Consider the following 71,507-nt stretch of genomic DNA (forward strand, 5'->3'; position numbering starts at 1 on the left):
TTCTCCTCTGATTGGCTGACACTGAACTGTTGTTCAAGCCTGAGAAAGGAGATGGAAAACTACACTGAGATAGTTTTAAAACCACAATCAGATCTTCTAATGGACCAACTCTTTAATAAAAATACAACAAAACAAAACATGGGGGGACCTTTAAGGGCTAGGCTTCTGCATACAGCCCCAAAGACCTTCACCAGGATGATAGTGCAGCTTGTATGTTGCATTAGAGGCAAAAAAAGAAGTATCAAAGCGTCAAAAGTAGATTAAGCAAATTGTACTTGTACTAATATCAGCCACTCATGCATCAGATTGTGTAAAAACTTGCATGATGGGGAGATGTCTCATTGAGAGGCGACTGTGGTGGCGCGGGCACTGTTATCCATTTCCTTCTCACAGATGAAGGGTAAGTTCATTGAGCAGGGGGCATCGTACCAGCTCTTTATTGCCACTCGTGTCAACACTCTGGTTTTCACAATGTAGCCGCAGTCCTCGTTGATGTGGTTGTTGGGCTCACCATCCTCCCAGAAACTAAAAATCAGGAAGAAGAGAGAGAGAGAGAGAGAGAGAGGGGGGAAGAATTTGGTTTAGTCTACGGTATGGTACGGTTTTCATCTGAAAACTAAACACTTGAGTTTGACCTGCTGTCCAGAATCAACAAGAACTATGCTCAATACCGGAGTACGACGAATTCTTGCTATATACTCTACATCCAGCACCAACATTCAGAGCCAAGTAAATCAGTGTGTAAAGCAATGTACGTTTGAATATACTGCACATGCACAACTGTTGGGGAACAGCAGAAAAGTGGATAAAAAAGTTAAATTTTGCAATTAAATGCTGACTCGTTCAGATGCATGAGAGCGGAGCAAAGTCAGAACCACATGAGGACACAAAATATCTCAGCAGGAAAAGAGGAAGGGAAGGAATGCGTGGGCCTGAGAGGCATGACAAAATGTTAGTCATCACCAAACGTTTTCAAAATGAGGAAGAAAAAAATCAGAAGATTATTAGAAAATATGATGAACTGGCACTTGGCAGGAAGGAAATAATAGGAAATATTGAGTTTCATTGTGCAATATGTCAATCTCTTCTCCTTGAGGCTCAGGTCTGGCCATCCTGTTATTACCATGCATCTCCTCCTGAATCTCATTTGAGTATCTAAGGAATGGAGGTGTTGTCTGCTGCATACATTGTTAAAAAACAAACAAACCCAGAGGCAAGTGAAGTAAAAACTGATGCAGAGGTGAAAAATATGCAGCAAATCAAACTCAGAAGACAAAATATTGAGCTGAGCCCGAGACGAACTAGACGATAAAGATGCCAGATGAATTTTACAGAACCGAAGCGGAACTGCTCTTTCCACCGTTCCCTCTTTTCGCTCTGACACATTTGTTTTTCATCAGAGTCCAGGGTCACCTGCAGTGCACTGCCCTGCAGCAGCACAACAGCAGTAACATGCTCTTTGCAGGGAAACCACGTCAGACCAGGTCCTGGCCTCGTTCCAGCTGTTATCTCACATCTGGAATCTGAACCTTTAACACATTAGTGACTCTGTCCTATATAACGTTTCTGTACTTATTATCCTCTACAGGCTAATCCATTATCGTTATCATCATAATTGATTGTGTTTTTCAGTTAAATGTCAGTTAAAAGGCTAACACTTTACAATAAGAGTCCCTTAATTAACGTTAGTTAGTACATTATTAAGCATTAATTAACTGTTTACAGATATATTAACAATCAGTATTTTGTATAGGATTAGGAAACACATTAATTAATGTAGCCTATTAGTAAGCTGTTGATTAATGTTTACTACTCAAAGTTAGTTAATAAATTATTAAGTAATAATAAAAGTTTTTTTATTATTATTAGTTTATTTGGGAGGGACAGTGCATGCTAAAACATTCCTTCACTAGGAATAAAATAAGCCGGAGTGTAGCCAAAGGCTAATTTCCATCCGTTGTCCCCAAGTTGAATAATGTAATTAGTTATCATTATGTATGCATTACTCAGCATTAATTAACACATTTGTGTATATATTAATGCTTAATAATATACTAACTAACGTTAATTAAGGACCCTTATTGTAAAGTGTTACCGTTAAAAGATATAAAGTTGAATAAAATGCATCCCTTGTGCTACACTTCACCCTCTGATTGGGTCTTATCAGACTGGACAAATAGTGGTCGGAGCAACATGGATAAGAAATTACAAACCTCACTGGCCTCGGTGTTTTTGCCAAAAATGGTTAAATTCAGTATTTTAACGTTACAAGTCGATGATCTGCTGCATATTTCCCAGTGGTTGTGTTATGTGCACATTTTCAGGTTTGTTACAATAGAGATGGAAGGAGAAGATCATCTACATTTTAAAGAGAAGGCATATTGTTGTGGACAAGACCAAATGTTGACATATCGCCCCCACATCCCCACCTTAACAGCGGGCTTGGGGGAAATAGGGAGGAACTGAGGAAATAGGAAAGTCAACCAAACCAAACAACACAAACACAACGGCGTGTTCCTTCTTCGGTTTTGAAGAAGTTTAATTTTACATTCTTGTCCTCAAACTTCAGTTCCTATTTTGGCGTCTGCTCTCCTAAAATTTTCCAGTGAAACAGGAAGTACGGCAGGACTGGTGGACTGTATAATTACAATGGCTCATTCCCCTCATTTACCCCCCACTTTTCCATACCAGGTCACAACCTGTGTGAAAGATCAATATTTACCAGATGTTAAAGTCCACTGGTCAGCCAGTCACTCAGTTTGCATCTATGACTGTGTGTTTGTCTAAGTCGTACCAAAGACAATCTGTAATGAAATCACTTCTTAAAACCCTCTTTTACAGACTTGCTTTTATGTGATGTCATCCTACGATCTATTTAATCTCACAGTTGTACTCAAATGCTCTTTGTTACACTTTCTTTGGTTTTAACTCTTTTATCCCATCTTTTCTTATACAGTAATTACAAACATACATAGTTATTGCACATTGTTTGTCCTTCTATGTACATTTCTTTTTCTTTTTTTCTCTCTGCACTGCAGTGAGCACTTATGTATTTTTTTGTATTTTATTTCCTCTGTATTTGGTCTTAGCGTCTTTGAGAGCTGTAAAAGTGTTGTATAAATAACATTTCTTCTTCTTCTTATTATTATATTATTGTATCTCATTTTATTTGTTTTTATCATGTATGCCCCACTTTTATTTATTTTTAACTGTATCCTGCACTCTAATTTGAGTCGTCCTGGTCTCAAATTGTTGTTGGGTTCTTGTATTGCCTGTGTTGCTCTATCCACCTCTTATGGTTTTATGGCATTTCTGACTTGTCTCTGCTGCTATATTGTTTTGTGAGGCACTTTGTAAACTTGTGTTTTTAAAGGTGCCAAGGGTTAGGCCAATTTGCCAAAATGTTGAACTATCCCTTTAAGCCACAATATGTCCAAATCCTGTCTTTAACCCCTCCCCGCCCGACTGATTCAGAGGAACAGATTTCTGTCTGAAAGTTGGTGACTTGTGAAAGCAGTGAACTTACAATCCGACCACTGTTGTGCCATCGACCCATTTCCACACATCCTCGGTGTCACCGTCAGTCATCCCAAACCAGTAGGAGTTCCAGTGGCCTCGGGGAAGGAGATTCCACAGAAACGTCTGAGAGGAAACACATGGAGAGAGAAATGAGGGGAAGGGAATTCATTACACACACTTATCACTGGTTGTTTTTTTGTCTTCGTCATTGGATCAATGATTAATATCCCAATTCTCTCTCAAAAGAGAGGATGATGATACCGGAGAATTCTGCAAAAACCTGAGTCAGTTGTGTGACCTGCACCAGTTTTTTTAACTGGAAATGACACACCTCACACATCCTCTAAACCAGGGGTTCTCAACTAGTCTCACTCTGGGACCGACATTTTCCCATGGTCACTTTTATAGAATTCAAACCAAGATTTAAAAAAAAAAAAAAAAGCCTTTAAAAACTAATTTTGCTCTTTATTGAGCAAAGTGCATTTCAGAGCACATGAATGAAACTGAGGAGGACCATGACAACTGCATGTAAGTGAATAAAAATATATCAAACTGCACAAAATGGAGACCAACAAAATGATATATTTGACTTCTAATGCATCTCTGCATTCAGAGCATGTTCACAAAAGTGAATAAAAAACAAATTGCACAAAATAAAGACCCACAAAACAAAACAAGGTATTTTCACTGCATTCAGGCCACATTAATAAGAAACTGATATCTTTGCATTCAGAGCAAATAATAATAAACTGAGGAGGACCATTACAACTGCATATGTGCAAGTGTCGTGTGCCTTTCAAAATAGGTTATATTTCAAAATAAAAGACATATCCAACATCACATGCGCATTACATATGTACTTTTTTTGCCCAGCTGTCCGCGACCCATCCAGAACAGGTCCGCGACCCACTTTTGGGTCCCGACCCACCAGTTGAGAACCACTGCTCTAAACAAAGTGAACTTCATTATCTTTATCCTGCAAATTACAGTTTATTTTGACCAAATAGGTCATGCTACTGCCTCAGATACAGCACCAAATGCACTTAATCCACTCCTGGAAATAGTCTCAAGCAAATGTGCTATTTATTATGTTTGCTAAAAAAAAAAACTACAGTGACCAGCTATTTTATATTTTGAGAATATTTTGAATTTAATCACAATTAAAAACACTAATGCATAGGAATTGTTGAAAATGTAATAGGCTATTTGCAATATAAGGTTATAATACACTATGTCTTCAGGACAGCCTGGGAGCTACACTGCCTCGGTATCGGAAAAGTGCAGTAACAGTCGAGCGCTAGCGGGTTAGTGTGCTAGTGTAGAGGTGAGAAAAATAAAAGCAAAACCAGACATTTTCCCACCAAAATAGAAGTTTTTCGAAACTGAGCGTTTCTTTTAGACTGGCAAGTTAACAGCTGATGATGCCAATGTTAGCAATGAAGCTTTAGAATATAGCTCCTTATCTGTTCTGTGCTATCTTTGTGGTTTACCCTGAAGACAAAGAAACAGAGCTTTACCTATAAGTAGTATTATTCTGTTTGTTCACAGCGTGTTGATTTTTAAAAGATAAAAGCACACCCTAAATCAACTTGCGGTGATGATGTATATACTGTACCTGCTCCTCGGCCGTGTGGATGATGGCCAGGTGACCTCCATTCCTCTGGCAGTATGCCTGAGCCTCCGACCAGTCCCTTGACACTCTGGAGATGAGGTAACAGCTTTTTCCAAAGAGCTGCCAGTCAATGGGGCAGATGATAGGGACCTCAGGAGCTAATGAACAACAGCACAACACATTTTTGGTGTTTATATTGATGAAAAACTAACAGTTCTGCATATGTGTTTTCATAAACTCCAGGGAATTGGTGCAGCTACTTTCCTGGGAGACTCTTTTTTTTCTTTGAAAACTTGAATTGCACCATTGATTAGTTAAAGCAGATATCAGTGGAATGTTTTTGTTAATATAAGTCCTAAATAGTCCTATTTTCCGTCAGCAATCACTTACATGAAGTATTTCAGCCTAAACACGAGTCTCTCCGTCACTCTGCTCTGCTGTAACCCGAGGAGAAAATTTTCCTTGTGGGATACAAGTGTTATCCAATGAGGGGAGAGAACGGCATGAAGGGCTGTGTGTGCAGCCAAGGGATGCGCGTGAATGTGGTGACGTAGCACGAGGACCAATTGATGCCTGACAAGGGCGGGGGCTGCTAACTCATGGTGCGTTCAAGGAAACTCGTACTTTGTGTTTTTCCTTCCTGTGAAGTCATACCAGTTCGATCTGGTACGAGTTCACGGGTCGGAAGTTACGAGTGGCCGTTATAGGGAACTTTCACAGACAACAGGACGGTAAAAACACGAGCTACGGGTTACCTGGAACGCTACCAAGTCGTAGTTGTGACTTGAAGCTGTAACTTACGGTTTCAAAAGCCTGCCTTGAACACAGCATTAGCCGAAACGGCCGTGCCACTGATATCTGCTTTAATTCAGAGATAATTCATTTGAGATTTTGACAACTGATTAATTTTTTAAATATAAAAATGCAAAATATTGGTACTAGCTTCTTAAATGTATATATTTATCAGTTTTCTATGACATTAAACTGAATGCCTTCGTCACCTTTTGGCAGTTTAAATATGTTCATCAGGGAATAATGAACAATTCTGACATTTTCATTTCATAGAGATTAACCTGCGGTGATAATGAAAACTCTGTTGGTTTGCAGTCTTATACTTCTCATAAGATGGAATAATTTGATTTTCTAATTCGACGCAGAAATAAAATCAATTTGATAATTGAAACAGACAAATAATGCATAAATTAAACAATGTAAACGGGAAAATCTTGTTTGTATCTCTTGCAGAAAACATCATATTGCAATGATATGCAATGATAAATTTAACCAACATGTCCCCTTATGTCTTGAGTATACGACTTGCTGTTACCAAAGCCACCCATTGTTGTGACACGTTTTTATGGATATTGTACTTATTGGCATTTTGCAATTCTAATTACATTGTGATGAATTTCACAGCTAGCCTATATCTAAATCCAACACAGTCAAAGCACACACACATTCGTATACAGACATAAAGTTCTGCGTACTTTTAGTAGCGGCCAGTTTGGTCTGCAGCTCGTCCTTCTCCTTCTGCAGCTGGGTTTTCTCCTGCTGCAGCTTGTTGATGGTGGCCGTCAGAGCCGACACGTTCACGTCCTGCTTTTGCTTCTGAATCTCTGGGGTCACGTCACTGCCGCCCTGAGGTGTGTTTTTACCTGGAGGAACACATGGACAAGTGAATGAACTGTTCCGGTAGGTGTTGCATATACAGTAGTTTGAAGAAAATAAGTGAGAGAAGACTGATTGGAAACCGCAGATGGTCCATACATCGTGTGTTGCAAGACTCAAACCACTGGATCCTCTTTTCTGGCCTGAAACTGTTCATCTGGCACTTTTATGCTTTGGTGTTGCACATACCAGTGTTCCTTCTATGTGTGTGTGTGTGTGTGTGTGTGGTCTCCGGGGTGGATGACACTTTATTGAACGTATTTACAATATTATCCAGCAGTCATCCACAGCCTTTGATGTGAAAGTCTAAACAACATAAATCACCTTTGATAGATCTTTGATAAGTCGTGCACAGTGAAGCAACTGAAGAGACTCAACTTTTCATGTTCCCAATATCAAGATGTTCCCTGTATCAATTTCTGCAGCCGGGATATTTTATAATTATTGTATTTTATACTGAAAGTATTCCCTTTTTTTATGTAATTCATATATATATTGATCTTATTTACATTTCAAGTGTTTCCTTGTTAATAATGCATGATGGTATTGTTCAAATTCAAGTTTAATTTTTGATTTACAGTTACAATGTATAATATTTCACACAGCAGAAATCATTGTGCGTATACTCACTGCGTGCGGTGACAGCGATGATGGAGATCAGCAGGATGCCGCACAGCACAGCCAGGCAGATGGTGGCGAGGCGGTACGGCCCAGCGCTGCTCAGCCTGGAGCTCAGACTGCCTGAAGGGACCGGGTGAGCTGGAGATGGAAGGCAAAGGGGAGGGTTAGTGATTCAGATCATCAATAATCAATTAAATAGATAATGAAATCATTAAGTTTCCTCTTCTCTTTTCAGGATGTCTTCTGGTTGGTCTGGACAAGTGAAATCATCACAGTACCAGCAAAGGCCTCATGTAACCAAAACTATTAAAGGAACACGTTATAGACTTCAATTTAAACTATTACAATAGATGATTGACAGAATATCTATTTAATTCTTATTTTGATTATTGGTAACTGTAAAATAATTCATTTTTCATTTAGAAATACCATAAAGCACGTGCAGTCTCATCCATGTAAAGATGAGTATTTATGTGTTTATTAAAGGGATAGTTCACCCAAAATTCAAATTTCACTCATTATCTACTCACCCTCATGTCGACTAAGGGCTGGGAGAAGTTTCAGAGTCCTCCGTTCCTTCATGTGTCCATATAATGGTTGTGAATGGATACCACTTTTCTTCGTCCAAAAAGACACACCAAAAAACATCCAAATACCTCCATACTGCTCGTCTGTAATGTCCCTCTTGTATTGAAGCCCCGACATGAGAAATTGTTCCGAAAAAAATTAAATAAGTGTATATTTTAAGCTTGTTTGTAGCGGAAGCTCCCAGTGTCTCAGTTCACTGCTCGCACTGACCGGCGGAACAATTTCTCATGTTGGGGCTTCAATACAAGAGGGACATTACAGACGAACAGCATGGAGGTATTTGCATGTTTTTTGGTGTGTCTTTTTGGACGAGGAAAAGTGGTACCCATTCACAACCATTATATGGACAAATACTGCTGCGTGGACCCCCCCCGTAACTCAGAGAAGCCACGGAGGACTCTGAAAATTCTCACAGCTCTTAGTCGACATGAGGGTGAGTATTGTGTATGTACGTTGGTGTGTGTGTTCGCTGCTGAACGGGGGGGGGGGCACGCATTCGGTTTCGTTTTTTTTTTTTGGAACCTCAGTCAATAGGCCTAGCCTACTCAATGTTTTTTTTTTTTTATCTGAAACAAATGTTCCCTTCATGTTCTTCTCAGAGTACACCAGAATGCTTCATTTATGTGTTAAAATCACAATTTTTCACTTTTAGAACAAGGTTCCTTCATCAGGTTTAAAATACAAGGCAAAGGTTTTTTGCAAAAAACAGAAGTCATGACTCTGTTTCGGGAAGTTGGGAAATTGGTCCAGCGTGTTGACTGCAGTCCTGAAGGCGTGCAGGCTTTCTCTACCGACTAAATAGTAACTGTAATTTATTTTAATTTATTTATTTTGATATTAAGGCCTGAAAAAATTGTACATACTGCCCTTTTCTGATGTTGAGCCCCTGCCCCTCTATAGTCATGTGCACGTCCCTGGGGTGAGTAGATAATGAGGACTGAGGACATTTGAATTTTGGGTGAACTATCCCTTTAATGTCGACAGAATGTGTTCACGGTTAACAAGGCATTTGAAGATGTCATGTTTGACTTGTAGAGATAATAACATGCATATTCCCCCTTTTTTTGACGTTTCACAGACCAGTTAATCATTAACATAATACTTAGTGAGTATTTAAATTAGTACAGTTGTAAATTTAAGAGAGTCTCCTACACTTAAATTTACACCTAGAGACACAGTTGTGTTGCATTGACCTCCGACCTACAGTGCTGTCAGAAACCGTCCAGTCAGGGATTCACATCATGTCTGTGCTGTTGCATAAAAGGAACTGAAACATGAACAAGGAAAAATCAACATGTGGTTTTGAAAAAAAAAAGTGAAATAATGCAAGCTCATGGCCTGTGGATTTTCTTAAGGTGGAGACTATTAGCCACACAAGAAATGTCCTCTGCTCTGCTCAGACTTGTAAATATCAAACAACACGTCAAACCAGATTCTGGGAGACGTGGGAAAATCTGAAATGAGCTGTAATTATCTAACAAAACAGAGCAGTGAGGAAAGTGGCTTCAATTTATCATTATTGTCTTGTTTTGTGTTAATGTCAGGGCCATGGATGGCGCTCTGTCTTGACCTCTTTTGGTGTCTTGTATTAATCATTTACATCAGCAAATATTGACCCATTTATTGGTTTAGTTCTAGTCCAGACAAAAGGAAATCCTCCTCGCATTATTATTACATTTAAACCTGGAGATTTTTAAGTGAGGGTGAAGCCTTGACTTACTCACAGCGATGTCAAGAAGATAAAAACAGAGGACGTCAAATGAAAAAAAAAGACAATAAATGAAAAAAGTTAAAAAGTCAGACATTAAAAACCTAGAATGACCCCGAGGTACCTACCAACAAAATCATTTCTTTTAAAAGCTCTGTAGTGAGTTCCAGGTGTATGTACATGAGATCCCAAACTATGAATGTAGCACTTTAACTTTACTACTAATAAGAACAGTCATCTTCGATTTATTGATTATTAATTGGAACAAAATGAGTAACGGGATTTTTCCATAATAAGCTTTAACCAACTGAGATCTTTCTTTGATCTCGTAAAAAATGATTCATCAGTAAGATAAACAATCCATCTGTTTCCTTCAATCAGTCAAATAAAGGATGATGATTATGCATCTATTTATTCTCTTAGTTTTGCATTATTATTTTTCTGCCCATCTTAAATACAGTGTATTCCAATTTTATGTTTGTTGTCTTTTATTTATGTAAACTATTATTTTAACCTGCAATATATGCTTGTTTTTGTTGTTGTGTTTTATTGTCTTTCTTTCATTATTTATCTTTGTTCATATCTTTGTCTTCTGGACATATTTTCTCTTTCCTGTTTGCACCAAACTCTAAAATGAATTCCCTCCAGACAACAATCCTGACTAATGTCACTGATAAAGTAGATGTTATCACAGATGGCTCCACATCGACTCAAGAGCTGTAAAGTGAGTATATATGTGCAGCATGAAGTTAGAGAGGAACAGAGAGAGACTCAGACTCTCACAGCTGGAGCTCTTCTCTGTCTCTGTGGTGTCGGTTCTTACCGCCTTGTCCCACATCTGGCCGCCGCTGCAGCCGCTGTGGATCTTCGCATCCGCCGTCCTCGTCTATCAGGTGGGAGTACATGCCGTCGAAGGCCGGAGATCTGCCGCTGCTCGTCATGTCAGCGCAAGAGAGACAAAGGCTAAAAGTTTCAGTGAAGAGTTGACAACAAACTTCCAGCTGCGGCTGCGGGTCAGTGCTGCTCCACCGCTGCGCCGCTCGGCCTCATTATAAACCGGACTGGACGCCCTCGCGCTGCGGCCAAGCGCCACACACCGAGAGAGGTGCAGTCCGGTTGTGTCTTTCAAAATAAAAGCGGCTGTTCATTTCAACACGGAGTACACATAACAATGTAATACTACTACTACTAGCCTAATAATAAACTTCAGAAGAAAAATCAGAAAAAAAAAAAAATCAGAAAAAAGTTTTTTTGTAGGCTACTGTAAACTAAAGGACATATAATAGATGGATCACAATACAACTTTGTTCAACTTAAAACCATAATCCAGTTTAGCTAATTTAATTTTGTTTTGTCCAATGTACATAAAGCAGTACCTGTATAACATATATTATTATAATTATTGAAGTGTAAAACAACTCTAAATCATTGTTTATGTGACTGTTGGCCCATAACAAGTTCTTTTTCATAGGCTACATGTCAGATGATCGACATATGAGATGTTGAGCTTTGGTTAAATCTCATAATCTTCTTGAACAACTTATTGATCTGCAGTTCGATCAATAAATAAAACATCAGTGAACAAAACCTCGAAATTCATGATTTTTTCCCCCACCATTTATTGTGTAAACAGAGTTTGTATTAACCTGAAACACAAACGCCTGCTGCTCCATGGACTATTATTTTTGAAGGTGCACTCTCGTTGTTTCCTGTGTAGTTGTGGCTTGCTTTAAGCAGCTTTATTTATTTATTTTTCAACATATGTTTACCGTCAAGCCCACTCTTGCGTGATTAACGGGAACATGTGTAAGAGGTCGTGGTATTTGTGAGTCATAACATACGTTGTTTCCTTTCCGTCTCTGTCAGACCTTGTGCAGACAAGTCACAGTTCTGATGATGATCAATAACTAAAAATCTGTGTAAATCGACAGGATTTACACTGATTTTTAGTTCTTTTTTTCAGTTCTCTTTTAGTTTAATTTAGTTTACTTATTTTGGCTGAGGATACAAATGAAAATGTTTGTGTTATAAATCAAAGTGTTATACTTGACTTCTTCTATTTTTCACTTCTTTAATATTCTTAAATGTTCAAATTCAAATTTATTCTGAAATGTTTCGGTTTAAAAGCTGCATTGTGTAGGGCTTGTTTTTTTGTCTTTTCCTAACCTCTCTAATTGACTGTAAAATACATATTTTGCATTTTTAGGTCTAAAAGAAGGAATCTGAAGATTTTCTTTTAAATTGCTCTGTTTTGCCGTAGTTCTGTCTGTCCCCGCATCGCCACGGCAGCGATGAATGGGAACGGACCGATCTTATGTTGTTAGATGTATACATCCCACAAAACCACACATTTTTTTCCCACAGACAATGTCAGATGGATATTCAAACATACACAGAGGGGTTTGTTTACTTCAAGCAAGGGGACATGTTTGTAGACAGAGCTGTAATACCAAGTAGCGCGAACTCACGAAGTCTCGCGTGAGAGTCAAGTTGACGGCTAACTGTGTTTACAGGTCGTCTGAAGCTCTCTTTGTTTTATCAACAAAGGAATATCAACTCAGAGCCACAACGTCTTCATAGCAGCGAGAGTGAGTCTGGATATTGTTTATTCTATATGTAAACACACTGAACGTGTCACCTTTGACTCTTGTGTGAGACTTCGCAAGACTTTGTATTACAACTCTGTGGCGATGCAAGGACAGAGAGAACTACTGCAGAACAGGAGCAATTAAAAAGAAAATCTTCAGAATCCTTCTTTTAGACCTAAAATATCAAACTATAGCCCCAGGTTGAATTTACCTGGAATTGCCCTTTAAAGCCACAAGAGCGAGGTAGTCAGGTTGTCTGTTGTAGTCTTTTTCTGGCATAGATCTGATGTTTCTATGTGATTATTATTATTATTATACTGTACTTTTGATCCTATGAAACCCATAAAGACACTGTGTGACTTTCAAAACCCTAACAGATCTCAGCGTTGACTTTATCACCTTTAAATGGTCTTAAGAGACCTGGGGAAGTCAAAAATTACTAGTACAGTATGGACCGATCGCTCTCCTAGTTCACTACCATCTTTAATTATCATGCTACGGCAAGCAGCTTTTTCAGAAACAAAAGCTCTGTCATACAACTCATACAAACTTCCCAGGGGTTTGGTTCTGCATGCATGTAAGAGTTTCACTTTAAATATTTCAGAAGCAGCTTTTACAGACTGGGGTCACGCGCCCAACCTTTCTGTATGTTGTTCCCTACAGCCTCTGCTCATCGTCTGGATGAACAGAGGCTTGTCCGGTCTTGTTATGACACAAGATGCTGCTCTGGTTCCTATTACAAGGTTGTGAGAGGTTGCAGTTTAGTACAACAACAAAAACAAGTTTACACATAGAGGAGGAGTCAGTAACAATCAGACTCACTTCACCGTTTTAACTTGCTGAACCGGTCTCAAACGCGACCATCTGGGCTGAGACATGTGGAGTTCAACAGCGCTGTGGTTCACCTGCTCGGCAATGTGTTCATTCACCAGGTTCTCCTGAACCAATGGTACCAGACGAAAAACATCTTACCATTATAAAGAGTTGAGATGCAAGTTTTGATCACATCAGAATTGTATTATTTTTCCCAACTATTCCACTGATTCGTCTTCTATTGTGTAGTAAGCTACATCCAGCATGCCTATCCATGGTATATTCAGACCTCAAACCTGATTGGTCACATTAAGTTTAAGTTTAAGTTTAATTAATTTATATAAGCACCTTAAAAGCAAAGAGCATTTACACCAAAGTGCTACTGCCCCTCAACATATTTGAAAACATGCATTTAATTTAATTTATCTTATTTTCTTATTTATTTGTTTACTATTATTATCTTTTTTATTCTATTTTAATTCACCCATTCTTTTCTCTATTTTATCCCACTACACCTGCTTATTCTTACCTAGTGTCTTTCTGGTCTTCTCTTTTTATCTATTTTACCTCATTTGATCTAGTATCTCTCTTATCTTCTCATTCTATCTATCTTATTTCATTTTACCTAGTGTCTTTCTCGTCTTCTCAATTTTACTTATTTTACTTCATTTTATCTAGTGTTTTCCCCACTGCAAATGAGTGAGTATTAGATAGCGTTTCCCCGATAAAATCCAATGTTCCAAAATTATTGTGTGAATGTGTATGTGTTTGCGAATCTATGTATGTCTCCCTAACATGTGTTCCCTATGTCTCCCAATATGTGTCCCCTATATTGCTTGTTTTTAACATGTAAAGCACTTTGATCTGCCATGGGCATGAAAAGTGCTATACAAATAAAGCCTGATTGATTGATTGATATGCTGTAAATGTTATTTTTGCTGACTTCCAGTGGTTTAACTTTTCACTTTGCTGTGAAATGATAGAAAAGTGTACGTCCAGGGTGTGTTAGTTGAGTTTGTGTGAAATGTTTCTGCTTTAAATAGAGTAGGCTACAAGAAGTAGAAAAGTCATGCACATCCAATAAAAAGGTGCTGGCCTCAAAAATGACTGTACATAAAGAAAAAGGAAAGCTGCTCGAAACGTTATTGTTGGATGTGCTAAATAAAGGCACGTAAAAGGAGCTTGAGTGTGCGGTCTCCTCTTTTCCTTTTGCTTTAAATAAAGTGAAATACTTCAAACTTATATTTTCAGACATGTGCTACTTTATGGTTTGAAAATATGGTATTTTTGGTGGCAGTACTGGTAATGGGTTTGCAGCTCAGTTATGCAAATACTACAATATTTGATCTCACCTCCCTGTGGAGATCTTAGTGTGTGGCCCCATCCAAACATCTGCAATGACACTTTTGGACCAGAAGATGTCACCATTCACTGTGGTTATTCAACAGTGAAACTCTGGCAACAGCTTGGTTTCAAGTGGGATTCATATGAGAAGCATGACAGAGTTACAGGTTTCATTAAGTAACATCTAACGATCATTTCCTGTCCCTTTTTTCAGTTACTCCACCTGCATCTGTTCTGCCAACGCAGCCATTACACTTGTATCTGGTATAGGTTTAAAAAAGAACTTCAGGTTAGTAAATCATAAAAACAACATGACATGAACTCCCTCAGATAAAAAAAAATGGAGAAGAAACAATACTGGATTTGATTTGAGGTTGTGATTTCCACCATGGTAAATCTTGGTGTCTTTGACTAAGGTTGTTGCTTAATATTTTTTTAATTTGTATAGTACTTTCATTTGAATAATAATAATAACAAAATAGGAAAATCCTATTTATAAATCATATGAAGGCATACTGGAAAGTTGACAGGAGAAAAATACAAATGCACATCCATGTGTAAAATCTCTAAGTTAGTTTGTGTGTGTGTGTGTGTGTGTGTGTGTGTGTGTGTGTGTGTGTGTGTGTCCCCTCAGTGGTCTGTATCAGTATCTTCCAGCTGCAGCAGTCAGTTCAGTTTCTGTTCACTTTGACTGAGGGAGGTTTTTGTATGACATTTTTTCACTGTGTGAACAAGCCTTTGCTGTTGATCTGGTGAGAACTCTGACAGTAGTAAACTGCTGCATCTTCAGCCTGGACTCCACTGATGCTCAGAGTGAAGTCAGAGTTTGATCCACTGCCTATAAAATGACCTGGAATCCCTGATGCTCGAGTGGAAGCACCGTAAATGAGGAGTTGAGGTTTTTCTCCATCTCTCTGTTGGTACCAGGCTAAAAGGTGGTAGTTGTTGTTAACAAAAACATCCCGACTGGTTCTACATCTGATGGTGACTGAGCCTCCTACAGCAGATCTCACTGCTCCAGGCTGAGTCACTGTGACCTGACCTCTGGACTCTGAGGACACAGAGACAGAAAGATAAAACAGAGTCATGGTTTTGTGGGCTTCATTTCAGAGGGACAGATGTTGATAGAGGAGTTGGATTCTCTGGACTTTACCTGTGAAGCAGCAGCAGAGGAGAGTCCAGATGAGGACGGAGACCAAAGTCATGTTTTTGATGAGGAGGATTTCTGTGTCTTGTGTTGTCATGAAGGACAGCTGTCAGTCATCCAGTCTTCAACTCTCAGGACTATAAACTCTCCCAGAGCACTGGAGCATGGTGCTGGCTCTCTATGGAAATGCTCTGACTGACTCCAACAGGGACTGGGATCAATCTGATCATCCTGATTATCAATGGATCAATCACATTAATGTAATGGATATTAGAGATCCTCAAACATGGAGTGGGATGGGGGGTGGGGGTGGGGGTGGGGCTGCAGGCTGGTCACCGGCAGGCTGATAAAGGCCTGGCAGGGCCCCGGGGCATCCCAGAAACTAGTACAGTAAATAAATAAATACATTTCATATAAGATTTGCTTTTTAGATCCTCCCTCCTCCATCCTCTCTCCATATTGTTATCGTCATTACTCTTCATCATTATCATTAGTATAGTATTGTTGTTGGTATTAATATTACTATTGTTACGTCACTCTTTTTTTATTTTTATTTATTTTATTTTATTTTATCCCCCCCCCCCCCCCACTCCCTCATGTCTATTATTAACTACTTATCTATTTTATTTCCCTTTTACCTAATTGAAGTATTACTATTATTATTATCATTACTGTTACCAACCTGCATAGATATCACATGTGTGCACACACACACCCACACATACTAACACAAATATTGTTGTTTGTTTCACAATTTGTTCTTGTTATCTTTGTCACATTTCGTTTTTGTCGACCGTACTGTATTATTTCACAATAAAAAAAAAATAAAAAAAGAGATCCTCAAACATTCATGGTTGGGCCTTCTGAAATGTCAGAGGTTGTATTAATTTAAACATGATCAGTCCTGATACAACATGATGAGGTGTTGAGGACTGATAAACACTCAAATAAATGTGTGTGATCAAAGTGACTTTATTGTGGTGAAACATTAAACACGTAGATTCCAGCACTATTGACACAGACAGTTTAATGTTGACAATTTAAAGAGAGAGAGAGAGCTGTAGAGTGTGTGTAGGTTTACTGGGTATCTCTCTATGCTGATGATACATGTTTTACTTTTCACTTTGCTGTGAAATGATATAAAAGTGTACAGGGTGTGTTAGTTTAGTTGGTGTGAAATGTTTCTGCTTTAAATGGAGTGAAATACTTCCAACCAATATTTTTAGACATGTGGTAATTGATCATTAGAAAATATAGTATTTTTGGTGATAGTATTGGTAATGGATTTTGCAACCCAGATATGCAAATACAACAGGATCTTATCGCACCTCCCTGTGGAGATCTTTGTGTGTGGCCCCATCCAAACATCTGCAATGACACTTCTGGACCAGAATATTTCACTGTCGTTATTCAACAATGAAAATCTGGCAACAACTTGGTTTCAAATGGGATTCATATGAGAAACATGACAGAGTGGAACCCACATAGTTACAGGTTTCATTAAGTAACATCTAACGATAATTTCATGTCCCTGTTTTCAGTTCCTCCATCTGCATCTGTTCTGCCAAGCTGCTGTGGTATAGGTAAAAGAAAACAAAAAATAAAAACTTAAGTTTAGTTAATCATAAAAACAAGATGACCTAAACTCACTCGGATAAAAAAAAATGCAGAGGAAACAAGATTCAAATATTGTTTCTTCTCCATTTTTTTTTATTTGAGGTGTTTCCCACAATCTTGGCTTCTTTGGCATTAGAGCAGCTTCATGTGTCCCTTCTGACCCTTCAGGTCTGTCTGCAATGATGTGATGATGTAGATGTCATGTCACTAAAACTTTTAAATAAAAATATTACTTACGAAACTTACTTTATTAAACTATGTAACTTTTTGATTTTGTGAAAAATATGAACTGGTGAGGTGTGTGTGTGTGTGTGTGTGTATTCAGTGAACTGTATCAGTCTCTGCAGTATCTTCCAGCTGCAGCAGTCAGTTCAGTTTCTGTTCACTTTGACTGAGGGAGGTTTTTGTACGACGCTTTTTCACTGTGTGAACACCCACTTGCTGTTGATATAGTGAGCACTTTGACAGTAGTAAACTGCTGCATCTTCAGCCTGGACTCCACTGATGCTCAGAGTGAAGTCAGAGTTTGATCCACTGCCAGAAAAACGACCTGGAATCCCTGATACTCGAGTGGAAGTGTAGTAAATGAGGAGTTTAGGTTTTTCTCCATCTCTCTGTTGGTACCAGTGTAAAAAGTGGCCGCTGCTGTCAACATAAACATTCTGACTGGTTCTACATCTGATGGTGACTGAGCCTCCTACAGCAGATCTCACTGCTCCAGGCTGAGTCACTGTGACCTGACCTCTGGACTCTGAGGACACAGAGACAGAAAGATAAAACAGAGTCATGGTTTTGTGGGCTTCATTTCAGAGGGACAGATGTTGATAGAGGAGTTGGATTCTCTGGACTTTACCTGTGAAGCAGCAGCAGAGGAGAGTCCAGATGAGGACGGAGACCAAAGTCATGTTTTTGATGAGGAGGATTTCTGTGTCTTGTGTTGTCATGAAGGACAGCTGTCAGTCATCCAGTCTTCAACTCTCAGGACTATAAACTCTCCCAGAGCACTGGAGCATGGTGCTGCTGATGCAAAGTGGCTCTCTATGGAAATGCTCTGACTGACTAACTGTTCTCATTCTGCTCTCAGCTCTTAGTTCTGTCTTTTTCTCTCGCATGTTTGTTCATTTTCTCTAACGTTTGTAATTTTACCATTTCCAGAAAATAATCATCTGTTAATCAAATTATTCCAGAAATATAAAGTCATGCATCATCAGCATAGAGAGATAATCAGTGAATCTGCACACTCTCCAGCTCTCTCACTCTGCCTGTCTAGAAATTGTCAACATTATACTGTCTGTGTCAATAGTGCTGGAGTCTTCTACTGATGTTGTCTTGTTTAATGTTTCATCACAATAAAGTCACTTTCTTAACACACATTAATTTCAGTGTTTTATCAGTTCTCAACACCTCATCATGTTGTATCAGGACTGACCATGTTTAAATCAATACAACCTCTGACATTTCAGAAGGCCCAACCCTGGGTTTTTGACGGTTTCTAACATTTATTCCATTAATGTCATTGATCCATTGATAATCAAACTGATCCGAGTCCCTGGTGGAGTCAGTCAGAGCATTTCCATAGAGAGCCACTTTGCATCAGCAGCACCATGCTCCAGTGCTCTGGGAGAGTTTATAGTCCTGAGAGTTGAAGACTGGATGACTGACAGCTGTCCTTCATGACAACACAAGACACAGAAATCCTCCTCATCAAAAACATGACTTTGGTCTCCGTCCTCATCTGGACTCTCCTCTGCTGCTGCTTCACAGGTAAAGTCCAGAGAATCCAACTCCTCTATCAACATCTGTCCCTCTGAAATGAAGCCCACAAAACCATGACTCTGTTTTATCTTTCTGTCTCTGTGTCCTCAGAGTCCAGAGGTCAGGTCACAGTGACTCAGCCTGGAGCAGTGAGATCTGCTGTAGGAGGCTCAGTCACCATCAGATGTAGAGTCAGTCAGAATGTTCATGTTGACGGCAACGGGCACCATTTATACTGGTACCAACAGAGAGATGGAGAAAAACCTAAACTCCTCATTTACTGGGCTTCCACTCGAGCATCAGGGATTCCAGGTCATTTTACAGGCAGTGGATCAAACTCTGACTTCACTCTGAGCATCAGTGGAGTCCAGGCTGAAGATGCAGCAGTTTACTACTGTCAGAGTTATCACAGTGGTGGTGTGTTCACACAGTGAAAAAGCGTCGTACAAAAACCTCCCTCAGTCAAAGTGAACAGAAACTGAACTGACTGCTGCAGCTGGAAGATACTGCAGAGACTGATACAGTTCACTGAGGACACACACACACAAATTTCAGTGTCTTCATATGTTTTATTAATAGCATTTACCTATTTTTATATTCTAGTACAAAATACCACAAGACAAAGTCGCCTTTTTATTTAAAAGTTGCACTGATATGACATCATCTTCACATCATCACAGACAAGACAGAAAGAACACATAAAGCTGCTCTGAGGCCAAAGAAACCCAGATTTACTATGGTGGAAAACACAACCTCTAATCCAATCAAATATTGTTTCTTCTCAATTTTTTTTTATCCGAGTGAGTTTAGGTCATGTTGTTTTTATGATTAACTAAACTGAAGTTTTTTTTAACCTCAGGTACAACTATAATGGCTGCGTTGGCAAAACCAGATGCAGGTGGAGGAACTGAAAAAGGGGACATTAAATTATTATTATATGTTACTTAATGAAACCTGTAACTGTGTAAGTTTCATTCTGTCATGCTTTTCTTATGAGTGCCATTTGAAACCAAGCTGTTGACAGAGTTTCATTGTTTAATAACGGCAGTGAACGGAGACATCTTCTGGTCCAAAAGTGTCATTGCAGATGTTTGGATGGGGCCACACACAAAAGTCTCCGCAGGGATGTTAGATCAGTTCTTGTTGTACGGTATTTGCATAACTAAGATGCAAAACCCATTACCAGTACTGTCACCGAAAATACCATGTTTTCTAATGATAAAGTAGCACATGTCTAAAAATATTGGTTTGAATTATTTCACTCCATTTAAAGCAGAAACATTTCACACAGACTCAACTAACACACCCTGTACACTTTTATATCATTATACAGCAAAGTGAAAAGTTAAACTGTATCATCAGCATAGAGAGATACCCAGTAAACCTACACACACTCTACAGCTCTCTCTCTCTCTGTGTCTCTTTTTCTCTCTCTTTAAATTGTCAACATTGAACTGTCTGTGTCAATAGTGCTGGAATCTACTACTGATGTTGACGTGTTTAATATTTAACCACAATAAAGTCACTTTGATCACACAAGTTTATTTCAGTTTTTATCAGTCCTCAACACCTCATCATGTTGTAACAGGACTGATCATGTTTAAATTAATACAACCTCTGACATTTCATGAAGCCCAACCCTGGGTTTTTGAAGTTTGCTAATATCCATTACATTCATGTGATTGATCCATTGATAATCAGCATGATGAGATTGATCCCAGTCCCTGTTGGAGTCAGTCAGAGTATTTCCATAGAGAGCCACTTTGCATCAGCAGCACCATGCTCCAGTGCTCTGGGAGAGTTTATAGTCCTGAGAGTTGAAGACTGGATGACTGACAGCTGTCCTTCATGACAACACAAGACACAGAAATCCTCCTCATCAAAAACATGACTTTGGTCTCCGTCCTCATCTGGACTCTCCTCTGCTGCTGCTTCACAGGTAAAGTCCAGAGAATCCAACTCCTCTATCAACATCTGTCCCTCTGAAATGAAGCCCACAAAACCATGACTCTGTTTTATCTTTCTGTCTCTGTGTCCTCAGAGTCCAGAGGTCAGGTCACACTGACTCAGCCTGGAGCAGTGAGATCTGCTGTAGGAGGCTCAGTCACCATCAGATGTAGAACCAGTCAGAATGTTTATGTTAACAGCAACGGGCATTGTTTAGCCTGGTACCAACAGAGAGATGGAGAAAAACCTAAACTCCTCATTTACTACACTTCCACTCGAGCATCAGGGATTCCAGGTCATTTTACAGGCAGTGGATCAAACTCTGACTTCACTCTGAACATCAGTGGAGTCCAGGCTGAAGATGCATCAGTTTACTACTGTCAGAGTCTTCACAATATCAACAGTCAGTGGGTGTTCACACAATGAAAAAGTGTCGTACAAAAACCTCCCTCAGTCAAAGTGAACAGAAACTGAACTGACTGCTGCAGCTGGAAGATACTGCAGAGACTGATACAGTTCACTGAGGACACACACACACAGGCTAATAACATTATACATTTTATCACATGGACGTCAACACTGGCCTCCAACTTTCAGTTAATCAATTTAGCATAAAAGTTCAGTTGACATCATATTACATCATATTTCTATGATTTATATATTGTTTCTATTCACATTTTACTGTTGCCCACAATACAGTTTTTCCCCCCAATTGCTTACTGTAAACATGGCTGCTCTCTGTCTCCACGACAGTCTGTTATTTTGTTTTCACCTTTAATAGTGCACAAGTTCTGTTTCATCAGAAGCTCTTAGATCTTTTTATTATTATTATTATTATTATTTAATCACAAAGGAACAAATGTATGCAGCCACAAAAGGAGAATAACCAAACTAAAACTCACTTCAATCTCTGATGAACAGGTTTTTCTTCAACAATCGCAGTCTGCTGTCATTCTGTTCTCATACCATCATCAAGTCAAAGATGTTGCTCAGTCTGCTCTTTTCCACCTCAACACAATCTTTAACTTCTAGAGGTTTTTACTTTGTTGACTATGTTTACTTGCACTTGAGTTCTGGTTTTATACAGTAACAGCATTTTTAAATGAGAACTGCAGGTGATTACTGTATCCACCTGTGTTGGTCAGACTCTGATCAGATGATTAAAATTCTGATGTTTTCACTGATTTCAGCAGAGAAGAGATTGATGGACATGATGAAATAAAACATTTATATTTAAACAGTGATTATCCCATAGTGTTAGCTTGTTGTACTCATAAATGTCTTCAGGAATATACTGTATATATTAACATGTAGACAGTAAATAAAGATTGTGGATGAGGTGTAGGTTTATATGTGTGTCCATGTGTGTGTGTCCTCAGTCAACTGTATCAGTATCTTCCAGCTGCAGCAGTCAGTTCGGTTTCTGTTCACTTTGACTGAGGGAGGTTTTTGTACGACACTTTTTCACTGTGTGGACTGATCCCAACGGTTAGCATCAAATTCTCCCTGACAGTAGTAAACTGCTGCATCTTCAGCCTGGACTCCACTGATGCTCAGAGTGAAGTCAGAGTTTGATCCACTGCCTGAAAAACGACCTGGAATCCCTGATGCTCGAGTGGAAGCCCGATAAAAGAGGAGTTTAAATTTTTCTCCATCTCTCTGTTGATACCAGTATTGGTTGTTGTTCAAAACATTCTGACTGGTTCTACATCTGATGGTGACTGAGCCTCCTACAGCAGATCTCACTGCTCCAGGCTGAGTCAGTGTGACCTGACCTCTGGACTCTGAGGACACAGAGACAGAAAGATAAAACAGAGTCATGGTTTTGTGGGCTTCATTTCAGAGGGACAGATGTTGATAGAGGAGTTGGATTCTCTGGACTTTACCTGTGAAGCAGCAGCAGAGGAGAGTCCAGATGAGGACGGAGACCAAAGTCATGTTTTTGATGAGGAGGATTTCTGTGTCTTGTGTTGTCATGAAGGACAGCTGTCAGTCATCCAGTCTTCAACTCTCAGGACTATAAACTCTCCCAGAGCACTGGAGCATGGTGCTGCTGATGCAAAGTGACTCTATGGAAATGCTCTGACTGACTGAACTGCACTCTGCAGTATCTATCTCTGTTTCACATGTCCGTTCTCTGAAATGTTTACTCATTTTCTCTAATGTTTTTAATTCGAACATTTCCAGAATATAATCATCTGTTCATCAAATTATTTCTACCTCTATAAAGTGATACATCATCAGCATAGAGAGATAATCAGTGAATCTGCACACTCTCCAGCTCTCTAACTCTGTCTCTCTATAAATTGTTAACATTATACTGTCTGTGTGTGCTGGAGTCTTCTACTGGTTTTGACGTGTTTAAAGGGACAATATGTGACATTTACCCCCATCTAGCGGTGTCCTCAGATTCCAGAGGTCAGGTCACACTGACTCAGCCTGGAGCAGTGAGATCTGCTGTAGGAGGCTCAGTCACCATCAACTGTAGAACCAGTCAGATTGTTTACAGCTACCGTTTATCCTGGTACCAACAGAGAGATGGAGAAAAACCCAAACTCTTCATTTACTACACTTCCACTAGAGAATCCGGGATTCCAGATCGTTTTACAGGCAGTGGATCAAACTCTGACTTCGCTCTGAGCATCAGTGGAGTCCAGGCTGAAGATGCAGCAGTTTACTACTGTCAGGGTGAATTCTATTACAGCAGTCAGTATGTGTTCACACAGTGAAAAAGCATCGTACAAAAACCTCCCTCAGTCAAAGTGAACAGAAACTGAACTGACTGCAGCTGGAAGATACTGCAGAGACTGAAACAGTTCACTGAGGACACACAAACACACACACACACACACACAGGGAGGTTTTTGTACGACGCTTTTTCACTGTGTGAACACAAGCTGACTGTTGATGTAGTGTTGACTCTTACAGTAGTAAACTGCTGCATCTTCGGCCTGGACTCCACTGATGCTCAGAGCGAAGTCAGAGTTTGATCCACTGCCTGTAAAACGACCTGGAATCCCTGATGCTCGAGTGGAAGTGTAGTAAATGAGGAGTTTAGGTTTTTCTCCATCTCTCTGTTGGTACCAGTGGAAATGATGTAAGTTGGTGTTAACATGAACATTCTGACTGACTCTACATCTGATGGTGACTGAGCCTCCTACAGCAGATCTCACTGCTCCAGGCTGAGTCACTGTGACCTGACCTCTGGACTCTGAGGACACAGAGACAGAAAGATAAAACAGAGTCATGGTTTTGTGGGCTTCATTTCAGAGGGACAGATGTTGATAGAGGAGTTGGATTCTCTGGACTTTACCTGTGAAGCAGCAGCAGAGGAGAGTCCAGATGAGGACGGAGACCAAAGTCATGTTTTTGATGAGGAGGATTTCTGTGTCTTGTGTTGTCATGAAGGACAGCTGTCAGTCATCCAGTCTTCAACTCTCAGGACTATAAACTCTCCCAGAGCACTGGAGCATGGTGCTGCTGATGCAAAGTGGCTCTCTATGGAAATGCTCTGACTGACTCCAACAGGGACTCGGATCAGTTTGATTATCAATGAATCAATGACATTAATGGAATAAATATTAGAAACCGTCAAAAACCCGGGGTTGGGCCTTCTGAAATGTCAGAGGTTGTATTAATTTAAACATGGTCAGTCCTGATACAACATGATGAAGTGTTGAGAACTGATAAAACACTGAAATTAATGTGTGTTATGAAAGTGAATTTATTGTGATGAAACATTAAACAAGTCAACATCAGTAGAAGTCTCCAGCACTATTGACACAGACAGTATAATGTTGACAATTTCTAGACAGGCAGAGTGAGAGAGCTAGAGAGTGTGCAGATTCACTGATTATCTTTCTATGCTGATGATGCATGACTTTATATTTCTGGAATAATTTGATTAACAGATGATTATTTTCTGGAAATGGTAAAATTACAAACGTTAGAGAAAATGAACAAACATGCGAGAGAAACAGACAGAACTAAGAGCTGAGAGCAGAATGAGAAGAGTTAGTCAGTCAGAGCATTTCCATAGAGAGCCACTTTGCATCAGCAGCACCATGCTCCAGTGCTCTGGGAGAGTTTATAGTCCTGAGAGTTGAAGACTGGATGACTGACAGCTGTCCTTCATGACAACACAAGACACAGAAATCCTCCTCATCAAAAACATGACTTTGGTCTCCGTCCTCATCTGGACTCTCCTCTGCTGCTGCTTCACAGGTAAAGTCCAGAGAATCCAACTCCTCTATCAACATCTGTCCCTCTGAAATGAAGCCCACAAAACCATGACTCTGTTTTATCTTTCTGTCTCTGTGTCCTCAGAGTCCAGAGGTCAGGTCACACTGACTCAGCCTGGAGCAGTGAGATCTGCTGTAGGAGGCTCAGTCACCATCAGATGTAGAGTCAGTCAGAATGTTTATACTGACAGCCACGGACACCGTTTAGCCTGGTACCAACAGAGAGATGGAGAAAAACCTAAACTCCTCATTTACTTTGCTTCCACTCGAGCATCAGGGATTCCAGGTCATTTTACAGGCAGTGGATCAAACTCTGACTTCACTCTGAGCATCAGTGGAGTCCAGGCTGAAGATGAAGCAGTTTACTACTGTCAGAGTGCTCACCATATCAACAGCAAGTGGGTGTTCACACAGTGAAAAAGCGTCGTACAAAAACCTCCCTCAGTCAAAGTGAACAGGAACTGAACTGACACACACACACACACACACACACACACACACACACACACACACACACACACACACACACACACACACACACACACACACACAAACTAACTTAGAGATTTTACACATGGATGTGCAATTGTATTATTCACTGATCTCCTGTCAACTTTCCAGTATGCCTTCATATGACTTATAAATAGGATTTACGTATTTTTAAAAATTATTATTCAAATGAAAGTACTATACAAATAAAAAAATTAATAAACAACAACCTTAGCCAAATACGCCAAGGTTTACCATATAGTGGAAATCACAACCCCAAATCAAATGTCGTTTCTTCTCCATTTTTTTTTAATCTGAGGGAGTTTAGGTCATGTTGTTTTTATGATTTACTAACCTGAAGTTTTTTTTTTAACCTATAATACCAAATACAAGTGTAATGGCTGCGTTGGCAGAACCGATGCAGGTGGAGTAACTGAAAAAAGGGACAGGAAATGATCGTTAGATGTTACTTAATAAAACCTGTAACTCTGTCATGCTTCTCATATGAATCCCACTTGAAACCAAGCTGTTGCCAGAGTTTCACTGTTGAATAACCACAGTGAATGGTGACATCTTCTGGTCCAGAGCATTTCCATAGAGAGCCACTTTGCATCAGCAGCACCATGCTCCAGTGCTCTGGGAGAGTTTATAGTCCTGAGAGTTGAAGACTGGATGACTGACAGCTGTCCTTCATGACAACACAAGACACAGAAATCCTCCTCATCAAAAACATGACTTTGGTCTCCATCCTCATCTGGACTCTCCTCTGCTTCACTCAGGGTGAGGAAACCATTTTCTGTAATGTGAAAATCATTTGGATTGAAGCTGAGTTTCAATTCAACATCTCATGTCCAATGTTTCTTCTCTCCCTTCAGGGTCTGTTGGACAAAATGTTGTCCTGACTCAGCCAGCGATCAAATCAGTGCAGCTTGGACAAACTGTCTCCATCGACTGTTTAGCCAGTTTACAAGTTGGAACATGTTGTTCTCCCACAAAACACTACCTGGCCTGGTACCATCAGAAGACTGGAGAAGTTCCTAAGCTTTTGATCTACTATGTAGCAGATAGATTTTCTGGAATCTCCTCCAGATACACTGGAAGTGGAGCAGGGAACAGAGTTGACTTCACTCTGACCATCAGTGGAGTCCAGGCTGAAGATACAGGAGTTTACTATTGTCAGGGTGCTCACTATGTCACCAATCAGTGGGTGTTCACACAGTGAAAAAGCGTTGTACAAAAACCTCCCTCAGTCAAAGTGAACTGAAACTGAACTGACTGCTGCAGCTGGAAGATACTGCAGAGACTGATACAGTTCACCGAGGATACACACACACACACACACAGGCTAATAACATTATACATTTTATCACATGGACGTCAACACTGGCCTCCAACTTTCAGTTAATCAATTTAGCATAAAAGTTCAGTTGACATCATATTTCTATGTTTCTATTCACATTCTACTGTTCACCACAATACATTTTCCCCCAATTGCTTACTGTAAACATGGCTGCTCTCTGTCTCCACTACAGTCTGTTATTTTATTTTCACCTTTAATAGTGCACAAGTTCTGTTTCATCAGAAGCTCTTACTAGATCTTTTTGTTATTATTATTATTATTATTATTATTATTATTATTATTAAATCACAAAGGAACAAATGTATGCAGCCACAAAAGGAGAATAACCAAACTAAAACTCACTTCAATCTCTGATGAACAGGTTTTTCTTCAACAATCGCAGTCTGCTGTCATTCTGTTCTCATACCATCATCAAGTCAAAGATGTTGCTCAGTCTGCTCTTTTCCACCTCAACACAATCTTTAACTTCTAGAGGTTTTTACTTTGTTGACTATGTTTACTTGCACTTGAGTTCTGGTTTTATACAGTAACAGCATTTTTAACTGAGAACTGTTGGTGGTGACTGTATCCACCTCTGTTGGTGAGACTCTGATCAGATGGTTAAAATTCTGATGTTTTCACTGATTTCAGCAGAGAAGAGATTGATGGACATGATGAAATAAAACATTTATATTTAAACAGTGATTATCCCATAGTGTTAGCTTGTTGTACTCATAAATGTCTTCAGGAATATACTGTATATATTAACATGTAGACAGTAAATAAAGATTGTGGATGAGGTGTAGGTTTATATGTGTGTCCATGTGTGTGTGTCCTCAGTCAACTGTATCAGTATCTTCCAGCTGCAGCAGTCAGCTCAGTTTCTGTTCACTTTGACTGAGGGAGGTTTTTGTACGACACTTTTTCACTGTGTGGACTGATCCCAACGGTTAGCATCAAATTCTCCCTGACAGTAGTAAACTGCTGCATCTTCAGCCTGGACTCCACTGATGCTCAGAGTGAAGTCAGAGTTTGATCCACTGCCTGAAAAACGACCTGGAATCCCTGATGCTCGAGTGGATGCCCGATAAAAGAGGAGTTTAAATTTTTCTCCATCTCTCTGTTGATACCAGTATTGGTTGTTGTTCAAAACATTCTGACTGGTTCTACATCTGATGGTGACTGAGCCTCCTACAGCAGATCTCACTGCTCCAGGCTGAGTCACTGTGACCTGACCTCTGGACTCTGAGGAGACAGAGACAAAAAGATAAAACAGAGTCATGGTTTTGTGGGCTTCATTTCAGAGGGACAGATGTTGATAGAGGAGTTGGATTCTCTGGACTTTACCTGTGAAGCAGCAGCAGAGGAGAGTCCAGATGAGGACGGAGACCAAAGTCATGTTTTTGATGAGGAGGATTTCTGTGTCTTGTGTTGTCATGAAGGACAGCTGTCAGTCATCCAGTCTTCAACTCTCAGGACTATAAACTCTCCCAGAGCACTGGAGCATGGTGCTGCTGATGCAAAGTGGCTCTCTATGGAAATGCACTGACTGACTCAACTGCACTCTGCAGTATCTATCTCTGTTTCACATGTCCGTTCTCTGAAATGTTTACTCATTTTCTCTAATGTTTTAATTCGAACATTTCCAGAATATAATCATCTGTTCATCAAATTATTTCTGCCTCTATAAAGTGATACATCATCAGCATAGAGAGATAATCAGTGAATCTGCACACTCTCCAGCTCTCTCACTCTGTCTCTCTATAAATTGTTAACATTATACTGTCTGTGTGTGCTGGAGTCTTCTACTGGTTTTGACGTGTTTAATGTTTCACCACGATGAAGGCACTTTGATAATGCATGTTTATTTCATTGTTTATCAGTCCTCAACACCTCATCATGTTGTAACAGGACTGATCATGTTTAAATTAATACAACCTCTGACATTTCAGAAGGCCCAACCCTGGGTTTTTGAGGATCTCTAATATCCATTACATTCAAGTGATTGATCCATTGATAATCAGCATGATGAGACTGATCCCAGTCCCTGTTGGAGTCAGTCAGAGCATTTCCATAGAGAGCCACTTTGCATCAGCAGCACCATGCTCCAGTGCTCTGGGAGAGTTTATAGTCCTGAGAGTTGAAGACTGGATGACTGACAGCTGTCCTTCATGACAACACAAGACACAGAAATCCTCCTCATCAAAAACATGACTTTGGTCTCCGTCCTCATCTGGACTCTCCTCTGCTGCTGCTTCACAGGTAAAGTCCAGAGAATCCAACTCCTCTATCAACATCTGTCCCTCTGAAATGAAGCCCACAAAACCATGACTCTGTTTTATCTTTCTGTCTCTGTGTCCTCAGAGTCCAGAGGTCAGGTCACAGTGACTCAGCCTGGAGCAGTGAGATCTGCTGTAGGAGGCTCAGTCACCATCAGATGTAGAACCAGTCAGAATGTTTATGCTGACAGCAACGGGCCCTGTTTATCCTGGTACCAACAGAGAGATGGAGAAAAACCTAAACTCCTCATTTATCGTGCTTCCAATCGAGCATCAGGGATTCCAGGTCATTTTACAGGCAGTGGATCAAACTCTGACTTCACTCTGAGCATCAGTGGAGTCCAGGCTGAAGATGCAGCAGTTTACTACTGTCAGAGTGCTCACCATATCAACAGCAAGTGGGTGTTCACACAGTGAAAAAGCGTCGTACAAAAACCTCTGTGTGTGTGTCCTCAGTGAACTGTATCAGTCTCTGCAGTATCTTCCAGCTGCAGCAGTCAGTTCAGTTTCTGTTCACTTTGACTGAGGGAGGTTTTTGTCCGACGCTTTTTCACTGTGTGAACACCCACTGACTGTTGATAACATGGAAACTTAGACAGTAGTAAACTGCTGCATCTTCAGCCTGGACTCCACTGATGCTCAGAGTGAAGTCAGAGTTTGATCCACTGCCTGTAAAATGACCTGGAATCCCTGATGCTCGAGTGGAAGTTTAGGTTTTTCTCCGTCTCTCTGTTGGTACCAGGAGAAAAGTTGGTTGTTGCTCCAAACATGAACATCCTGACTGACTCTACATCTGATGGTGACTGAGCCTCCTACAGCAGATCTCACTGCTCCAGGCTGAGTCACTGTGACCTGACCTCTGGACTCTGAGGACACAGAGACAGAAAGATAAAACAGAGTCATGGTTTGGTGGGCTTCATTTCAGAGGGACAGATGTTGATAGAGGAGTTGGATTCTCTGGACTTTACCTGTGAAGCAGCAGCAGAGGAGAGTCCAGATGAGGACGGAGACCAAAGTCATGTTTTTGATGAGGAGGATTTCTGTGTCTTGTGTTGTCATGAAGGACAGCTGTCAGTCATCCAGTCTTCAACTCTCAGGACTATAAACTCTCCCAGAGCACTGGAGCATGGTGCTGCTGATGCAAAGTGGCTCTCTATGGAAATGCTCTGACTGACTCCAGCAGGGACTGGGATCAATTTGATTATCAATGGATCAATGACATTAATGGAATAAAATAATCAAAAACCCAGGAAATGGGCCCTGTAGCAACCCAAAATGACAGGGATCAATCTGATCATGTTGATTGTCAATGGATCAATCAAATGAATGGTATAAATTAATCAAAAACCCAGGAAATGGGCCCTGTAGCAACCCAAAATGTAATAAATGCCAGTAACGTAATAATTTTGGTCATTTTAAATGTAATAAAGCCAATTATATAATAACTTGCCAATAATGTAAAAAATCTTTTGAGCCAATGACGTAATCACTTTTTGCCAATAATAGGTTATTGTAATTTTGGCTGCTTATTATGTTACTGGCCTAGTATTAAAAAAAATTACTAACTGGTCCTGATAATCTAATAATACATAAATATGACTGCAGTTCTTGGAAATAATAGGCTTCTTTGCAGTTTTTGTGCTGTTTGCTAATCAAAAATAGGTATAGTGGATGAAATGGTCGTCATATTTATTAATCTAAGGTATGTACTATCTTGCATCTCTCTCTCTCTCTCTCTCTCTCTCTCTCTCCTTCATTAGGTTTTTTTGTTTAACTTATGCTCTTTCTCCTCTTTAGCCAAATAGATATTCATGTGTGAACAGACAGTTTTTCATGTTTACCATGTATATACCATAAAATCAATTTCTCTTTGAGGATGTTGAGGTGTCAAATGAATCCACCATATTTTGGTATATTTTTCCTGGAAAAACACTTTTATATTTTTAATTTAAGAAAATTGTTAAAACTATTAATTCCTCATCTAAAACTGTATTGAACTGGACTGGCACTATTATACTTTATTTCCAATACAAAAATCTAAACTGCAATTAAGCAATATCACACAAGAGGGAGTGCTGTTGTACTGTATATCAGCACTGGTGTGATTCGATCATCGGTACGAGACCGCAGATAATCACACCAGTATATAAGCCATACATATTACATTATTGGCACCAGTTGTTAAATTGTCAAAAGTTTTTTTTAATCCTAGGCCAATAACGTAACCTGCCAATAAAGGTATCACATTATTGGATCAAAAGGCTTATTGGCAAGTTATTACATCATTGGCTTTATTACATTTAAAATGGCCAAAATTATTACGTTATTGGCAGTTATTACTTTTTGGGTTGTTACAGGCCTTCAGAGATGTCATGAGTTGTACTAATTTAAACATGATCAGTCATGATACAACATGATGTGTTGAGGACAACTCCAGCTGACTGACTCTGTGTGTTTGTTTCCTGCCTCTCTGCTAAAAACTGTTGTTCCTTCATTCTTCTACTCGCTCCTTGTTTCGACCTGTTGAATCATGTGATAATTAATATATTTACCATGACTTCCTCAAAGAGTTACCCATTAAATTAGTTAAATTAAGTACATTTATGTTGTAGTAGTAGGTTTCTTTCATATACTGTATGTGTCTCCTCAGGCTATCAGTCTCTGTATCTTCCAGCTGCAGCAGTCAGTTCAGTTTCTGTTCACTTTGACTGAGGGAGGTTTTTGTACGACGCTTTTTCACTGTGTGAACAACCACTTGCTGTTGATATTGTGTTGACCTTGACAGTAGTAAACTGCTGAATCTTCAGCCTGGACTCCACTGATGCTCAGAGTGAAGTCAGAGTTTGATCCACTGCCTGTAAAATGACCTGGAATCCCTGATGCTCGAGTGGAAGTAAAGTAAATGAGGAGCTTAGGTGTTTCTCCATCTCTCTGTTGGTACCAGGCTAAAACGTGGTTGTTGTTGTAAACATTAACATTGTGACTGGTTCTACATCTGATGGTGACTGAGCCTCCTACAGCAGATCTCACTGCTCCAGGCTGAGTCACTGTGACCTGACCTCTGGACTCTGAGGACACAGAGACAGAAAAATAAAACAGAGTCATGGTTTTGTGGGCTTCATTTCAGAGGGACAGATGTTGATAGAGGAGTTGGATTCTCTGGACTTTACCTGTGAAGCAGCAGCAGAGGAGAGTCCAGATGAGGACGGAGACCAAAGTCATGTTTTTGATGAGGAGGATTTCTGTGTCTTGTGTTGTCATGAAGGACAGCTGTCAGTCATCCAGTCTTCAACTCTCAGGACTATAAACTCTCCCAGAGCACTGGAGCATGGTGCTGCTGATGCAAAGTGGCTCTCTATGGAAATGCTATGGAAAAAAAACCCCCAAAAAACCCAGTATCCACTGAAGACATGCCTGTAACTAAGCATCAGTTTTGTTGTTTGAATGCTTTGAAAGAAATATTGTAAATAAATAACACAACTTTCATCTAAATATATCAAACAGGAATTATTTGATATCGTCAAACACCGATGATACTCTGCTATATATTTCTAATCAATTACCTTGTTCAGCATTTAATGCTTTAGAAGTTGTTGAGTCATAAGGTGACTGGACTTAGCTGAATATTGAACTCCCTCTCAGTGAACTTTGACCTAGATTACTGAGAACATTTACAGATTTCTGTATGGAACGCTTTGATTTAAAATGTTGAAATATATTAATAAAAACTGTTATTCCTTCATCTTTTTACTCACACCTTGTTTACACTTGCTTGAGGAAATCGTGGCTAAATATATTTTTATCACATGACTCAGTAACTTACTTATTAAAGGACATTACAAATACATTTATGTTGTAGTAGTAGGTTGCTTACATATATTTATGTATATATAAAATTGTGTGTGTGTTTGTGTGTGTGTGTGTGTTACGGCCGAAGGGGGTTCGGCCTTGTCTGTGTCTCTCTCCCTGTCCTTGTTCCCTCCACAGCTCCACCCAGGTCTCCTGGTCCGCAGAGTTAAAACCCTGCAGCTGACACTGGAAGGGGGGGCAGTGCTGGGGACTGCTGGGCTTGCCTGCCTCCCATCTCGGCTTTTGTTTGTTTTAGTTAATGTCTACTTGTTTGTATCACTTTTATGTTTTTGTATTAAATCTCCTTTTAGTTAATTTAGTGCCTGTGTGTTTGGGGTCATTGCTTGGGTCCATTGTTATGCCCCTCTGGGCCAACGAAGTTCTGGGGCGTAACAATTGGGGGCTCGTCCGGGATGCAAACAACCATGAGGTGAAGTAAAGGTTTGTAGCTGTTGTGTGATGTAGTAGCCTTCTTTGCAAGATGGTTTGTGATTTTATTGCCTGTCTGTGTTTACTTGAGAGTTTCCTGTAAGGTAGTCGTCGGGCAGAGAGAGACTCTTGCCACTTTGTTATTCTGCCTTTCTTATTTTTGGTGGTGGAACCTGGGTGTGGGTACGTTTTCTGTGTGGCAGTGGACCTTGCCTTGGTCCATTGTTCACTGGCAGAGTTCAATGTTTAAAGAAGCCTCCCGGGAAGCCACTGAAGACTAGATAGTTAACCATATCACAGGGTGTCTCTCCACGTAACTCTTCTCCAGAGTTGCACAGCAGCATAATCACAATCTCTTGTGGGTCGACTCAATCTCTAGTTTCGTCTGGATTCTGTGTGTTAAATAGTAACAGTAACTTCTGGTATGTGACCTTTTGTGTGGTACCTGCACAGTACGTTTGTTGGGTCATTTGGTTGCTGCTTAGGTGTAAGTTGGCAACATTTTGTGTAGCAGTGGCTACTGTGTGACCTCTTTTGTGTTGTGCTGTTGCAGTCCACTCCACGCACAGTCATGGTTTTGTGGGCTTCATTTCAGAGGGACAGATGTTGATAGAGGAGTTGGATTCTCTGGACTTTACCTGTGAAGCAGCAGCAGAGGAGAGTCCAGATGAGGACGGAGACCAAAGTCATGTTTTTGATGAGGAGGATTTCTGTGTCTCGTGTTGTCATCCAGTCTTCAACTCTCAGGACTATAAACTCTCCCAGAGCACTGGAGCATGGTGCTGCTGATGCAAAGTGGCTCTCTATGGAAATGCCTGGACTGACTCCAACAGGGACTGGGATCAATCTCATCATGCTGTTTATCAATGGAGTATATTGATCAGGAATTGTTAATCCCTATTGTTGTTTAGGTTTCATTTGTTTGAGCTTCTTTTACTTCAGGTTATTTTCTCATGTTTTAAAACATTTTTGTAAAATTTAGATCTTTTTTCCCTAATTTAACAAATGGAGCGAAGCATGTAGCATAGTGGCCTACTATGATGGACTGAGGTTGTTGCTTCAGGTGCCCAGGTGGCACAGTGCGAGCCAACTCTTTGTTAATTTCAATTCACCCAATTGTGAAGCACTTCTAAGAAATTTAATGTATCGTTTTATGTGCCGCCTGGATGACTCGGGGAACAGCATTATTGGGGCTTTGACCAGCCCTGATAGGAGCTGCTATAGGTATTCCTCCAGGCTTAGAAAACACTGTTGGGATAGCCTGCTTATGAATTATGTGGAGAATTGATTCTCTGTCTTTGTGTATGTCTTTTTTCTCTCTCTCCTTCTTAAATCTGTTTTAACATGTCTGTTGTTGTTGATATGGACCGCTTGTTGTGTCTGCAATAAAGATTAATATAACATGTGAGTTCAGGCAGCAAACTTGAGCTATGTGCTTCACTTACATGAGATACCTCACACAATCATACACACCCTCCCAATGTGCCAGTCTTTTTAAGATGGGTGACTTACCCACTGTCCTCTTTCCCTGTCCATGACACAGCAGCATTACACAGCTCTACCCTATTTCTGCCCCACCACCACCCCAGCATCCACCTTTAGGCTCTGGGTTAAGATATTCGCTCATCACTCCCATTTACTTTAATGAAATCCTATTCTCTGAAGTGATGAAGTTGGAGCCTTGACGCCAAACTCAAATGCATAATGAAGCTGCAATAAAAATTTTAATTATGACTCTTCAGACTGAAAAATAAAAAATTGACAATTTTATACTCATTGTACTTTGTTGTTGTCATTTTTCACATCAGTTGCCTACAACAGACCAATTCTGGTGAGTTTGTTTGTTTCAGAGTCAGAGAGCCGTGTCTCTACAGTGAGAGGTTTTTGTACGACGGCTCAATGACTTTGTATCACTGTGGTACACGTTCGGTGGAGGAACCAGACTGGATGTTGGAAGTAAGTTAAAATTATATAGTTTTAAGATTTTTTTTTGTTGCTTACTTTTCATTTGTTAGATCTTAGATTGACAAAAAGAAATTGTAGACTTTGCTGTCTGAGTTTTTTTGAATGGTGAAGCTTTCAATTTGTAGACTCAATAAACATTTATTCTTTTCAAAATAAGTAAATAAGTCTCTTTAAATAAATTGTATGTAAAATAAAGTGGATAAACGATAAGGACAGGAATATAAACATTTTATGTCAAAGTTTTACAATGGAAACTTATAGATTAAGTTAAGTGTATCAGAGTCAGAGAGCTGTGTTTCTACAGTGAGAGGTTTTTGTACGACGGCTCAATGACTTTGTATCACTGTGGTGGACTTTTGGTGGAGGAACCAGACTGGATGTTGGAAGTAAGTTAAGATTTTCTTGTTCTATTAATGATATATTCCTGAATTTTTATTTGTTAGATGTTAAAATGACGAAACTAAACTGTTTTTATTCATTTTTTTCAATGTTGAAAATATTTGTTTTAAGAATTCAAAAATGTTCAATTTAAATTATTTATAAAGATTATAAAAAAATAAGGGAAAAATATAATTTCATGAAGAAATCTCGTAGATTTAGATCAGTATAATAAGGTTTTTGTACAATGGCTCAATGGTTTGGTATCACTGTGGTGGCCTTTTGGTGGAGGAACCAGATTGGATGTTGGAAGTAAGTTTCTGCAAAAATGTTTACGAGTTATATGGTAAATCGATATTGTTTAAATTGCAATTCTTTATGTTGGATGGGCATTCGATACTTGTGATACCTTTCATTTTGTGATTCACTGTTTCCAGTGTTGTTCAAATTCATTTCAAGAGTTTGTTCAATGATGAGTGTTTTCCACTTGGGGAACATTTGATGGTTGTCAGATTATTTGATGAATCTGTTTGTGTTTCACCTCAAAATCAAACTCACGTAATATGAAGATTTTATACCTACATTATTACGGAAAATGTATAAATGTTTCTGAAATGAGCTTAATGTATTTCTAGTGTAGTTTGATATGTTTCAGGTCAAACTGTATGATGATTGTCTCTGTGCTGATGTGCATGAGAGGCTTCTTGAAGGGAAGTGAAACAATGTGTGAGTGAGTGACTGGTGGAGCAGAAAAACATCTGACAGAAACTCCTTAAAGGACAAAATCAGCTCTCACACAGTAAAGGTGTCCAAGTGGCTGCTGTTGGATTGACAGTTTATGGTCTGTGTCTCCTAGGTGATACCCGTCCCACCCTGACGGTGCTGCCCCCCTCCAGTGAGGAGCTGCAGCAGCAGGGGAAGGCCACGCTCATGTGCCTGGCCAACAAGGGCTTCCCCTCAGACTGGAGTCTGGTCTGGAAGGTGGACGGCAGCAGCAGCAGCAGCTGGGAGGAGAGCAGGAGCCCCGGGGTGCTGGGGAAGGACGGCCTCTACAGCTGGAGCAGCACCCTGAGGCTCCCTGCAGACCAGTGGAGGAAGCTGGGCTCTGTGACCTGTGAGGCCACCCAGGGCTGCCAGCCTCTGGTCTCAGAGACACTGAGGAGAGACCAGTGTCCTTAGTCCTGAGCTGACTCACTGGGACTCTACTACTGGTTTTACTCTGTTCTCTCTAACACTCTCTCTTTTTCTTTTATTCTCATGTTTTTTCTTTCTCTCTGATGCATTTGACAGTTTTCTCTCATGTTTGTAATTTCACTATTTCTTGAAAAATAAAGAACTTTCCATGAACTACATTTTGATTCTGTCTTTGGTTTTTATAACATAAACAGAATATAATACGTTCTCAGTGAAATGAAACGCCTCTTGATTGATCCCTCCACTGATTTGTATACAAAAATATTTGTTTGTTCCAAATGTGTGTTTATTATTGATTTTTTTTCTTTTACTTTTTATATTTTTCAATTAATACATTAGTAGCCTTGAAATGAAACAGGACTGGTATAATACTTTTTTTTTTCCGCAGAGAGAAATGTGCCAAGTCTCTTTGGGGAAAGACAAAATAAAGTTGGTTATCATCAGTGTAGAGTGATATCCACTAAGTCTTCACTCACTTGCAGGTCTCAGTGTGGCTCTCTTTTTAACAGGGCCACCAGTTCAACAGTGCTACTCTTTTCAATATTTGATGAAGGAAAATAAGATATTTAAAGTAATATCATCTGTAAAATGATCTGATCTGATCTGTAAAAAGAAAAAAAGGTGCAATCCTTGGCCCCGTTTACTTTACATTTTATTTATTGCTATGATTAATTTCTCTACCAGTAATAGATGTTCGATTAGAAAGTCTCAGACATGGTTCAGACACATTATATTCATGAAAGTGCCAGTGTTTCTACTACAGAAAAAAACTTGTGCCATTGTAGATATGAGGCTTCAGTGTACAGAGCATTTTACACAGTCGTTGGACATTGTTGTAAGATTAAATCAGGTGTACTATGTGTGGATGTTACTGGAGGGAGCCAACTCTACTGAATGTAGTTGTCATGTTAATGGTCTGACTGGGCTTCTTCACTGGAACTGTGTGTGTGTGTCCTCAGTGAACTGTATCAGTCTCTGCAGTATCTTCCAGCTGCAGCAGTCAGTTCAGTTTCTGTTCACTTTGACTGAAGGAGGTTTTTGTACGACGCTTTTTCACTGTGTGAACACCCACTTGCTGTTGATGTAGTGTTGACTCTTACAGTAGTAAACTGCTGCATCTTCAGCCTGGACTCCACTGATGCTCAGAGCGAAGTCAGAGTTTGATCCACTGCCTGTAAAATGACCTGGAATCCCTGATGCTCGAGTGGAAGCGTAGTAAATGAGGAGTTTAGGTTTTTCTCCATCTCTCTGTTGGTACCAGTGGAAATGGTGTAAGTTGTTGTTATAAACATTCTGACTGACTCTACATCTGATGGTGACTGAGCCTCCTACAGCAGATCTCACTGCTCCAGGCTGAGTCACTGTGACCTGACCTCTGGACTCTGAGGACACAGAGACAGAAAGATAAAACAGAGTCATGGTTTTGTGGGCTTCATTTCAGAGGGACAGATGTTGATAGAGGAGTTGGATTCTCTGGACTTTACCTGTGAAGCAGCAGCAGAGGAGAGTCCAGATGAGGACGGAGACCAAAGTCATGTTTTTGATGAGGAGGATTTCTGTGTCTTGTGTTGTCATGAAGGACAGCTGTCAGTCATCCAGTCTTCAACTCTCAGGACTATAAACTCTCCCAGAGCACTGGAGCATGGTGCTGCTGATGCAAAGTGGCTCTCTATGGAAATGCTCTGACTGACTCCAACAGGGACTGGGATCAATCTCATCATGCTGATTATCAATGGATCAATCACGTGATCAGAGTATTGATCAGGAAGTGCTAATTCTTATAGATTCATGTGTTTGAGCTTCTTTTATGCCAAATATATTTTCCCATAATCAATTATCAAATGTAATTATTCATCCCTTTTTTTTTTTGCAAAATCTTGATATTTCTTTCCTTAGAAATAAGAAATGAAATATATATTAAAAATCCTAATCCTACTGTGCACATCAGCTGTGAAAACAATTCAAACCAACTAATTCTGGTGAGTTTGTTTGTTTCAGAGTCAGAGAGCCGTGTCTTTACAGTGAGAGGTTTTTGTACGACGGCTCAATGACTTTGTATCACTGTGGTACACGTTCGGTGGAGGAACCAGACTGGATGTTGGAAGTAAGTAAAGATTTTATTGTTTTAAGAATTATTTTTGCTTAATTTTTATTAGATCCTAAATTAACAAAAAGAAATAGCAAATTGTAGAACATTTTATGTCAAAGTTTTACAATGCAAACTTATAGATTAAGTGTATAAGAGTCAGAGAGCCGTGTTTCTACAGTGAGAGGTTTTTGTACGACGGCTCAATGACTTTGTATCACTGTGGTGGACTTTTGGTGGAGGAACCAGACTGGATGTTGGAAGTAAGTTAAGATTTTCTAGTTCTATTAATGATATATTCCTGAATTTTTATTTGTTAGATGTTAAAATGACGAAACTAAATTTATAACTGTGTTTTTATTCATTTTTTTCATTATTGAAAATATTTGTCTTAAGAATTCAAAAATGTTCAATTCAAATTATTCATAAAGATTATAAAAAATAAGGGGAAAATATAATTTCATGATGAAATCTTGTAGATTTAGATCAGTATAATAAGGTTTTTGTACGATGGCTCAATGGCTTGGTATCACTGTGGTGGACTTTTGGTGGAGGAACCAGATTGGACGTTGGAAGTGAGTCTCTGCAAAAATATTTAAGAGTTATATGGTAAATTGATATCTTTTAAATTGCAGTTCTTTATGTTTTGGCAGATAAAAATGATTTTGTTTTATTAATTGAATTTTTGTATTTGTGTTTTCTTTTCTGCTACTTGATCATGGAGTTTAATGCAGGGGTGCTTTTCTAAACTTTTCTTTTCTCGTGCCTGTCATGATTGAATTGAATTTGAACTTTAGAAATGGTCAAAAGTCATTAGATTTTTTAATAAATTCTAAAAAAAAAAAACATTTCAAACTTATCTTACGATCTGAAAAAGGTAAATTCGGATTCATTTTCTGTAGATGAGCATTTGATACATTTTGTGATTCACTGTTTCCAGTGTTGTTTAAATTCATTTCAAGAGTTTGTTCAATGATGAGTGTTTTCTACTCAGGGAACATTTGATAGTTGTCAGATTATTTGATGAATCTGTTTGTGTTTCACCTGAAAATCAAACTCACGTAATGTGAAGATTTTATACCTACATTACTACGGAAAATGTATAAATGTTGCTGTGTTTCAGGTCAAACTGTATGATGATTGTCTCTGTGCTGATGTGCATGAGAGGCTTCTTGGAGGGAAGTGAAACAATGTGTGAGTGAGTGACTGGTGGAGCAGAAAAACATCTGACAGAAACTCCTTAAAGGACTAAACCAGCTCTCACACAGTAAAGGTGTCCAAGTGGCTGCTGTTGGATTGACAGTTTATGGTCTGTGTCTCCTAGGTGATACCCGTCCCACCCTGACGGTGCTGCCCCCCTCCAGTGAGGAGCTGCAGCAGCAGGGGAAGGCCACGCTCATGTGCCTGGCCAACAAGGGCTTCCCCTCAGACTGGAGTCTGGTCTGGAAGGTGGACGGCAGCAGCAGCAGCAGCAGCTGGGAGGAGAGCAGGAGCCCCGTGGTGCTGGGGAAGGACGGCCTCTACAGCTGGAGCAGCACCCTGAGGCTCCCTGCAGACCAGTGGAGGAAGCTGGGCTCTGTGACCTGTGAGGCCACCCAGGGCTGCCAGCCTCTGGTCTCAGAGACACTGAGGAGAGACCAGTGTCCTTAGTCCTGAGCTGACTCACTGGGACTGTCGTCCTTGTTTTACTCTGTTCTCTCTAACACTCTCTCTTTTTCTTTTATTCTCATGTTTTTTCTTTCTCTCTGATGCATTTGACAGTTTTCTCTCATGTTTGTAATTTCACTATTTCTTGAAAAATAAAGAACTTTCCATGAAGTACATTTTGATTCTGTCTTTGGTTTTTATAACATCAACAGAATATAATACGTACTCAGTGAAATGAAACGCCTCTTGATTGATCCCTCCACTGATTTGTATACACAACATATTTGTTTGTTCCAAATGTGTGTTTATTATTGATTTTTTTTCTTTTACTTTTTATGTATTTCAATTAATACATTGGTAGCCTTGAAATGAAACAGGACTGGTCAACTACTTTATTTTTTTCGGCAGAGAGAAATGTGCCAAGTCTCTTCGGGGAAACACAAAATAAAGTTGGTTATCATCAGCATAGAGTGATATCCACTAAGTCTTCACTCACTTGCAGCTCTCAGTGTGGCTCTCTTTTTAACAGGGCCACCAGTTCAACAGTGCTACTTTTTTCAATATTTGATGAAGGAAAATAAGATATTTAAAGGCAAGGGCAAGGCAAGGCAATTTTATTTGTATAGCCCGTTTTTACAAACAATTTGCCTCAAAGGGCTTTACATGGCATCACAACAACATCCTCTGCCCTTAGATTAGAAGTAATATCATCTGAAAAAAAAGAAGAAAAAAAAAGAAAAAATGGAGCTGTCCTCAACACATCATGCTGTGTCCTCCTCACTGCTGGAACAACTGACTCATTCAATCATACTGATGGAGATTGATTAAAACTCTGGGATTTGTTGTCATATAAAGCAGCCACTGGTACTGTTGACTCGTGTAGTAATATATTAACAGCACATGTTCCTCATGTTCCTTCATCAAATTTACTTCTGGAGTTCCGCAAGGTGCAATCCTCGGCCCCCTTTACTTTATATTTTATTAATTGCTATGATTCATTTCTCTACCAGTAGTAGATGTTAGATCAGAAAGTCTCAGACATGTTTCAGACACATTATATTCATGAAAGTGCCAGTGTTTCTATTACAGAAAACACTTGTGCCATTGTAGATATGAGGCTTCAGTGTACAGAGCCTTTTACACAGTCGTTGGACATTGTTGTAAGATTAGATCAGGTTCTTCACTGGAACTGTGTGTGTGTGTGTGTGTGTGTGTGTGTGTGTGTGTGTGTGTGTGTGTGTGTTTGTGTGTGTGTACTCAGTGAACTGTATCAGTCTCTGCAGTATCTTCCAGCTGCAGCAGTCAGTTCAGTTTCTGTTCTGTTTGACTGAGGGAGGTTTTTGTACAACGCTTTTTCACTGTGTGAACACATACTGACTGTTGATGTAGTGAGCACCCTGACAGTAGTAAACTGCTGCATCTTCAGCCTGGACTCCACTGATGCTCAGAGTGAAGTCAGAGTTTGATCCACTGCCAGAAAAATGACCTGGAATCCCTGATGCTCGAGTGGTAGCAAAGTAAATGAGGAGTTTAGGTTTTTCTCCATCTCTCTGTTGGTACCAGGAGAAAAGTTGGTTGTTGCTCCAAACGCGAACATTCTGACTGGTTCTACATCTGATGGTGACTGAGCCTCCTACAGCAGATCTCACTGCTCCAGGCTGAGTCACTGTGACCTGACCTTTGGACTCTGAGGACACAGAGACAGAAAGATAAAACAGAGTCATGGTTTTGTGGGCTTCATTTCAGAGGGACAGATGTTGATAGAGGAGTTGGATTCTCTGGACTTTACCTGTGAAGCAGCAGCAGAGGAGAGTCCAGATGAGGACGGAGACCAAAGTCATGTTTTTGATGAGGAGGATTTCTGTGTCTTGTGTTGTCATGAAGGACAGCTGTCAGTCATCCAGTCTTCAACTCTCAGGACTATAAACTCTCCCAGAGCACTGGAGCATGGTGCTGCTGATGCAAAGTGGCTCTCTATGGAAATGCTCTGACTGACTCCAACAGGGACTGGGATCAGTTTGATTATCACTGAATCAATGACATTAATGGAATAAATATTAGAAACCGTCAAAAACCCAGGGTTGGGCCTTCTGAAATGTCAGAGGTTGTATTAATTTAAACATGGTCAGTCCTGATACAACATGATGAAGTGTTGAGAACTGATAAAACACTGAAATTAATGTGTGTTATGAAAGTGAATTTATTGTGATGAAACATTAAACAAGTCAACATCAGTAGAAGTCTCCAGCACTATTGACACAGACAGTATAATTTTGACAATTTCTAGACAGGCAGAGTGAGAGAGCTGGAGAGTGTGCAGATTCACTGATTATCTCTCTATGCTGATGATGCATGACTTTATATTTCTGGAATAATTTGATTAACAGATGATTATTTTCTGGAAATGGTAAAATTACAAATGTTAGAGAAAATGAACAAACATGCGAGAGAAAAAGACAGAACTAAGAGCTGAGAGCAGAATGAGAAGAGTTAGTCAGTCAGAGCATTTCCATAGAGCCACTTTGCATCAGCAGCACAATGCTCCAGTGCTCTGGGAGAGTTTATAGTCCTGAGAGTTGAAGACTGGATGACTGACAGCTGTCCTTCATGACAACACAAGACACAGAAATCCTCCTCATCAAAAACATGACTTTGGTCTCCGTCCTCATCTGGACTCTCCTCTGCTGCTGCTTCACAGGTAAAGTCCAGAGAATCCAACTCCTCTATCAACATCTGTCCCTCTGAAATGAAGCCCACAAAACCATGACTCTGTTTTATCTTTCTGTCTCTGTGTCCTCAGAGTCCAGAGGTCAGGTCACACTGACTCAGCCTGGAGCAGTGAGATCTGCTGTAGGAGGCTCAGTCACCATCAGATGTAGAGTCAGTCAGAATGTTTATGCTGACAGCAACGGGCACCATTTAGCCTGGTACCAACAGAGAGATGGAGAAAAACATAAACTCCTCATTTATCGTGCTTCCACTCGAGCATCAGGGATTCCAGGTCGTTTTACAGGCAGTGGATCAAACTCTGACTTCACTCTGAGCATCAGTGGAGTCCAGGCCGAAGATGCAGCAGTTTACAACTGTCAGAGTTATCACAGTGGTCCTGTGTTCACACAGTGAAAAAGCGTCGTACAAAAACTTCCCTCAGTCAAAGTGAACAGAAACTGAACTGACTGCTGCAGCTGGAAGATACTGCAGAGACTGATACAGTTCACCGAGGACACACACACACACACACACACTGTTACGCCCCAGAACTTCGTTGGCCCAGCAGTCCCCAGCACTGCCCCCCCTTCCAGTGTCAGCTGCAGGGTTTTAACTCTGCGGACCAGGTGAGCCTCGTTTGGCTGATTGAGACCTGGGTGGAGCTGTGGAGGGAACAAGGACAGGGAGAGAGACACAGACAAGGCCGAACCCCCTTCGGCCGTAACACCCCCCCCCCCCCACCCCCCTTAAGACAATGAATAATATTTTTCTAAAAATACCATACCATTTATTCATTGCAACATTGTACACAAAAGGGACGACTGAACCTGGCCTCAACTCAAACAAAAATACACAAAAAAACACATCAGAAAGTAAACCCTGGGACTGCTGTCAGGACAAACGAAAATTAAGGTTAATTACTTAGACGATACTGCAGGTGACCAAACAAAATCGAGTGCAGCCACAAACTAATGGGTCACACAAAGTAGTTGCTATCTAGCGACACACAAAGACCCAAACAAAAAAAGTGAACTGCCACTGCGACGACACAAAATGGCCACCAAGCAGTCTGCCATTAACCAACAGACACAGACCTTATAATTCACCAAGTCAACTCCATCACTCAAAGATCCACTGATCTATGGAGTGACAAACACAAGGCCCAACAAAGCCACAACTAAGCAACCAGTAACACACAAGTGACTCAACTGAAAGTGGACTGCAACAGCACAACACAAAAGAGGTCACACAGTAGCCACTGCTACACAAAATGTTGCCAACTTACACCTAAGCTGCAACCAAACGACCCAACGAACGTACTGTGCAGGTACCACACAAAAAGTCACATACCAGATGTTACTGTTACTATTTAACACAAAGAATCCAGATGAAACTAGAGGTAGAGTCGACCCACAAGAGATTGTGATTATGCTGCTGTGCAACTCTGGAGAAAAGTGACGTGGAGAGACACCCTGTGATATGGTTAACTATCTAGTCTTCAGTGGCTTCCCAGGAGGCTTCTTTAAACGTTGAACTCTGCCAGTGAACAATGGACCAAGGCAAGGTCCACTGCCACACAGAAAACGTACCCACACCCAGGTTTCACCACCAAAAATAAGAAAGGCAAAATAACAAAGTGGCAAGAGTCTCTCTCTGCCCGACGACTACCTTACAGGGAACTTTCAAGTAAACACAGACAGGCAATAAAATCACAAACCATCTTGCAAAGAAGACTTCTACATCACACAACAGCTACAAACCTTTACTTCACCTCATGGTTGTTCGCATCCCGGACGAGCCCCCAATTGTTACGCCCCAGAACGTCGTTGGCCCAGAGGGGCATAACAATGGACCCAAGCAATGACCCCAAACACACAGGCACTAAATTAACTAAAAGGAGATTTAATACAAAAACATAAAAGCGATACAAACAAGTACACATCAACTAAAACAAACAAAAGCCAATATGGGAGGCAGGCAAGCCCAGCAGTCCCCAGCACTGCCCCCCTTCCAGTGTCTGCTGCAGGGTTTTAACTCTGCGGACCAGGAGACCTGGGTGGAGCTGTGGAGGGAACAAGGACAGGGAGAGAGACACAGACAAGGCCGAACCCCCTTCGGCCGTAACACACACACACACACACGCACGCACGCACGCACGCACGCACGCACGCACGCACACACGCACACACACACACACACACACACACACACACACACACACTTTTATATATACATAAATATATGAAAGCAAACTACTACTACAACATAAATGTATTTGTAATGTCCTTTAATAAGTAAGTTACTGAGTCATGTGATAAAAATATAGTTAGCCACGTTTTCCTAAAGCAAGTGTAAGCAAGGTGTGAGTACAAAGATGAAGGAATAACAGTTTTTATAAATATATGTCAATATTTTAAATCAAAGCGTTCCATACAGAAATCTGTAATTGTTCTCAGTAATCTAGGACAAAGTTCACTGAGAGGGACTCAACAACTTCTAAAGCATTAAATGCTGAACAAGGTAATTGATTAGAAATATATAGCAGAGTATCATCGGTATATGACGATATCAAATAATTCCTGTTTGATATTTTTAGATGAAAGTTGTGTTATTTATTTACAATATTTCTCTCAAAGCACTCAAACAACAAAATGGATGTTTAGTTACAGGCATGTCTTCAGTGGATAGCTACTGGGTTTTTTTTTTGGGGGGGGGGGGGGGGGGGGGTTTCCATAGCATTTCCATAGAGAACCACTTTGCATCAGCAGCACCATGCTCCAGTGCTCTGGGAGAGTTTATAGTCCTGAGAGTTGAAGACTGGATGGCTGACAGCTGTCCTTCATGACAACACAAGACACAGAAATCCTCCTCATCAAAAACATGACTTTGGTCTCCGTCCTCATCTGGACTCTCCTCTGCTGCTGCTTCACAGGTAAAGTCCAGAGAATCCAACTCCTCTATCAACATCTGTCCCTCTGAAATGAAGCCCACAAAACCATGACTCTGTTTTGTCTTTCTGTCTCTGTTTCCTCAGAGTCCAGAGGTCAGGTCACAGTGACTCAGCCTGGAGCAGTGAGATCTGCTGTAGGAGGCTCAGTCACCATCAACTGTAGGGTCAGTCAGGATGTTCATGTTTGGAGAAACAACCACATTTTAGCCTGGTACCAACAGAGAGATGGAGAAAAACCTAAACTCCTCATTTACTTTGCTTCCACTCGAGCATCAGGGATTCCAGGTCGTTTTACAGGCAGTGGATCAAACTCTGACTTCACTCTGAGCATCAGTGGAGTCCAGGCCGAAGATGCAGCAGTTTACTACTGTCAGAGTGCTCACAATATCAACAGCAAGTGGTTGTTCACACAGTGAAAAAGCGTCGAACAAAAACCTCCCTGTGTGTGTGTGTGTCCTCAGTGAACTGTATCAGTCTCTGTAATATCTTCCAGCTGCAGCAGTCAGTTCAGTTTCTGTTCACTTTGACTGAGGGAGGTTTTTGTATGATGCTTTTTTCACTGTGTGAACACATACTGACTGCTGTAATAGAATTCACCCTGACAGTAGTAAACTGCTGCATCTTCAGCCTGGACTCCACTGATGCTCAGAGCGAAGTCAGAGTTTGATCCACTGCCTGTAAAACAATCTGGAATCCCTGATGCTCGAGTGGAAGTGGAGTAAATGAGGAGTTTGGGTTTTTCTCCATCTCTCTGTTGGTACCAGGATAAACGGTAGCTGTAAACATCCTGACTGGTTCTACATCTGATGGTGACTGAGCCTCCTACAGCAGATCTCACTGCTCCAGGCTGAGTCACTGTGACCTGACCTCTGGACTCTGAGGACACAGAGACAGAAAGATAAAACAGAGTCATGGTTTTGTGGGCTTCATTTCAGAGGGACAGATGTTGATAGAGGAGTTGGATTCTCTGGACTTTACCTGTGAAGCAGCAGCAGAGGAGAGTCCAGATGAGGACGGAGACCAAAGTCATGTTTTTGATGAGGAGGATTTCTGTGTCTTGTGTTGTCATGAAGGACAGCTGTCAGTCATCCAGTCTTCAACTCTCAGGACTATAAACTCTCCCAGAGCACTGGAGCATGGTGCTGCTGATGCAAAGTGGCTCTCTATGGAAATGCTCTGACTGACTCCACCAGGGACTGGGACCAATCTGATCATGCTGTTTATCAATGGAGTATATTGATCAGGAATTGTTAATTCCTATTTGTAATGTTGTTTAGGTTTCATTTGTTTGAGCTTGTTTTACTTCAGGTATATTTTCTCATGTCTTAAAACATTTTTGTAAAATTTAGATATTTTTTCCCTAATTTAACAAATGTGAACTAGTTCAGGCAGCAAACTTGAGCTGCGCTGCTTCACTCACATGACATAACTCACACAATCATACACAGCCTCCCAATTTGGGATGGGTGACTTACCCATTGTCCTCTTTCCCTGTCCATGACACAGCAGCATTACACAGCTCTACCCTATTTCTGCCCCACCACCACCCCAGCATCCACCTCTAGGCTCCGGGTTAAGATATTCGCTCATCACTCCCATTTACTTTAATGAAATCCTATTCTCTGAAGTGATGAAGTTGGAGTCTTGACGCCAAACTCAAATGCATAATGAAGCTGCAATAAACATTTTAATCATGACTTTTCATTTGTACTCATTGTACTGTGTTGTTGTCATTTTTCACATCAGTTGCCTACAACAGACCAATTCTGGTGAGTTTGTTTGTTTCAGAGTCACAGAGCCGTGTCTCTACAGTGAGAGGTTTTTATACGACGGCTCAATGACTTTGTATCACTGTGGTACACGTTCGGTGGAGGAACCAGACTGGATGTTGGAAGTAAGTTAAAATTATATAGTTTAAAGAATTTTTTTTTTGCTTACTTTTCATTTGTTAGATCCTAGACTGAGAAAAATAAATTGTAGACTTTTTTTTAGAATGGTGATACTTTAAAATTTTTGACTCAAAAAACATTTATTCTTTTCAAAATAAGTAAATAAGTCTCTTTAAATAAATTGTATGTAAAATAAAGTGGATAAACGATAAGGACAGGAATATAAAATTTTTATGTCAAAGTTTTACAATGGAAACTTATAGATTAAGTTAAGTGTATCAGAGTCAGAGAGCCGTGTCTCTACAGTGAGAGGTTTTTGTACGAGGGCTCAATGACTTTGTATCACTGTGGTGGACTTTTGGTGGAGGAACCAGACTGGATGTTGGAAGTAAGTTAAGATTTTCTAGTTCTATTAATGATATATTCCTGAATTTTTATTTGTTAGATGTTAAAATGACGAAACTGAATTATGAACTGTGTTTTTATTCATTCTTTACAAAATTGAAAATATTTGTTTTAAGAATTCAAAAATGTTCAATTTAAATTATTTATAAAGATTATAAAAAATAAGGGAAAAATATAATTTCATGATGAAATCTTGTAGATTTAGATCAGTATAATAAGGTTTTTGTACGATGGCTCAATGGCTTGGTATCACTGTGGTGGCCTTTTGGTGGAGGAACCAGATTGGATGTTGGAAGTAAGTTTCTGCAAAAATATTTACGAGTTATATGGTAAATCGATATCTTTCAAATTGCAATTCTTTATGTTTTTGCAGATAAAAATGATTTTGTTTTATTAATTGAATTTTTGTATTTGTGTTTTCATTTCTGCTTCTTAATCATGGAGTTAAATGCAGGGGTGCTTTTCTAAACTTTTCTTTTCTCGTGCCTGTCATGATTGAATTGAATTTGAACTTTAGAAATGATCAAAAGTCATTTGATTTTTAATGAATTTTGAAAAAAAAAAGAATACACTTCAAACTTACCTTACAATCTGAAAAAGGTAAATCCGGATTCATTTTCTGTAGATGAGCATTTGATACTTGTGATACTTTTCATTTTGTGATTCACTGATTCCAGTGTTGTTTAAATTCATTTCAAGAGTTTGTTCAATGATGAGTGTTTTCCACTCGGGGAACATTTGATGGTTGTCAGATTATTTGATGAATCTGTTTGTGTTTAACCTGAAAATCAAACTCACGTAATGTGAAGATTTTATACCTACATTACTACGGAAAATGTATAAATGTTTCTGAAATGAACTTAATGTATTTCTAGTGTAGTTTGATATGTTTCAGCTTAAATTGTATGATGATTGTCTCTGTGCTGATGTGCATGAGAGGCTTCTTAAAGGGAAGTGAAACAATGTGTGAGTGAGTGACTGGTGGAGCCGAAAAACATCTGACAGAAACTCCTTAAAGGACAAATCCAGATCTCACACAGTAAAGGTGTCCAAGTGGCTGCTGTTGGATTGACAGTTTATGGTCTGTGTCTCCTAGGTGATACCCGTCCCACCCTGACGGTGCTGCCCCCCTCCAGTGAGGAGCTGCAGCAGCAGGGGAAGGCCACGCTCATGTGCCTGGCCAACAAGGGCTTCCCCTCAGACTGGAGTCTGGTCTGGAAGGTGGACGGCAGCAGCAGCAGCAGCTGGGAGGAGAGCAGGAGCCCCGTGGTGCTGGGGAAGGACGGCCTCTACAGCTGGAGCAGCACCCTGAGGCTCCCTGCAGACCAGTGGAGGAAGCTGGGCTCTGTGACCTGTGAGGCCACCCAGGGCTCCCAGACTCTGGTCTCAGAGACTCTGAGGAGAGACCAGTGTCCTTAGTCCTCAGCTGACTCACTGGGACTCTCATACTGGTTTTACTCTGTTCTCTCTAACACTCTCTCTTTTTCTTTTATTCTCATGTTTTTTCTTTCTCTCTGATGCATTTGACAGTTTTCTCTCATGTTTGTAATTTCACTATTTCTTGAAAAATAAAGAACTTTCCATGAAGTACATTTTGATTCAGTCTTTGGTTTTTATGACATCAACAGAATATAATACGTTCTCAGTGAAATGAAACGCCTCTTGATTGATCCCTCCACTGATTTGTATATACAAAATATTTGGTTGTTCCAAATGTGTGTTTATTATTGATTTTTTTTCTTTTACTTTTTATATTTTTCAATTAATACATTGGTAGCCTTAAAATAAAACAGGACTGGTCAACTACTTTTCTTTTCTTTTCTTTTCGGCAGAGAGAAATGTGCCAAGTCTCTTTGGGGAAACACAAAATAAAGTTGGTTATCATCAGCATAGAGTGATATCCACTAAGTCTTCACTCACTTGCAGGTCTCAGTGTGGCTCTCTTTTTAACAGGGCCACCAGTTCAACAGTGCTACTTTTTCAATATTTGATGAAGGAAAATAAGATATTTAAAGGCAAGGGCAAGGCAAGGCAATTTTATTTGTATAGCCCGTTTTTACAAACAGTTTGTCTCAAAGGGCTTTACATGGCATCACAACAACATCCTCTGCCCTTAGATTAGAAGTAATATCATCTGAAAAAAAAGAAAAAAAAAAGAAAAAATGGAGCTGTCCTCAACACATCATGCTGTGTCCTCCTCACTGCTGGAACAACTGACTCATTCAATCATACTGATGGAGATTGATTAAAACTCTGGGATTTGTTGTCATATAAAGCAGCCACTGGTACTGTTGACTCGTGTAGTAATATATTAACAGCACATGTTCCTCATGTCTCACAGTGTTAATCAGTCATCACCTGTCTAATTATTTTTTCCTCACTTGCTAAATACCCATCTGTTATGATCAAATTTACTTCTGGAGTTCCGCAAGGTGCAATCTTCGGCCCCCTTTACTTTACATTTTATTTATTGCTATAATTCATTTCTCTAGTCTCAGACATGTTTCAGACACATTATATTCATGAAAGTGCCAGTGTTTCTTCAGTGTAGAGAGCCATTTACACAGTCGTTGGACATTGTTGTAAGATTGAATCAGGTGTATCTGTGGATGTTACTGGAGGGAGCCAACATGTTAATGGTCTGACTGGGCTTATTCACTGGAACTGTGTGTGTGTGTGTGTGTGTGTGTGTGTGTGTGTGTGTGTGTGTGTGTGTGTCCTCAGTGAACTGTATCAGTCTCTGCAGTATCTTCCAGCTGCAACAGTCAGGTCAGTTTCTGTTCACTTTGACTGAGGGAGGTTTTTGTACGACGCTTTTTCATTGTGTGAACACATGCTTACTGTTGATGTAGTGTTCACTCTTACAATAGTAAACTGCTGCATCTTCAGCCTGGACTCCACTGATGCTCAGAGTGAATTCAGAATTTGATCCACTGCCTGTAAAATGACCTGGAATCCCTGATACTCGAGTGGAAGCACCGTAAATGAGGAGTTTAGGTTTTTCTCCATCTCTCTGTTGGTACCAGGAGAAAAGTTGGTTGTTGTTGTAAACATGAACATTCTGACTGACTCTACAGTTGATGGTGACTGAGCCTCCTACAGCAGATCTCACTGCTCCAGGCTGAGTCACTGTGTATTGACCTCTGGACTCTGAGGACACAGAGACAGAAAGATAAAACAGAGTCATGGTTTTGTGGGCTTCATTTCAGAGGGACAGATGTTGATAGAGGAGTTGGATTCTCTGGACTTTACCTGTGAAGCAGCAGCAGAGGAGAGTCCAGATGAGGACGGAGACCAAAGTCATGTTTTTGATGAGGAGGATTTCTGTGTCTTGTGTTGTCATGAAGGACAGCTGTCAGTCATCCAGTCTTCAACTCTCAGGACTATAAACTCTCCCAGAGCACTGGAGCATGGTGCTGCTGATGCAAAGTGGCTCTCTATGGAAATGCTCTGACTGACTCCAGCAGGGACTGGGATCAATCTGACCATGCTGATTGTCAATGGATCAATCAAATTAATGGTATAAAATAATCAAAAACCCAGGTTAGGGGCCCTGTAGCAACCCAAAATGTAATAAATGCCAGTAACGTAATAATTTTGGCCATTTTAAATGTAATAAAGCCAATAATATAATAACTTGCCAATAATGTAAAAAATCTTTTGAGCCAATAACGTAATCACTTTTTGCCAATAATAGGTTATTGTAATTTTGGCTGCTTATTATGTTACTGGCCTAGTATTAAAAAAATGTACTAACTGGTCCTGATAATCTAATAATACATAAATATGACTGCAGTTCTTGGAAATAATAGGCTTCTTTGCAGTTTTTGTTCTGTTTGCTAATCAAAAATAGGTATAGTGGATGACATGGTCGTCATATTTATTCATCTAAGGTATGTACTATCTTGCATCTCTCTCTCTCTCTCTCCTTCATTAGGTTTTTTTGTTTAACTTTGTGCTCTTTCTCCTCTTTAGCCAAATAGATATTCATGTGTGAACAGACAGTTTTTCATGTTTACCATGTATATACCATAAAATCAATTTCTCTTTGAGGATGTTGAGGTGTCAAATGAATCCACCATGTTTTGGTATATTTTTCCTGGAAAAACACTTTTATATTTTTAATTTAAGAAAATTGTTAAAACTATTAATTCCTCATCTAAAACTGTATTGAACTCGAATGGCACTATTATACTTTATTTCCAATACAAAAATCTGAACTGCAATTAAGCAATATCACACAAGAGGGAGTGCTGTTGTACTGTATATCAGCGCTGGTGTGATTCGATCATAGGTACGAGACCGTAGATAATCACACCAGTATATAAGCCATACATATTACATTATTGGCACTAGTTGTTAAATTGTCAAAAGTTTTTTTTAAATCCTAGGCCAATAACGTAACCTGCCAATAAAGGTATCACATTATTGGATCAAAAGGCTTATTGGCAAGTTATTGCATCATTGGCTTTATTACATTTAAAATGGCCAAAATTATTACGTTATTGGCAGTTATTACTTTTTGGGTTGTTACAGGCCTTCAGAGATGTCATGAGTTGTACTAATTTAAACATGATCAGTCATGATACAACATGATGTGTTGAGGACAGCTCCAGCTGACTGACTCTGTGTGTTTGTTTCCTTCCTCTCTGCTAAAAACTGTTGTTCCTTCATTCTTCTACTCGCTCCTTGTTTCGACCTGTTTGAATCATGTGATAATTAATATATTTACCATGACTTCCTCAAAGAGTTACCCATTAAATTAGTTAAATTAAGTACATTTATGTTGTAGTAGTAGGTTTCTTTCATAGACATGTGTGTGTCTCCTCATGCTATCAGTCTCAGTATCTTCCAGCTGCAGCAGTCAGTTCAGTTTCTGTTCACTTTGACTGAGGGAGGTTTTTGTACGACGCTTTTTCACTGTGTGAACAACCACTTGCTGTTGATATTGTGTTGACCTTGACAGTAGTAAACTGCTGAATCTTCAGCCTGGACTCCACTGATGCTCAGAGTGAAGTCAGAGTTTGATCCACTGCCTGTAAAACGACCTGGAATCCCTGATACTCGAGTGGAAGTAAAGTAAATGAGGAGCTTAGGTGTTTCTCCATCTCTCTGTTGGTACCAGGCTAAAACGTGGTTGTTGTTGTAAACAAAAACATTCTGACTGACTCTACATCTGATGGTGACTGAGCCTCCTACAGCAGATCTCACTGCTCCAGGCTGAGTCAGTGTGACCTGACCTCTGGACTCTGAGGACACAGAGACAGAAAGATAAAACAGAGTCATGGTTTTGTGGGCTTCATTTCAGAGGGACAGATGTTGATAGAGGAGTTGGATTCTCTGGACTTTACCTGTGAAGCAGCAGCAGAGGAGAGTCCAGATGAGGACGGAGACCAAAGTCATGTTTTTGATGAGGAGGATTTCTGTGTCTTGTGTTGTCATGAAGGACAGCTGTCAGTCATCCAGTCTTCAAGTCTCAGGACTATAAACTCTCCCAGAGCACTGGAGCATGGTGCTGCTGATGCAAAGTGGCTCTCTATGGAAATGCTCTGACTGACTCCAACAGGGACTGGGATCAATCTCATCATGCTGATTATCAATGGATCAATCACATTAATGTAATGGATATTAGCAATCCTCAAAAACCCAGGGTTGGGCTTTATGAAATGTCAGAGGTTGTATTAATTTAAACATGATCAGTCCTGTTACAACATGATGAGGTGTTGAGGACTGATAAACACCGAAATAAACTTGTGTGATCAAAGTGACTTTATTGTGGTTTAACATTAAACATGTGGATTCCAGCACTATTGACACAGACAGTTTAATGTTGACAATTTAAAGAGAGAGAGAAAGCTCGGGAGTGTGTGTAGATTTACTGGGTATCTCTCTATGTTGATGATACATGTTTAACTTTTCACTTTGCTGTATAATGATATCAAAGTGTACAGGGTGTGTTAGTTGAGTCGGTGTGAAATGTTTCTGCTTTAAATAGAGTGAAATACTTCAAAACAATATTTTTAGACATGTGGTAATTGATCATTAGAAAATATGGTATTTTTGGTGACAGTACTGGTAATGGGTTTTGCATCTCAGTTATGCAAATACAGTACAACAAGAACTGATCTAATGTCCCTGCGGAGACTTTTGTGTGTGGCCCCATCCAAACATCTGCAATGACACTTTTGGACCAGAAGATGTCTCCGTTCACTGCCGTTATTAAACAATGAAACCATAGTAACAGCTTGGTTTCAAATGGCATTCATAAGAAAAGCATGACATAGTGAAACTTACACAGTTACAGGTTTCATTAAGTAACATATAACGATGATTTCATGTCCCTTTTTTCAGTTCCTCCACCTGCATCTGGTTTTGCCAACGCAGCCGTTATAGTTGTACCTAAGGTTAAAAAAAAACTTCAGTTTAGTTAATCATAAAAACAACATGACCTAAACTCTCTCGGATTAAAAAAAAAATGGAGAAGAAAAGATATTTGATTTGATTAGAGGTGTTTCCCACAATCTTGGCTTCTTTGGCTTCAGACCAGCTTTATGTGTCCTTTCTGTTCTGTTTGCAATGATGTGATGATGATGATGATGATGATGTCATATCACTGAAACTATTAAATGAAAAGATTGATTTTTACTAAATTATGAAACTTTTGATATTAATGAAAAATGTGAATTGGTGAGGTGTGTGTGTGTGTGTGTTTGTGTGTCCTCAGTGAACTGTATCAGTCTCTGCAGTATCTTCCAGCTGCAGCAGTCAGTTCAGTTTCTGTTCACTTTGACTGAGGGAGGTTTTTGTACGACGCTTTTTCACTGTGTGAACACCCACTTGCTGTTGATATAGTGAGCACTTTGACAGTAGTAAACTGCTGCATCTTCAGCCTGGACTCCACTGATGCTCAGAGTGAAGTCAGAGTTTGATCCACTGCCTGTAAAATGACCTGGAATCCCTGATACTCGAGTGGAAGCCCAGTAAATGAGGAGTTTAGGTTTTTCTCCATCTCTCTGTTGGTACCAGGCTAAAAAGTGCCCATTGCTGTTAGTATAAACATTCTGACTGACTCTACATCTGATGGTGACTGAGCCTCCTACAGCAGATCTCACTGCTCCAGGCTGAGTCACTGTGACCTGACCTCTGGACTCTGAGGACACAGAGACAGAAAGATAAAACAGAGTCATGGTTTTGTGGGCTTCATTTCAGAGGGACAGATGTTGATAGAGGAGTTGGATTCTCTGGACTTTACCTGTGAAGCAGCAGCAGAGGAGAGTCCAGATGAGGACGGAGACCAAAGTCATGTTTTTGATGAGGAGGATTTCTGTGTTGTGTTGTCATGAAGGACAGCTGTCAGTCATCCAGTCTTCAACTCTCAGGACTATAAACTCTCCCAGAGCACTGGAGCATGGTGCTGCTGATGCAAAGTGACTCTATGGAAATGATCTGACTGACTCCAACAGCAGGTGGCGCAAGGTAACGCAGCTGGTCTAATGCAAGTTTCGACCAGCGCAGCCTAGTGCAAAGTCAGATTGGAAGATTGGTAGATCGCGCTGCGCTGAGATAGGCATGGCCGCGCAGCAGGGGGAGGCGTCACAGATTCAGCTTGGTGCAGTGGAAGTTTTGTGCGAAAATGTCCCGCCGAGGTTGCGCTGAAAGCTCGCCACCTCAAACCAGGTCTACTCTCAGCGCAGGGCGGAGCGCAGCAGGTGCAGTGGAAGTTTGGCTGACTGACCTGCAGTGCACACACGTCACCAAGACCTCACAGGCACATCTCAATGCAATAAATATCCACAATAACCACTATTTAATGCAACTAACGGAATCAACACGTGAATTTATATCTATATAGATTGTCCCGTCACATCTGACGTCAGAGCAAAGCAGAGATCAAAGGCTGTGGCACGCGTAATGGAAACTCCACCTGAATTAACACAGCAGGGACGAACTGGCACTGAAAAGCAGCTGTGGATGTCCCAAAAGCAGGACTGTGAGGGTGGATGACTGCATGTCGCTGCCGTGTTGAGATACCACTCTGCCCTTGTGATGATGCTTTATTTATTTATTTATTTATTAATTCATTAGCGCGAGCGACTGCATCACGCAGCCGTAATGAAAAACAAAACACAAATCTTCATCTCTCTTAGTCCACCACAACAGCCTCGGTATCAAATAGTCAGTATATAGCCTACTACAGTATACTCAGCATCTCTAACCAAAACAGCTGTTTCCTCCTGGGAGAGGTTCGGCCTCTGGCGTCGCTGTCTCCTCCGTCCATGTCAAAGTATAAAATGACAAACTTGCAGTGCGCATCACCCGCGGCGCAGTTAAAGGTGAGGAGAGGAGCTCCTTTGATTGGTGAAGATCTGAATCGGCTGTGTTAATCCCACTTCTCCTCCTCCTGTCTCCCTCCCGCCCTCTCTCCTCCCTCTTTGCCGTTTGCGCCGGTGGGAGGGACGAGGGGAGGGCTTGCGCTGGTCTAAGTCTGACTGCGTGACCCACCAAACTTGCGAAATGGACCTGGGCCACACCCCGTTCGCGTGGCGAAGCTGCGCTGAGGTTAGACTTCACCCGGTCTAAGAAACTAGGGCCCAGAGACTCTTTCAATATGGGAACCATGTTGAGTGAGGATGTGAAGATTAGAGTATGTATTGTTAGAATTTGAAAACAACATCCATTTAGTTTTTTTTTGCGTTCAGGGTAAGTTTAAGATTAAAAAATGCTGTCTGTAGAATTTGAAAGGATGTTTGCAGGTTTTTTATGGCTATTTCAGGTGAGTTTGCAATGCAGTATAAGATTGTATCATCTGCGTACAAATGGGAATAGCAGTTTGATAATGATGAAAATATGTTATTTATGTATAATGTGAAGAGGACAGGGCCTAGAATTGATCCTTGTGGCACACCCTTTGTAATGGGTAAGGGGTGGGAACGACTAGAGCCAAGTGAAACAAACTGTTGTCGATCTGATAAATAATTTTTGAACCAGGTGCAAGTCATGGGGCCAAAGCCAGTCTGAATATTTCCAAAAGCAGTGTGTGATCGACTGAGTCGAAGGCTTTGGAAAGGTCAACGAATATGGCAGCACAATGACTTTTTTTATCCAGGGCAGTTATAATATTGTTCATGACCAGAGTGGTAGCAGTGAGAGTACTGTGCTGTGGCCTAAAGCCAGATTGATGTGGATTCAGAATGAAATTAGTTGATAGGAATTCTTTGAGTTGAAGGTTTATTGAGGACTCTAGTAATTTGGCTAAGCAGGACAATTTAGAAATGGGTCTATAGTTATCTGGATTACAAGTATCACCACCCTTGTGAAGAGGAACTACGCTTGCTGTTTTCCAGATACTTGGAATGGAACCTGATGAGATGGAGAGATTGAATATGTGAGTTATTGGCTTAGCAATCAAACTAGCTGAAAGACGGAGAAAAAGGGGTCTAATTCATCAGCACCAGTAGCTTTCTTCGAATCTAGTGGGCAAAGAGACCTTATTACAAAGTTCACGTCAACAGGATTTAAATTGAACTGATTGAACTGATATTGATCAGGAATGGCTCATTCCTATTTTTAATACTGTTTTGGTTGCATTTTTTTGAGCTTCCTTTACTCCAGGTATATTTTCACATTTTTGTAAAATTTTGATCTTTTTTACCTAATTTAACAAATGGAGCAAATCATGTGAGCTAGTTCAGGCAGCAAACTTGAGCTATGTGCTTCACTTACATGACATACCTCACACAATCATACACACCCTCCCAATGTGGCGGTCTTTTTCAGATGGGTGACTTACCCATTGTCCTCTTTCCCTGTCCATGACACAGCAGCATTACACAGCTCTACCCTATTTCTGCCCCACCACCACCCCAGCATCCACCTCTAGGCTCTGGGTTAAGATATTCGCTCATCACTCCCATTTACTTTAATGAAATCCTATTCTCTGAAGTGATGAAGTTGGAGCCTTGACGCCAACCTCAAATGCATAATGAAGCTGCAATAAACATTTTAATCGTGACTTCTCAGACTGAAAAATAAAAAAAGTACAATTTTGTACTCATTGTACTGTGTTGTTGTCATTTTTCACATCAGTTGCCTACAACAGACCAATTCTGGTGAGTTTGTTTGTTTCAGAGTCAGAGAGCCGTGTCTCTACAGTGAGAGGTTTTTGTACGACGGCTCAATGACTTTGTATCACTGTGGTACACGTTCGGTGGAGGAACCAGACTGGATGTTGGAAGTAAGTTAAAATTATATAGTTTTAAGAAAAATGTTTTGCTTACTTTTCATTTATTAGATCTGAAGCTGGTGAAGCTTTCAATTTTTAGACTCAAAAAACATTTATTTTTTTCAAAATAAGTAAATAAGTCTCTTTAAATAAATTGTATGTATGATAAAGTGGATAAACTATAAGGACAGGAATGTAAACATTTTATGTCAAAGTTTTACAATGGAAACTTATAGATTAAGTTAAGTGTATCAGAGTCAGAGAGCCGTGTCTCTACAGTGAGAGGTTTTTGTACGACGGCTCAATGACTTTGTATCACTGTGGTGGACTTTTGGTGGAGGAACCAGACTGGATGTTGGAAGTAAGTTAAGATTTTCTAGTTCTATTAATGATATATTCCTGAATTTTTATTTGTTAGATGTTAAAATGACTAAACTAAATTATGAACTGTGTTTTTATTCCTTTTTTTCAAATATTGAAAATATTTGTTTTAAGAATTCAAAAATGTTCAATTTAAATTATTTATAAAGATTATAAAAAATAAGGGAAAAATATAATTTCATGATGAAATCTTGTAGATTTAGATCAGTATAATAAGGTTTTTGTACGATGGCTCAATGGCTTGGTATCACTGTGGTGGACTTTTGGTGGAGGAACCAGATTGGATGTTGGAAGTAAGTTTCTGCAAAAATATTTAAGAGTTATATGGTAAATCGATATCTTTTAAATTGCAGTTCTTTATGTTTTGGCAGATAAAAATGATTTTCTTCTATCAATTGAGTTTTTGTATTTGTGTTTTCATTTCTGCTTCTTAATCATGGAGTTAAATGCAGGGGTGCTTTTCTAAACTTTTCTTTTCTCGTGCCTGTCATGATTGAATTGAATTTGAACTTTAGAAATGGTCAAAAGTCATTTGATTTTTAATAAATTCTGAAAAAAAAGAAAACATTTCAAACTTACCTTACAATCTGAAAAAGGTAAATTCGGATTCATTTTCTGTAGGTGAGCATTTGATACTTGTGATACTTGTGATTCACTGTTTCCAGTGTTGTTTAAATTCATTTCAAGAGTTTGTTCAATGATGAGTGTTTTCCACTCGGGGAACATTTGATGGTTGTCAGATTATTTGATGAATCTGTTTGTGTTTAACCTGAAAATCAAACTCACGTAATGTGAAGATTTTATACATTACTACGGAAAATGTATAAATGTTTCTGAAATGAGCTTAATGTATTTCTAGTGTAGTTTGATATGTTTCAGCTTAAATTGTATGATGATTGTCTCTGTGCTGATGTGCATGAGAGGCTTCTTAAAGGGAAGTGAAACAATGTGTGAGTGAGTGACTGGTGGAGCCGAAAAACATCTGACAGAAACTCCTTAAAGGGCAAAATCAGCTCTTACACAGTAAAGGTGTCCAAGTGGCTGCTGTTGGATTGACAGTTTATGGTCTGTGTCTCCTAGGTGATACCCGTCCCACCCTGACGGTGCTGCCCCCCTCCAGTGAGGAGCTGCAGCAGCAGGGGAAGGCCACGCTCATGTGCCTGGCCAACAAGGGCTTCCCCTCAGACTGGAGTCTGGTCTGGAAGGTGGACGGCAGCAGCAGCAGCAGCTGGGAGGAGAGCAGGAGCCCCGTGGTGCTGGGGAAGGACGGCCTCTACAGCTGGAGCAGCACCCTGAGGCTCCCTGCAGACCAGTGGAGGAAGCTGGGCTCTGTGACCTGTGAGGCCACCCAGGGCTGCCAGCCTCTGGTCTCAGAGACACTGAGGAGAGACCAGTGTCCTTAGTCCTGAGCTGACTCACTGGGACTGTCGTCCTTGTTTTACTCTGTTGTCTCTAACACTCTCTCTTTTTCTTTTATTCTCATGTTTTGTCTTTCTCTCTGATGCATTTAACAGTTTTCTCTCATGTTTGTAATTTCACTATTTCTTGAAAAATAAAGAACTTTCCATGAAGTACATTTTGATTCTGTCTTTGGTTTTTATAACATCAACAGAATATAATACGTTCTCAGTGAAATGAAACGCCTCTTGATTGATCCCTCCACTGATTTGTATACACAAAATATTTGTTTGTTCCAAATTATCTTCTTTTCTTTATTTATTATTGATTTTTTTCTTTTACTTTTTATATTTTTCAATTAATACATTAGTAGCCTTGAAATGAAACAGGACTGGTAAACTACTTTTTTTTTTTTCGGCAGAGAGAAATGTGCCAAGTCTCTTTGGGGAAAGACAAAATAAAGTTGGTTATCATCGGCATAGAGTGATATCCACTAAGTCTTCACTCACTTGCAGCTCTCAGTGTGGCTCTCTTTTTAACAGGGCCACCAGTTCAACGGTGCAACTTTTTTCAATATTTGATGAATGAAAATAAGATATTTAAAGTAATATCATCTGTAAAATGATCTGATCTGATCTGTAAAAAGAAAAAATGGAGCTGTCCTCAACACATCATGCTGTGTCCTCCTCACTGCCGGAACAACTGACTCATTCAATCATACTGATGGAGATTGATTAAAAATTTGGGATTTGTTATCATATAAAGCAGCCACTGGTACTGTTGACTTGTGTAGTAATATATTAACAGCACATGTTCCTCATGTCTCACAGTGTTAATCAGTCATCACCTGTCTAATTATTTTTTCCTCATTTGCTTAATACCCATCTGTTATGATCAAATTTACTTCTGGAGTTCCGCAAGGTGCAATCCTCGGCCCCCTTTACATTGCATTTTATTTATTGCTATGATTCATTTCTCTACCAGTAATAGATGTTCGATCAGAAAGTCTCAGACATGTTTCAGACACATTATATTCATGAAAGTGCCAGTGTTTCTACTACAGAAAAAAAAAACTTGTGCCATTGTAGATATGAGGCTTCAGTGTACAGGGCCTTTTACACAGTCGTTGGACATTGTTGTAAGATTAAATCAGGTTCTTCACTGGAACTGTGTGTGTGTGTGTGTGTGCGTGTGTGTGTCCTCAGTGAACTGTATCAGTCTCTGCAGTATCTTCCAGCTGCAACAGTCAGTTCAGTTTCCGTTCAGTTTGACTAAGGGAGGTTTTTGTACGACGCTTTTTCACTGTGTGAACACATGCTTACTGTTGATGTAGTGTTCACTCAGACAGTAGTACATTGCTGCATCTTCAGCCTGGACTCCACTGATGCTCAGAGTGAAGTCAGAGTTTGATCCACTGCCAGAAAAATGACCTGGAATCCCTGATGCTCGACTGGAAGCAAAGTAAATGAGGAGTTTAGGTTTTTCTCCATCTCTCTGTTGGTACCAGGCTAAAAGTTGGTTGTTGCTCCAAACATGAACATTCTGACTGACTCTACATCTGATGGTGACTGAGCCTCCTACAGCAGATCTCACTGCTCCAGGCTGAGTCAGTGTGTACTGACCTCTGGACTCTGAGGACACAGAGACAGAAAGATAAAACAGAGTATTGGGCTTCATTTCAGAGGGACAGATGTTGATAGAGGAGTTGGATTCCCTGGACTTTACCTGTGAAGCAGCAGCAGAGGAGAGTCCAGATGAGGACGGAGACCAAAGTCATGTTTTTGATGAGGAGGATTTCTGTGTCTTGTGTTGTCATGAAGGACAGCTGTCAGTCATCCAGTCTTCAACTCTCAGGACTATAAACTCTGCCAGAGCACTGGAGCATGGTGCTGCTGATGCAAAGTGGCTCTCTATGGAAATGCTATGGAAACCCCCCCAAAAAAAACCCCAGTAGCTATCCACTGAAGACATGCCTGTAACTAAGCATCAGTTTTGTTGTTTTAGTGTTTTGAAAGAAATATTGTAAATAAATAACACAACTTTCATCTAAAAATATCAAACAGGAATTATTTGATATCGTCATATACCGATGATACTCTGCTATATATTTCTTATCAATAACCTTGTTCAGCATTTAATGCTTTAGAAGTTGTTGAGTCATAAGGTGACTGGACTTAGTTGAATATTGAACTCCCTCTCAGTGACCTTTGGCCTAGATTACTGAGAACAATTACAGATTTCTGTATGGAACGCTTTGATTTAAAATGTTGAAATATATTAATAAAAACTGTTATTCCTTCATCTTTTTACTCACACCTTGTGTGTGTGTGTGTGTGTGTGTGTGTGTGTGTGTGTGTGTGTTACGGCCGAAGGGGGTTCGGCCTTGTCTGTGTCTCTCTCCCTGTCCTTGTTCCCTCCACAGCTCCACCCAGGTCTCCTGGTCCGCAGAGTTAAAACCCTGCAGCTGACACTGGAAGGGGGGGCAGTGCTGGGGACTGCTGGTGTTGCCTGCCTCCCATCTTGGCTTTTGTTTGTTTTAGTTAATGTCTACTTGTTTGTATTACTTTAATGTTTTTGTATTAAATCTCCTTTTAGTTAATTTAGTGCCTGTGTGTTTGGGGTCATTGCTTGGGTCCATTGTTATGCCCCTCTGGGCCAACAAAGTTCTGGGGCGTAACAATTGGGGGCTCGTCCGGGATGCGAATAACCATGAGGTGAAGTAAAGGTTTGTAGCTGTTGTGTGATGTAGTAGTCTTCTTTGCAAGATGGTTTGTGATTTTATTCCCTGTCTGTGTTTACTTGAGAGTTCCCTGTAAGGTAGTCGTCGGGCAGAGAGAGACTCTTGCCACTTTGTTATTTTGCCTTTCTTATTTTTGGTGGTGAAACCTGGGTGTGAGTACGTTTTCTGTGTGGCAGTGGACCTTGCCTTGGTCCATTGTTCACTGGCAGAGTTCAACGTTTAAAGAAGCCTCCCGGGAAGCCACTGAAGACTAGATAGTTAACCATATCACAGGGTGTCTCTCCACATCACTCTTCTCCAGAGTTGCACAGCAGCGTATCACAATCTCTTGTGGGTCGACTCTACCTCGAGTTTCATCTGGATTCTGTGTGTTAAAAAGTAATAGTAACTTCTGGTATGTGACTTTTTGTGTGGTACCTGCACAGTACGTTCGTTGGGTCGTTTGGTTGCAGCTTAGGTGTAAGTTGGCAACATTTTGTGTAGCAGTGGCTACTGTGTGACCACTTTTGTATTGTGCTGTTGCAGTCCACTTTCTGTTGAGTCACTTGTGTGTTACTGGTTGCTTAGTTGTGGCTTCGTTGGGCCTTGTGTGTGTCACTCCATAGATCAGTGGATCTTTGTGTGATGGAGTTGACTTGGTGAATTATAAGGTCTGTGTCTGTTGGTTAATGGCAGACTGCTTGGTGGCCATTTTGTGTCGTCGCAGTGGCAGTTCACTTTGTTTGTTCGGGTCTTTGTGTGTCGCTAGATAGCAACTACTTTGTGTGACCCATTAGTTTGTGGCTGCACTCAATTTTGTTTGGTCACCTGCAGTATCGTGTAAGAAATTAACCTTCATTTTCGTTTGTCCTGACAGCAGTCCCAGGGTTTACTTTCTGATGTGTTTATTGTTGTTTGAGTTGAGGCCAGGTTCAGTAGTCCCTTTTGTGAAGATGTTGCAATGAATAAATGGTATGGTATTTTTAGAAAAATATTATTCATTGTCTTAAGGGGGGGGGGGGTGTTACGGCTGAAGGGGGTTCGGCCTTGTCTGTGTGTCTCTCCCTGTCCTTGTTCCTTCCACAGCTCCACCCAGGTCTCAATCAGCCAAACGAGGCTCACCTGGTCCGCAGAGTTAAAACCCTGCAGCTGACACTGGAAGGGGGGGCAGTGCTGGGGACTGCTGGGCTTGCCTGCCTCCCATCTTGGCTTTTGTTTGTTTTAGTTGATGTCTACTTGTTTGTATCACTTTAAAGTTTTTGTATCAAATCTCCTTGTTTGGGGTCATTGCTTGGGTCCATTGTTATGCACCTCTGGGCCAACGAAGTTCTGGGGCGTGTGTGTGTGTGTGTGTGTGTGTGTGTGTGTGTGCGCGTGCGTGTGTGTGTGTACTCCGACAGTAGTAAACTGCTGCATCTTCAGCCTGGACTCCACTGATGCTCAGAGCGAAGTCAGAGTTTGATCCACTGCCTGTAAAATGACCTGGAATCCCTGATGCTCGAGTGGAAGCAACATAAATGAGGAGTTTAGGTTTTTCTCCATCTCTCTGTTGATACCAGAATAAATAGATGTTGCCCAAAACATTCTGACTGACTCTACATCTGATGGTGACTGAGCCTCCTACAGCAGAGCTCACTGCTCCAGGCTGAGTCACTGTGACCTGACCTCTGGACTCTGAGGACACAGAGACAGAAAGATAAAACAGAGTCATGGTTTTGTGGGCTTCATTTCAGAGGGACAGATGTTGATAGAGGAGTTGGATTCTCTGGACTTTACCTGTGAAGCAGCAGCAGAGGAGAGTCCAGATGAGGACGGAGACCAAAGTCATCTTTTTGATGAGGAGGATTTCTGTGTCTTGTGTTGTCATGAAGGACAGCTGTCAGTCATCCAGTCTTCAACTCTCAGGACTATAAACTCTCCCAGAGCACTGGAGCATGGTGCTGCTGATGCAAAGTGGCTCTCTATGGAAATGCTTTGACTGACTCCACCAGGGACTGGGATCAGGCTCATCATGCTGATTTTCAATGGATCAATAACTTTATTAGAGTATTGATCAGAAAGTGCCCTATTCTTATTTTTAATGCTTCTTAGGTTTTATGTGTTTGCACTAAGGCTGTCAAAGTTAACGCGTTATTAACGCGTTAACGCAGCATGCCTTTAACGGCACTATTTTTTTTAACGCGCGATTAACGCAGTGACATTTGAACCTCGGGCCATTCCGTAGCTTGGAAAACCAGGAAGCAATGCGCCGAGGTCGATGCCGCCAACAGACTACATCCCCGTGAGCAGTAATGGAAAGTTATAGTATTTTGAATGGCAAATTCAGCTACAAAGTCTTGCCAGATGGCTCTCGTGACAGGACAAAAGTCATTTGTATTTATTGTCACCGTGAATTTACCTACCACCGGAGTACGTCAAGTCTCAAATACCACTTGTCGGCCAAGCACACAGCGGATGCAGAGACGCCGGCGCCCCCTCCTCGCATGAAGCAAACCACGCTGGATAATTTGAAAGGGAAACAGGTGGACGACTCTACAAGCCGCAAACTTACAAAAGCAGTCGCTAAATGGGTGGCTACAGCGTGCAGGCCGATAAGTATTGTGGAGGACGACGGTCTGCGAGAAATAATCCGCATTGCATCCAAGGACTGGACATACGAACTGCCTAGTCGAGCCACTACGGTCAAGAATATCCACGAGCTGTATGAGGACGAGAGAGCCAAGGTGGCGGCGGCGTTGGGGCAGACAGGCACAGTGGCGCTGACCGGAGACTACTGGACCTCACTGAGTAATCATAGTTATCTCGGCGTCACGGCGCATTATTTTGATGACGAGTGGAGACTTCAGTCGCGAGCTCTAACTGTTATGAAAACAGAGGAGAGGCACTTCGCCAGTACGTGCGCGGAGCATTTCATGCACATAGCGAGAGAGTGGAGCATCACAGAGAAAGTCAGCACGCTGACCACCGACAGTGCACGGAACATGATCGCGGCGTCTAAGGAGCTCCCGTTTGAGCACATGCCCTGCACAGCACATCTTCTCCAGCGAGCTATCACCGTTTCTCTACAACACAGCCCATTTGATAATGCACTGGCAAAATGCAGAAAGGTAGTCGGCCATTTCAAGCACAGTGCGCCAAATTCAGCGGAGCTTGAGCAGCAACAAGTTGCGAGGGGAAAAACTAAAGAGGTGCTTACACCGGACGTTTCAACCAGATGGAACAGCACCCTGGAGATGATCCGGCGTATTCTGAGAAATCAAGAACCTCTGAGAGATGCCCTGGCCCTCCATGCAACCAAGGTCACCATGCCAACAGCAGCTGAGCTGGATAAACTGCAGAAGTTGGAGGCAGTGCTGGAACCCTGCAGGTGAGTTACTGTCTGATACTCCCATTGATGCAATAATTGTTTCTAGGTGTGTGTGTGAGTGAGTGTGAGAGAAAGAGAGCTGAGAGAGAGAGTGTGTGAGTGTGTGTGTGTGTGTGTGTGTGTGTGTGTGTGTGTGTGTGTGTGTGTGTGTGTGTGAGAGAGAGAGTAAGAGAGCTGAGAGAGAGTGTGTGTGTGTGTGTGTGTGAGAGTAAGAGAGCTGAGAGAGTGTGTGTGTGTGTGTGTGTGTGTGTGTGTGTGAGAGTAAGAGAGCTGAGAGAGAGAGTGTGTGTGTGTGTGTGTGTGTGTGTGTGTGTGTGTGTGTGTGTGTGTGTGTGTGTGTGTGTGTGTGTGTGTGTGTGAGAGAGAGTAAGAGAGCTGAGAGAGAGAGTGTGTGTGTGTGTGTGTGTGTGTGTGTGTCTGTGTGTCTGTGTAAAGAAGGGGGGGGGGGGTCTTTAGCCCTTCTGTGGGTGAATGTAACAAGTTCTTAACACTGTCTTTCCCCTATTATTGCAGGTACATAACAGAACTTCTCGGAGGAGAGAAGTTTGTATCCTGTTCAGTAGTGCTGCCAGCCTTATGCCATCTGTCACGAGTCATGCAGGCCTCTGAGGATGACCCAGCTTACATGGTTAGATTCAAGGAGACCTTCACAGCAGACTTGGAGCAACGCAAGGACAAAACAAACATGGCATGGCTGAGGATTGCGACAGCTCTAGATCCTAGGTTTAAGGACCTAAAGTGTCTGAGCAAACCTGACAGGGCTGAGGTGTGGCGTTTGATCACTGCCTTACTCAGGAAGGAGAAGCCTGCACAGCAACAACAACCAGTGGCACCTGGGCCACCTAAGAAAAGATTAGCTCTCCTGCTTGCTCCAGGGTCTTCATCTGATGAAGAAGAGGACTGCCTTGAGAGCTGTGTGGAGCGCTACAAGGCGGAGCCCACTATTGACATGGAGGATTGTCCGCAGCAGTGGTGGTCCAACCATGAAGGGGCACACAGCATGATGGCCCGCCTTGCACGCAAGTACTTGGCAACACCTGCCACCTCCGTGCCATGCGAGAGGCTGTTTTCACTGTCCGGGCATATTGTGAATAAGAAGAGAGCCTCCCTGGCTTCTGAAAATGTCAACAGGCTTGTCTGTTTGAACAACTGGCTCAGTGGAAAGAAATAACTTGACATTCATTTGGTCTGGTAAAAAAGAGAAGAAATGGAGGCTGATGTTTAGTTAAGTTTATTTGGTCTGTTAAAAGAGGAGATGGAGGTTGGGTTGTTCAGCCTCTGCTGAATATAACATAACAGTTGTTTACATGTTCTATAACACTCATGCACACTTTATTTTTTAAATTTGTGCATCACCCTGTTTGTTTTGAATTTGATGCAAATTGCTATGCAGTGCATTGAGGGGCATTCTTTTCTGTTAAATGGATCGAGTGTGAAGTTCAACACACTACTGTGTAATAAACATTACTATGCAATTTGCATGTTAGTTACTTGAACTGAGTATTTCTCATTGTAGCAATAAATAAACCTGTTTTTGCACAAAGCAAGCATTTGTCTATTCTCATGTTGAAACAAGTATTACAATTTGAAAAAATCAATTTAATGTACCGATGAAAAATATGCGATTAATTTGTGATTAATCGCGATTAACTATGATCATCATGCGATTAATCGCGATTAAATATTTTAATCGATTGACAGCCCTAGTTTGCACTTATTTTATTCTTAATATATTTTCACATATCTTAAAATAGATTTGTAAAATGTGGATTTTTTTTTTTTCATTAAAGGGACTACGAGGAGTTTCGGAAAGCAAAGTGTATTCACCCTAAATGTTCCATGAGCCTCAGCGCGCACAGTGAAATTCTTGGGCCGGCGCAAGACGGACGAAAGCGAAAACATTTGCCAAGAATGTGTCCAAGTGGCTGCAGTTGGATTGACAGTTTGTGTCTCCTAGGTGATACCCGTCCCACCCTGATGGTGCTGCCCCCCTCCAGTGAGGAGCTGCAGCAGCAGGGGAAGGCCACGCTCATGTGCCTGGCCAACAAGGGCTTCCCCTCAGACTGGAGTCTGGTCTGGAAGGTGGACGGCAGCAGCAGCAGCAGCTGGGAGGAGAGCAGGAGCCCCGGGGTGCTGGGGAAGGACGGCCTCTACAGCTGGAGCAGCACCCTGAGGCTCCCTGCAGACCAGTGGAGGAAGCTGGGCTCTGTGACCTGTGAGGCCACCCAGGGCTCCCAGACTCTGGTCTCAGAGACACTGAGGAGAGACCAGTGTCCTTTGAGGCCCATTCACATGGAGCGTCTTTTGCGTGAGCGTTTCCATTGTTTTCAATGTAACCGCACGCCTTGCGCGCGCTAAATCCGAAGCGACGCCGACGCGCCGCACATGCGGTGCAACGCGCCTTTTTTTCCGTGCGCGTCCGGGTTCCAGGGTGCCATTCCGAAGGGCCGCCACTCCGAACGTTTACTTTAATTTGTCGGAATGCCGACCCTTAATTATTTATGGGAAAAGGGTGCCATTACGAACCTGAAAGAAAGGGTGCCATTCCGAACCTGAAAAAATCTTGAATGGTTTAAGGCACGGAGTAAACATGTTCAGTTGCGGTGGTAGCGTAGTGGTCAGAGCATCTGCTTTTGACGCGGTGGATCAGGGTTCGACTCCCGGGGGAGATATATATTAACTGCGATTTTATTGGCCTCTACCTAACCTTTTTACTAAACTTAACCAACTCCTTTCTACATTGCCTAAACCTAACCAAAGCACAGAGCAAGGACATTTATTTTCAGCAGGAGTACCGCGGCTGCATCAGATGGATGTAATGCATCAGACTCGCACCTGGGTGAAACTTTGGAGGGGGGGGGGGAGGGGCCGGTCGGGCGCTGTCCCCGCGGCGCGTCGTGTCAAGCCGGGCAGGAAGTCAAACCACGAGAGAATCCGGTCAATTTTCAAAATAAAACACATTCGGAACGGCGGCCCCTCGGGAAGTTCGAAATGACGGACCTTCGGGAATTTTCGGACTGGCAGACCGTCGGAATGGCGGTCCTTCGGAATGGCGGTCGCCCCCCGCGCGTCCGAGGCGCACCGAGATGAAAATATCTCAACTTTTTTGAATGCCGCACGCGCACCGCGTGTCATGTGATCAGAATCAGCTGCACGGACCTGCTTCACCAGCAGCAACAAGCAGCCCAGCTCTCAGTGCTTGCCCGCTTTCAGCAGCTCCCTCTCGGCGAGCGGCAGCTCAGTTCTCCCCCGGTCCAGCCCGGATCTCTACTCCATAGCTGCCGTAGCAGCAGTGTGATAGCAGTACATTTTTAACCGCATTTTTAACTTTTATTAGACACAAGGTAGGGAGTTCACGTCTCGCCTGCCTCCCTCCTCTCCACACGGCGGTGAGTCCTCCGTTCAAACTGACAGGCAGATCGAGCAGTGAAGCTGCTGAGAGGGATTCACGGTGCTTGAAATCTGATCAGCTCTGTGTTTACTCAATTCCTGGTTAACTCATTGAGTGCCAACCACGTAATTTCTCGTTTTTCGTTCCCATGCGTTGAGTGCCAAAAACGAGATTTTTCGTTTTTTGCTTTTTTTTTAAATTATGAAAATAGACACTTTAATACACATTGGGCCGGATTTACTAAAGGTTTGCGTGTATTAAAACGTGTGCAAACGTGATTGCACGCGCAAACACATGTGGAACCTGATCTACTAACCGGACGCACCGAGGATTGCGTCCCTCACACGGGCAGAATAGCACGTGCGATCCATTTAGCGTGTTTGCCTTGATGAATATGTAAATATGGGCGTTTCAGCCAGAACGTGCAGAATACTGGGAGGAGTAGATGCAAATAGATTTATTTAGCGCGTGCAATGTGATTTACCAAACCAGGAAGAGATTGCGGTGGCTGTTTTTGCGTCTTTATTCACCACGTCTGAAAACCATGTACTAACTGATACAACTTTGCCAAAACGTATGCGTGTATTGATTTGATACCTGTCAGAGCCCCATGATCTTACATCTCTGCATTTCCTCACGTCTGGGTCATTCTGTAACAGTTTTTCAGCCGTGTTAAAAGTCTTTTACGCGCCGTTACGCACGGGGCACGTCTGTCCTGCAGTGCGCTCCTCTCCTCTCCTTTCCTCTCCTCTCACCTGGCTGCTCAGCTCCGACTCTCGGTCCCGGTCCCGGTCCCGGACTGAGACACGTCACCACTGCCTTCACCCGTGTTTGATCCCTCTGGTCAGTGGTCAGAGCGTTTAGATCCGTGTGTCCCACCTGAGCTCTCTATTAATCCACTCGATCATGGGCGGCACACACACACACACATATTACAGGTGTGTGATTGTCGCTGCAGCTGCTGCCTGTTCGTCACTATATGACGAGTTGGGCCCTGTAGCGATTTGTGTTTATTTATCTAAACAGAGCGCGAGAGAGATAAACACACATGCTGTCATTGCATCGGATCAAATGTCATTCTGTCCCTTCGTCCGTCCAGCTCTCTGTCCACAGTCTCTATGGCGGAAACGATTACACGCGCAAAACCCTCATTTACATATTGCGGTTTGCACGTGTTTTCATTTAGCGGGTTACTCTTAGTAGATCACCTGTTTTGCGTGCACTAACCAAACTCGCAATATTATAGCGGGCGC

The 71,507-nt window shown here is 41.0% G+C and overlaps 3 protein-coding genes, 3 pseudogenes and 1 gene segment (V, D, J or C); 5 read left to right on the forward strand and 2 right to left on the reverse strand.

Annotated features, from left to right (window-relative positions):
- The window catches only part of LOC146978133 (C-type lectin domain family 4 member E-like), an 11,539-nt gene extending 785 nt beyond the window's left edge, over positions 1-10,754 (reverse strand). Inside the window, exons 1-6 of the mRNA XM_085790865.1 lie at positions 10,540-10,754; positions 7,430-7,558; positions 6,619-6,786; positions 5,135-5,289; positions 3,527-3,642; positions 1-525 (exon numbers count right to left, since the gene is read on the reverse strand). The exon at positions 1-525 is cut by the window's left edge and continues 785 nt beyond it. Of these exons, the coding sequence (XP_085646991.1) occupies positions 339-525; positions 3,527-3,642; positions 5,135-5,289; positions 6,619-6,786; positions 7,430-7,558; positions 10,540-10,657 (873 nt within the window). The 5' untranslated portion in view covers positions 10,658-10,754 and the 3' untranslated portion in view covers positions 1-338. The remainder of the gene's footprint in view (positions 526-3,526; positions 3,643-5,134; positions 5,290-6,618; positions 6,787-7,429; positions 7,559-10,539) is intronic.
- A 6,874-nt stretch (positions 10,755-17,628) lies between these two features.
- On the reverse strand, positions 17,629-18,130 carry LOC146978134 (Ig kappa chain V region 120-like). The segment is given in 2 exon segments: positions 17,629-17,976; positions 18,079-18,130. Coding segments are annotated over 2 exon segments (384 nt in total).
- An 8,152-nt stretch (positions 18,131-26,282) lies between these two features.
- LOC146978135 (immunoglobulin kappa light chain-like) lies at positions 26,283-37,130 on the forward strand. Its single transcript, XM_085790871.1, has 5 exons — positions 26,283-26,437; positions 26,533-26,849; positions 28,303-28,314; positions 35,476-35,509; positions 36,753-37,130. The coding sequence occupies exons 1-5, from the start codon at positions 26,350-26,352 to the stop codon at positions 37,073-37,075; spliced, it is 774 nt and encodes a 257-aa protein (XP_085646997.1). The 5' UTR covers positions 26,283-26,349; the 3' UTR covers positions 37,076-37,130.
- Positions 37,131-39,401: 2,271 nt separating this feature from the next.
- LOC146978136 (Ig kappa-b4 chain C region pseudogene) lies at positions 39,402-40,996 on the forward strand (annotated as a pseudogene). Its single transcript, XR_015037045.1, has 2 exons — positions 39,402-39,439; positions 40,501-40,996. The product of XR_015037045.1 is annotated as an Ig kappa-b4 chain C region pseudogene (transcript).
- A 5,361-nt stretch (positions 40,997-46,357) lies between these two features.
- LOC146978137 (immunoglobulin kappa light chain pseudogene) lies at positions 46,358-50,360 on the forward strand (annotated as a pseudogene). The gene is made up of 3 exons (XR_015037014.1): positions 46,358-46,464; positions 46,567-46,894; positions 49,817-50,360. The product of XR_015037014.1 is annotated as an immunoglobulin kappa light chain pseudogene (transcript).
- Positions 50,361-59,640: 9,280 nt separating this feature from the next.
- On the forward strand, positions 59,641-60,870 carry LOC146978138 (Ig kappa-b4 chain C region pseudogene; annotated as a pseudogene). The gene is made up of 2 exons (XR_015037054.1): positions 59,641-59,672; positions 60,460-60,870. The product of XR_015037054.1 is annotated as an Ig kappa-b4 chain C region pseudogene (transcript).
- Positions 60,871-66,786: 5,916 nt separating this feature from the next.
- Positions 66,787-68,130, forward strand: LOC146978139 (E3 SUMO-protein ligase ZBED1-like). Its single transcript, XM_085790328.1, has 2 exons — positions 66,787-66,863; positions 67,377-68,130. The coding sequence occupies exons 1-2, from the start codon at positions 66,802-66,804 to the stop codon at positions 68,032-68,034; spliced, it is 720 nt and encodes a 239-aa protein (XP_085646454.1). The 5' UTR covers positions 66,787-66,801; the 3' UTR covers positions 68,035-68,130.
- The last annotated feature ends 3,377 nt before the right edge of the window (positions 68,131-71,507 follow it).

Source organism: Trachurus japonicus, chromosome 11 (genome assembly GCF_045865225.1).
Source record: "Trachurus japonicus isolate A0001 chromosome 11, Traja_1.0".
Classification (NCBI taxonomy): Eukaryota; Metazoa; Chordata; class Actinopteri; order Carangiformes; family Carangidae; genus Trachurus; species Trachurus japonicus.

Coding starts and splice junctions, on each gene's coding strand:
- LOC146978135 (XM_085790871.1), top strand. CDS start 26,350: ATGACAACACAAGACACAGAAATCCTCCTCATCAAAAACATGACTTTG. Junction 26,438..26,532: donor TCTCCTCTGCTTCACTCAGG/GTGAGGAAACCA, acceptor CTCTCCCTTCAG/GGTCTGTTGGACAAAATGTT. Junction 35,510..36,752: donor AACCAGACTGGATGTTGGAA/GTAAGTTAAAAT, acceptor TGTGTCTCCTAG/GTGATACCCGTCCCACCCTG.
- LOC146978139 (XM_085790328.1), top strand. CDS start 66,802: ATGCCAACAGCAGCTGAGCTGGATAAACTGCAGAAGTTGGAGGCAGTG. Junction 66,864..67,376: donor GCAGTGCTGGAACCCTGCAG/GTGAGTTACTGT, acceptor CTATTATTGCAG/GTACATAACAGAACTTCTCG.